The sequence below is a fragment of the Pecten maximus genome, chromosome 12 (genome assembly GCF_902652985.1).
Source record: "Pecten maximus chromosome 12, xPecMax1.1, whole genome shotgun sequence".
Lineage (NCBI taxonomy): Eukaryota > Metazoa > Mollusca > Bivalvia > Pectinida > Pectinidae > Pecten > Pecten maximus.
This window is the reverse complement of record NC_047026.1, coordinates 3,962,116-4,013,443: the sequence shown is the minus strand read 5'-3', so window position 1 is coordinate 4,013,443 and position 51,328 is coordinate 3,962,116. Positions and strand designations below refer to the sequence as shown.

Below are 51,328 nucleotides of genomic sequence, written 5' to 3'. Positions count from 1 at the left end.
GCTTCTTGGATGAGAACAAACGAGAAAGTCTGCCTTGAATCACAGGTGCCTGACTCGTTTTATAAAATAATAACATATAAGAGTACATATAATTTAAAATTTATATGTACTCTTCTTATATGTTATTTTATAGAACGAGTCGGGCACCTGTGCTTGAATTGTGCATTTTTTATGCAATCTGTAGTTATAGAAAGCAAGCAATATACAAAATATCTCCATATACACTAGCTACGATGTTTGGTTCCTCTTAAACCCACTTTCTTGTCGTAAGCACGGGATTGTAACACTTGGTGAGTGAAGATGAAGTTTCTGATGTACTATAGTAGTTCCTGTTACGTAATCGCTCTTTGTATAAGAATTACGTGCCTTCATTTTCTTTGGATATCGCATTTGAAACTGTTGAGTACTTTTTTGTAACACTTCCGCGTTTTTTTTTCTGATATCAGTAACTCTTTTTTTTTTTCATAGCGACTGCTAAATTCTATTAGATGGCTGTGTTCCCCTAATATGACGCCTACGTCACCAAAAATTTGTTTTATTTGTCTCACTAAAGAGATCACTTGCACTTTTGGCTATACTGACATAACGGGAAAGTTTACCGTCAGTTGACCTCACCAAATAGGTCTTCTGATGAGATAACGATACATTTCTCGACATAACGGGAATAATTACTGTCAGCTGACCTTACCAAATAGGTCTTTTGGTTAGATAACGAGATTTGTGTCGACATAACGGGAAAGTTTACCGTCAGCTGACCTCACCAAATAGGTCTTCTGATGAGATAACGATACATTTGTCGACATAACGGGAAATATATCCTGTCAGCTGTTCTATACAAAATAGGTCTTCTGATGAGAAAACGAGATTTGTGTTGAAATAACGGGAAATATTTACCGTCAGCCGACCTCACCAAATAGGTCTTCTGATAGATAGCGAGATTGGTGTCGAAATAACGGGTTAATATTTCCTGTCAGCTAACCTATACCAAATAGATTTCTGATGAGAAAACGAGATTTGTGTTGAAATAACGGGAAATATTTACCGTCAGCTGACCTATACCAAATAGATTTCTGGTGAGATTACGAGATATATGTCGACATACCGCTTATCTATTCCAAGTAGGATTGAGATAAAATTTAATGAGTCAATAAAACTACCTTTATGTTCAGAGCGAGTTTAAATATATATTTAATCGAAAATAGCAGTTTATACTCATTTAAATCAACAAAGGAGGGGTGGCCGTCTCCATTTTCCGGAGTCACATTTCTTCCGTCCCATAAATCTTTCTCTGTTCGCCCTTTTATTGTGTGTTTGATAAATATGAGTCTCCTGATATTGTAACATTTTCCGTGAAATTCACACATGAACGTGACGTTCCCTTTTAACACAACATCACCAATCACCTGTTTAAATGATGAATTAATATCACATCACGAAGTCATTGTTACGTATCTGTTTTCTTACATCGCCATCCATCATGCGTACATATATAGAGTCAAGATCCAATTTTATTTATAATTGTTTTCCTGGAATTTTACACAATGTAATGATGTGAACGTAGAAAATGTAAATTAGTGTTTATTCAATGATAATCCGTTTTAAAGCTCGAGTAATTCTTCGTTGATTAAATTCCGTAAACAAACAGGAGAGATGTGAACGTCTACATATTTGACGGTTTCAGTCAGCAAGTTGTGGCTAAATATTTTGGACATTTATAACAACATACATTAGCATGACATGTTCATGAATATATTATATTAATGACAGTATGCACATACTTCTCACGCTTAGGTGCACATTCTAAGATCGAGGTGAAACTTAAATGGATGTTCTAGGGTTGGCGTGAGAATCCTAGATCGTGGTTAATTATAGTAGACTGACAAATTGTTAATAATTGTTGAACCACTATACCATATAATTAAAACAAGACTGTAGAATTTTAATATAGATATACAACAGATGTAGTTTAAACTTGGCAAATTAACCATTCAAATTGGTCCAGGATAAGGATGCCCAATAGGTCTGTCATTATTTAAACTCTGCAAATTAACCATTCAAATTGGTCCACGACAAGGATGCCCAATAGGTCTGTCATTATTTAAACTCTGCAAATTAACCATTCAAATTGGGCCACGACAAGGATGCCCAATAGGTCTGTCATTATTTAAACTCTGCAAATTAACCATTCAAATTGGGCCACGACAAGGATGCCCAATAGGTCTGTCATTATTTAAACTCGGCAAATTAACCATTCAATTTGGGCCACGACAAGGATGCCCAATAGATCTGTCATTATTTAAACTCTGCAAATTAACCATTCAAATTGGGCCATGACAGGGATACCCAATAGATCTGTCATTATTTAAACTCTGTAAATTACCCATTCAAATTGGGCCATGACAGGGATACCCAATAGGTCTGTAATTGTTTAAACTCGGCAAATTAATAATTTACATTGGACTATTACAGGGATGTCCAATAGATCTGTCATTGTTTTTACTCAGTAAAGATAATTTATGTAATTTTTTGTACGTTCACAGATTCACCTCTGGTGTATAAGTAAGTTATGTTTTGTCTTTTTAGTAACTTTGTTGTCTATTTGATCCATTTAGGTTATAATTATATATCGCCTAATTGTTACGAAACACGACTTATCAATTAGGGCTATTTCATACGGCGTTACGGCGAATCTCGCACTACAGCTACTCAATAAACAATTAATAACAGAAGAAGATATATAGTTTTGTTGTACGGGAGTTTTTGTATCTGAGGTCACTGCCTTACACATCTGTTGTGGTTGTAAACGTCCACACCCCCACTAAATCAATACGTTTTAAGGAGACACGGTACGTTCTTACAATATACAATGACAAACCAGTAGAAATCAGTGACATGTATCGTACATATCTGTAGGGTTCGTGTGGTTGTACCTAATTCATTGACGCTTCTTTTTGTGTTTTCTGTTGTTTTTGATTTTTGATTTTATTTTTGTTTTTGTTTGTTTGTTCTTTGTTTGTTTTTTTGTGTGTGGTTTTATTTTATCTTTGTAGGTTATTTTTTATTTTATCTTTATGTTTTAGAGGGGTGTTTCTTCTCTCCTTTTTTATCAAATTTCGAAACTAAAGATTAACACAAGTCTTATAATGATATTATCCTTGACACCTCCGCCTCTAGTCAGGAACAGGGGAGTGAAACACACAATTAGTGATAAACATATGGTTGATGGCATTAGTATGTCAATGACCTCGATTGAAATTCGGTAAAAGATCCTGGTTTCTAGATGAAGTCTGTTGATGATTTCCGTATTTAATCCTGATTTATAGGTGAAGTCTGGTGATGATTTCAATATTTAATCGTGGTTTGTAGGTGAAGTCTGTTGATGATTTCCATATTTAATCCTGGTTATTAGGTGAAATCTGTTGATGATTTCTATTTTCAATCCTGGTTTGTAGGTGAATACGTTGATGATTTATATTTTCAATCCTGGTTTGTAGGTGAATACGTTGATGATTTCTATTTTCAATCCTGGTTTGTAGGTGAATATGTTGATGATTTCCATATTTAATCCTGGTTTGTAGGTGAAATATGTTGACGATTTCCATATTTAATCCTGGTTTGTTGGTAAAAATCTGTTGATGATTTCCACATTCATGGGATATTAAACAGAACAAAAAAACAAACCAAAACCGAAAAACTTGACCAACCAAGCACAAAATATGAGTGGGTTATACTAGGATAATTCTAGCTTTATTCCACAAAATATATAAATCTGAAACAGATACCGGAAAAGATAAAGTACACATTGTTGTGGGCAATGTTACATTAAAGTTTGGTAATAAATGTCTCGCTGATTAACGTCAATACACACGAGAATTCACGTTCTACTTGATTGGTAAAACACATGGGGCGGCCGGGGGATACACTTCTTCGCTAACCAAGATGAGCGTATAGTAAACTGGTTAGCGAAGATTGGGGATACATGATGTGTCCATATGTAGGCGTCATGTATTCATCGGGTATGTTTTCATCGCAATGGGCGACATCGGGTACCCTTGTCGTCGGAGAGTCCATCAGCGTCTACAGGAACGACAACAGGGATTATCGATGGGTGCATTAACTTCTACAAGCAAAAATTAAAAAGAAAAAATTAAAAAAAAAAGGAAGTTGGGGGGGGGGGGGGGGGGGGTACGCATTTGGTGGGTCCATATAGGCATGGAGATTAAACTGATTTTGTCAATTTTCAAATGTAACATTTCGGGGCATACATTTTGACGAATCTACGGACTTACTGATGTTAATATGTCAACACAGACCTTGAAAATCATAAGATTACTGGGTAAGTCCTCGCTGCACAAACCTGGCAACAATTCTGATCCATTTGGTCATAAAGCTAGATATATCAATTATTTACATGAATTATCAAAGAGACACTAAGAAAAAAAAGAGGAAACAAATGATACCGACACCACAAGTGTTTACTGTTAAAAATGATAAACAAAAATTAGTTATTAAATCTTAAATCTGACCCAGATTCAGTTTCGGGGAAAAGCAGAATTTTATAACGTATTTCCCTAGGAAGCCCCGATTCTTTATCAATGACCTGGCGCTATGGAGGGCACGCGGGCGGCAGAGCGTCATGATGTATTGACACAAACCGACCGTGTAATAGCGGTGGTGTTTTTGTCACCATAAACAGACATCGCCATATTCCCCCTTGTTCAGTCTGTTGGTGTGGGTGTCCCCCACCATCCTACCTGACGTCACCCCTCGCGTCCTCTGTGCACGCGCGGTCACCGAACAACAATGTAGGTCACGTGACTACGCATACAGCAGCCGAACCAGTGCAAGGCGGGCACTCGTATAAAAAAACGGTCGTGCCGTGAAAAAACACCACAAGATATTTGTCAGAAGTGAATTACTTCTATCTTCAAACGACAATGGATGAAGAAAATATTTAGATGAATATGTAAATGGAATTATGCGCCTTCCGTGGTTGTAACAAATAATACAAGGAAATAACATGAGATTCTCGACTTGGATTACACTCGGATGTTTATGTAGGATTTTTTAAAACAAGCGTGTTTCTCCTGATGTCAATACAATATCTGCCAGACGTTTACAACAATAGTTATTTCGAACATGGAAAAAAGAAATCTTCAAAACAACCGCTATTGGCCTTTCACTAGGAGGTAAGTTTCTCCGCTATTGTCTCTTTGTATCGAGCAGTCAATAACTAATTTTATAGTTAATAGATGTAATTTGTACACAATACCTTTGTAGACATGTTGATTTAATACTGCTTTATAGATTCGTAGCGTTTAGTACAACGCTATTTCAAATTTATGATTTCTCGTGCAATGCCTTAAATATCGTGATAGTGTATATCTAGTAATATCGTTACTTTAGAAAGTTTTACTGATAATTTTTCTTCAAAACCTTTTTTCTTACTGTATATCCTGCATATTATTTATGCATTTGAATTTCCTGTGATCTGTTTAAAACCCTCAAGTTCAGGAATCCATGTAGTCTATAATCCCTTTATGGCTTGTCTTTCAAATACTTTTTCATTTTTTTTCTCGTTTTTATATTTGTAGAAACATGAAATGAGGCAATAGTTTTACATTGTATTAATCAAATGTTTTGACGAATACAAGTGTCCTGAATGTCAGGGTTGTGACGCGCCATTCTCCGTGCGTACTGTACGTGCAGACATGTTTGATGATTAATACAATGTTTCCTTACCTTGAGGATGTAACAGAGAATTCTCAAACCCGATAGATGATATTTTTGGTCGTCTAACCTGAATAAAAATGTCACCCTGAAGGTTGGAGATTTCTGTCACGTCCTTAAGGTGGGATGATTATTTTTCTAATATCACAATATGTTATTTACGCAGAGCCCGGTTTTTTAAATAATTATTTAATCTTACTAATAATAAGAAATAAACCCACAACGTAAACGATAAAATCGCTGTATACAACGCCGCTTTTGGATTGGTTGATACAGCGGCGAAAGGATTTCTAAAAAATAGTCCATCAGTAAAAACGGATTGAGTAGAGTAGATTTAATCATAAGGATTAACTTGAATATATATTTTCTTTATTGTGAAGCCATAACACATGAAACCGGGGTGTGCTCTCATCGCAATTTATAAAAAAAGAAAGTATTACATATGTTAACGTGACGTGTTTGAATTGTCGACGTGACGTCATTGTATTGTTCCCAATACGTGTTATACCTGTTACACTCAATGAGTGATAGAGCCTAGGGGTTGACGGGATAAATCACACCCTAGGGGTTGACGGGTTAAATCACACCCTAGGGGTTGACGGGTTAAATCACACCCTAGGGGTTGACGGGTTAAATCACACCCTAGGGGTTGACGGGAGAAATCACACCCTAGGGGTTGACGGGAGAAATCACACCCTAGGGGTTACGGGTTAAATCACACCCTAGGGGTTGACGGGAGAAATCACACCCTAGGGGTTGACGGGAGAAATCACACCCTAGGGGTTGACGGGAGAAATCACACCCTGGGGGTTGACGGGAGAAATTACACCCTATGGGTTGACGGTAGAAATTACACCCTAGGAGTTGACGGGAGAAATCACAATCAATGGGTTGACGGTAGAAATTACACCCTATGGGTTGACGGGAGAAATTACATCCTAGGAGTTGACGGGAGAAATCACATCCTAGGGTTTGACGGGAGAAATCACACCCTTGGGGTTGACGGGAGAAATCACACCCTAGTGGTTGACGGGAGAAATCACACCCTTGGGGTTGACGGGAGAAATCACACCCTGGGGGTTGACGGGAGAAATCACACCCTAGGGGTTGACGGGGGAAATCACATCCTAGGGGTTGACGGGAGAAATCACACTCTAGGGGTTGACGGGAGAAATCACGCCCTAGGGGTTGACGGGAGAAATCACAATCAATGGGTTGACGGTAGAAATTACACCCTAGGGGTTGACGGGAGAAATCACAATCAATGGGTTGACGGTAGAAATCACATCCTAGGAGTTGACGGGAGAAATCACATCCTAGGAGTTGACGGGAGAAATCACATCCTAGGGTTTGACGGGAGAAATCACACCCTTGGGGTTGACGGGAGAAATCACACCTTAGGGGTTGACGGTAGAAATCACACCCTAGTGGTTGACGGGAGAAATCACACCCTTGGGGTTGACGGGAGAAATCACACCCTAGGGGTTGACGGGGGAAATCACATCCTAGGGGTTGACGGGAGAAATCACACTCTAGGGGTTGACGGGAGAAATCACGCCCTAGGGGTTGACGGGAGAAATCACAATCAATGGGTTGACGGTAGAAATTACACCCTAGGGGTTGACGGGAGAAATCACACCCTAGGGGTTGACGGGAGAAATCACACCCTTGGGTTTGACGGGAGAAATCACACCCTAGGGGTTGACAGGAGAATTCACACGCTAGGGGTTGACGGGAGAAATCACACCCTAGGGGTTGACGGGAGAAATCACACCCTAGGGGTTGACGGGAGAAATCACACCCTAGGGGTTGACGGGAGAAATCACACTCTAGGGGTTGACGGGAGAAATCACACCCTAGGGGTTGACGGGAGAAATCACACCCTAGGGGTTGACAGGAGAAATCACACTCGAGGGGTTGACGGGAGAAATCACACCCTAGGGGTTGACGGTAGAAATTACATCCTAGGGGTTAACGGGAGAAATCACACCCCGGGGTCGACGGGAGAAATCACACCCTAGGGATTGACGGGTAAAATCACACCCTAGGGGTTGACGGGAGAAATCACACTCTAGGGGTTGACGGAAGAAATCACACCCTAGGGGTTGACGGGAGAAATCACAACCTAGGGGTTAATGGGAGAAATCACACCATAGGGGTTGACGGGAGAAATCACACCCTAGGGGTTGACGGGAGAAATCATATCCTAGGGGTTGACAGGAGAAATCACACCCTAGGGGTTGACAGGAGAAATCACACCCTAGGGGTTGACGGGAGAAATCACACCCTAGGGGTTGACGGGAGAAATTACATCTTTGGGGTTGACGGGAGAAATCACACCCTAGGGGTTGACAGGAGAAATCACACTCTAGAGGTTGACGGGAGAAATCACACCCTAGGGTTTGACGGGAGAAATCACACCCTAGGGGTTGACGGGAGAAATTACATCTTTGGGGTTGACGGGAGAAATCACACGCTAGGGGTTGACGAGAAAAATCTAAAACAGCTATGTGAAACGGAAGACAAATTTGTGAATGAAGGGAAAAAATCCTCTCATAAATCAAGCTCAGGTTCTTTTTATTTCCGTATGAATTATTTTTTATACAGATACCATATCAGAGACAACTACAGACAACACATAAGATATTCTCATTCCTTGTAAACATTTCGAATTAAATCAATGTCATTGCAAACCATACACAAAAGGACTGGACGCAAGTTATCACAACTTATCAATGTCTTCTCCGTAATACAATTATACATATGGAAAACTTAGCAACGGCATAATGATAAACAGCATATGATAACAGAATAGGAAAAGGGAAGGGTAGGGGAAGATGGAGAGAGAAAGAAGGATATACTTGTAGGTGAAATGAGAAATTGTAAAAGGTACCTTGTAAAGATGCAGTGATAAACCAAGTTATAGATCACGTTTCCGGTTTTATTTCTAGATAATGGTATCATATCTTGAAAATTCTGGGATGTTTTAAGAGACATTTAGTTATAAAGGAAACTCGTCTTCAACTTTGTTACTCATAGTACAGATCTTTATTTTCTTTTTATCTACAAACATTTACAAGTTTATTAAATATTTCAATAACGAGATAAAACGTGCATTGCTTCCGTCCGGAACATGAGTGATTCATTTGTGTATTCTGTTTAATAACTGTTGTAAAGTAGAATGTTTATTAATCTATTTATGTGAATCACTGAGGCGTGGCCACGCCACATGTATTTAGGGCGGGGTAGTCGACACCTACATCTATATATATGTTTATTGTGTTGTAATTTTCTCGCTCCTTTGATGTGTTCCAGCCAATTGCAGATCGCGATATTATTACGTCATAGGAACACAACCAGCGTTGTAGACTTCATGTGAATTGTACCAAAATGTGATATTTGAATGATTTTTTAAACTTTTAATATAAAAGAATAAAAACATTCACCGAATTGTCTAAATAACTACCCGTGTCAAATTTTATTAAAAAAATTCATTTAAATTGATTTTTTTTATTCAGACTGGGGTAACTTAGAGGTGTGATCGGATTACGTTTGAATTTTAAGCTGACAATGCTATGTGAAGACCTCTTTCATGACCTGTATAAATATGTATGTAAATGTGTGTTATATTGTTACATTTTAATCAGCAGGCGTTATGACAGTGGAATGTACATGTGCAGGTGACGGACAGACGATCTTTGGAATCCGAAAGGTACAGTACCATTTTCTCTTAGCCGGTACCTTTAATTGGGGGTCAGCATCGCTCGCTCATTTACAGAACTGGTACCAAGAAATCGAACCAGATTCAGTTAATTACGTAAGTACTGTATTGTGAACAGTAATATCAGGCACGAGTAGACCGGCGTAATTAGCATATGACGGTATATAATATTCTAAGCATGTAGATGCAATTGTCATCTCGCCCCTATGAACAATGAGTGGAAGTTCTACGGGGTTACTAGGCGACACTGTCAGTTTCTCTTGAGTTTCTAATAAGATAATGTAACAATTGGATTAAAACCTATAGTGTGCACGTGTATTACTATGCAATTCCATAAAGTACTTCCGGGACACACCCTTGATCCATGTTGTCCTCCATCGCGTAATTTCATCTAACATGCGTAAGATATATAGATATACAGCTTATGCAGGGTTTATAATGCTGTGCACAGTGATACAATGTATACCTGAAATACTACGGTACACGGTACAAAATGATACATTGTATACCGGAAATACTACTGTTCATGGTACAAAATGATACATTGTATACCGGAAATACTACTGTTCATGGTACAAAGTGATACATTGTATACCGGAAATACTACTGTACATGGTACAAAGTAATACATTGTATACCAGAACTACATCTGTCACGGTACAAAGTGATACATTGTATACCGGAAATACTACTGTTCATGGTACAAAGTAATACATTGTATACCGGAACTACATCTGTCACGGTACAAAATGATACATTGTATACCGGAAATACTACTGTACACTTTACAAAGTGATACATTGTATACCGGAAATACTACTGTACATGTTACGAATTGATACATTGTATACCGGAACTACCTCTGTCACGGTACAAAATGATACATTGTATACTGGAAATACTGCTGTTCATGGTACAAAGTAATACATTGTATACCGGAACTACATCTGTCACGGTACAAAATGATACATTGTATACCGGAAATACTGCTGTTCATGGTGCAAAGTGATTCATTGTATACCGGAAATACAACTGTACACGGTACAAATTGATACATTGTATACCGGAAATACTTATGTACATGATACAAAATAATATATTGTATACCGGAAATATTACTGTACATGGTATAAAATGATGCATTGTATATCGGAAATACTCCTGTACACAGGGATACATTGTATACCGGAAATACTACAGTACACGGTACAAAGTGATGCATTGTATACCGGAAATACTACTGTTCATAGTACAAAGTGGTACATTATATACCGGAAATACTACAGTTTATGGTACACAGTGATGCATTGTATACCGGAAATACTACTGTTCAAAGTACAAAGTGGTACATTATATACCGGAAATACTACTGTTTATGGTACAAAGTGATGCATTGTATACCGGAAATACTACTGTTCATAGTACAAAGTGATAAATTGTATACCGGAAATACTACTGTTCATAATACAAAGTGATACATTGTATACCAGAAATACTACTGTTTATGGTACAAAGTGATGCATTGTATACCGGAAATACTACTGTTCATAGTACAACGTGATAAATTGTATACCGGAAATACTTCTGTTCATAATACAAAGTAATACATTGTATACCGGAAATACTACTGTACACGGTACAAAATAATACATTGTATACCGGAAATAGTACAGTTCATGTTACAAAATGATACATTGTATACCGGAAATACTACTGTACACGGTACAAAATGATACATTATATACCGGTTGTTAATAGCATAGTGGTATAATTTGTACACACAATTGGTATTGAATATTTGTTTTTGAAAAACTTCTCGCAACAGATGAACAATTTGTCCATTCAACAGTCTACACAAATACATACATTTACGACTACAAATTTTTCAGAATATATCTATATATCAATAACACAATAGAATTAGTCTCTGTACACGATTATTGTTGTAAAATAAAGCGCGTTCGATATATGTTGTAGACCAGAACTCGTAAAATGGATGAGGGAGGGGTCATGTCTTCCATATAACAAGTCATAACTTTATAAACCACCATCGTATTCTTATGAAGATTTTTTTGTGGACTTGTCGTACATCAGAAAATCACTTATCGATGAAGACCACAGACAAGTTGTAAGAGCACGCGTTCGATTTGGTTGACTGATGACATGTCGATAGGGCGCATGCACAATGTGATCAGCCATGTGGAACCTTGGTGCGGCGATCTCCCTAGTAATACATCACCCAACCAATCCAAATCTCTGTAATATATATTTTTTTTGACACTGCAGTTACAATATACTTCGTTATAAAAGCTGTCTTTGTCATATCAGAATAAAAAAATATTTCTTTGGTAAATGGTGACATTTAAGAAAATAAACCTAAAATGCTTTGGAGAAAAAGTACACGTGTGTCAGGGGATATCAGTTTTTAAATGTCACATGAGAAATTTAGGATAAATACAGGGAATACATATCGTCCAAGTTTTTCTTAAAAATAAACCGGAAGTGGTATAAAGCGATTTATCAACATACATGCAGTTGTATATCTAAATGTAATGTATTTCACAACCAATTATTTTGTTTCAGATATTTATTTATTTGTTTTTAAGCTTATTATACATCTTTTGTGAGTTTTTTTCAATATTGATTTATCCATGGTGGCTGTAATTGTACATGGACCGCAATACAGCATAACTATATGACTTTTAGCCTCTTTTTTACCCCAATTTCCAACTGAACGTTACAGAACTTATTACAGCTGATCGCAATGTCCCCAGAGTTCTAATCAATGTACATTGAATCTAATTGGATCCGGAAGTCCGAAATTCAATAAGATAATTTTTTTGTGTAAGCCATTCTATAAATACGTTTTACTTTTACTCGTGTTTTCTTCCTTTCTCCTGTCCTTCCCGTACCACTAATATATACACACACACATATATATATATATATAGATATATATATAAATGTGTGGTTATCTTAAAGATCCTGTACCAATTGATAACCGGAAGTTGGTCAGCAGGGACATCTTCTCCATTTTCCTGGCTCCTCAGAGGAAAAATACACTGACATTATCTTAATTTTATGTACTGAAGAGTCATACATATTATTACAAACGATTCTTTTTTCATATTTAGCGATTTGCTGAGAATAATCACTTTCACGAACACGCTTTTCTTGTCATAATTCCTCAAATAACAGTACACATTGTCAAGCTTGTCGGTGACCTTATCACGCGTGGATTAGCATGCTGATGGTGCCGTAGCCAGGCTAGGTCATGCGTATAATTTGGTGTACATATTTTTCACACCTTCGCCAACCCGACTCCTTTTTTGACGTTCCTAGCATTGCTTAATCTGCAGGGGGTTGATTGATAGTGTCACCTCCCGCGTTGGTTAAGCGCATGCGCACACAACACGGTTTTATTACTATGCTTCGAATTCCAATTTTATTTATTTGTCATATCTTTCTTTTTTTCCAGAGCAGCACGTCTGCGAGGAAGCGATCACTGAAGAATTATCGGAACAAACGAAGGAGTATGTCTGCGTCACCAAAACGTTTCGAATCACCGCCTGATCAACTGCATTCTTCAAATATGGAAACTATTTTTAAAACATTTGGGAAATACTGTGAAGTCGTAGTCAATCCGAAAAGACTTAAGAAGCACACCCTGCAAATATGCTGATACAGAAACTTAACGTCTTTAAAATGAACAGAAACATTCGAGTTTATTTATATTTTTCTATATGGATATTTATGGCCTTCGGGGCGATAGTGTTAAACATCATCAACGTGGACTGGAACCAGACAGAGTACGTGAACGGTGTAATCATTGTCGTGGTCTTAGGGGTACTCCAAGGATCGGTGTTCGAATTCCCTGTGCAGACGATAGCGACACTGATCGTCGGGGGCGAGACCCGCCATAACAAAAAAGCCCGTTGCAATCATTTCACCATCGTTCTGAATTACAACCTACTTGCCCTGGGCCGGGACGACATTGATGAGTGTTTAGACACTATGTACGAAGCTTATATCGGCAATCTGAGACCCAATGTGTCGGCTGTACTCGTCAGCGCGACCGGCGCCGAGGAACTAAAGGAGTACGAAATTGAGGTTGTGAATAAGTTCCGGAGTATCATTTATGATCAGCTTTATAACGAGGGCATAGCGTTCGCTAAGAGTGATCGGGACTCGATTGATCCGCTACACTACGACAATGTTTGGCAGATGTACGAAGATATTGATAAGGCGTTGTTTATCAGGGAATATCTCCACCAGGTCTGTGATAGATATGCCAAGGAGTTCATGGTCATTCACAGGGTCAGCCGCGTGCTCCGGAAGTGCGGCCAATATCAGGACCTCATGCTATTGTCGGAAGGTGATGACGTAGCGTACACGTACTGTGACGTGGAATATTATCAAAAAAGCGCGCGTCGCTATGGTGAACCACTATTTCACCAATCAGAGGATGTAAGCAATATTTTCGGGAGAAAATTTGATTATACGTTAGTGTTGGACGGTGATACAGGTGTTCCGCGAGGAATGGTTTTCGACCTCCTCGAGATCGCTGCAGCCAATCCCGAGCGCGGAATTATCCAGCCATCTATTAAACTTCACTGTTCCCGAACAGACACCATCTTTATGCATCTGGAGTCAATGCGGCAAGCTATTTATAGTCCAATGACGAATGCGGTCATGGCACTTCTTGGACAATCAGCGTATTTCGGAAAGGCGATGATAAAAAATCGTATTTACATTGATAAGGTTATTGGCACGCGCACGAACTTGATCGAGCTCGTGCCTGTTGATGTGCTTAGCCACGACACGTTTGAGGCGGCCATCTTACACCCATTGTACGCTGGCTCTACTCACTTACTAGAGGCACCCTCGTATAACTTCGTCACTTGGAATATAAGAGAAAGACGATGGAATCGAGGAGAGGTTTTGTTGGCCATGTATTTCTGGAAAAATGGCATCGGCAAACCAATGCGTTGGATACAACAAAAGTTTCAAAAGGAAAAATTCAACAAGACGAAACTTCGAACAGAATCCAAGTTAGATTTCGTAAGTTCTTATGTGGCCTACTCTGCTCTCCGTCAGATGTTGATGAAACCTCTGTTGTTGTTTTATGTGATAATCCACATCAGTGTCCACCTCCGTTACAGGTACGCCTCCATTATAATCATCATGTTCCTCGTTCTCGTTTTCCCCAAGTTCGCCACGTGCACAAAACACAACTATAAATACGTCATCCTGGAGACCATCGCCTCCATAATCCAGTTTACACCGGAAGCTATCATTGGATGCGTGCGCATAGTAAAAGCCGTCCAGGCAAATTTGTTTGCTAATGTTAAATGGATTCCCCAAAGAGCGGTTGAAGAGGAATTCCGAGAATCTAATCCATTTTGGTTCAGTTTCAAACATCTGTGGGGATATTCAGCATTCGCTCTTATTTGTGGCGTGTTAGTGATATTATTTCTACAGAGGGCAATGTTGATTCTTGTTATGCTAGTTACACTCTTTACGTTGCCATTGTATACAGGAGTGACGTCACTTCCGGTTGCGGCTTCTAACGAAAAGAGCGTGGTTTACAAGCCGGATAAAAGCGCACATGTTGCGTACAGTGTGGCTGCGACACAGGGAGTGTATACGTCACTAGGCACACTGCGTTCTTCCGGTACATACACCGGAAGTACTAATGGTACCTTCAATGGAAATCCCGACATGCCTCCGGTGTGACACTGCAGTTACCGTAGTCCCCAAACTCATCATACTTGAACCTTGGGTACTCAATCCTCTCTCTCATTTAGTGTCTCTAACAAAGGAATTGTGCTCGGTGCTATTGGTGGAAAGTTCGAGGTGAAGTAATATATATATATATATGCAATATATATCATCCATACCCAACGGTCTGACGCTAGAACTTTCGGAACTCCTCTCTATTTAGTTAGCGTCATAAAATGTCTACCTCAATGTCGTACTTGTATTATACAAATATATATTTATAGATCTCGTACATTTTTATCATAAAATAATATTGCAGAACATGTCTGATTTGTTTTCTTGTATTTCATATCAGATCCAAGTTATGTGCAAATGTCACTCTCGTGAATCAAGTTTTCTTACGACATGTGAAATGTTTAAAACAATAACAGCGTTGACATGCGCTCCAACAGCTGTTTTAAACTTCAAACACTGCGCATTCGTCGTTAAATTATTTATAGCTGATCGTCGACAACTTTCATTGTTTTCCAAGGTGACACTTGCTGGCGGCAATGACAACAAAAGTTTCTTAAATAAAACGGTATATACTGCTTTAAAAGCACAGGGGCCTGGCACAAATTTTAATTATATAATATATATTTACTCTTCGGACCACAGGGTTGTGAACTTGTACCAAATCCCTGTTCATTTGCTGTAATTGTAGAAGCTGTCATCCGGCTTTGTCATCATTTGTCTTCCTAAATACACACAATTTTAGACATTTTTTTAAAAGCGTTGTCTTAAACCGACAGGCGTATCTCAGACTTGATAATTAATATTCTTACTAGACTACATAATACAATTTATACATTGTATGTACAATTTCCTTTCTTATTTATTTAGATATGTAAATGCGACATTTTGTTTAGTAAATCTTTGATTTAGATCAAAAGAATCTTCAAACAAAAGATAAATACATTTTTAGCTTACATGCTTTCACCACCAAGCACTAACATGTTATTTTGCTTTGAATTTGTTTATAGGTTTAAAACATGTGTATCTATTAAAACAGTGAAAAGTGACCAAGTGTCATTGTTTTCAAGTTATGAAATGAACAATAAATTATTTGAAGTTTTCTAATAACAAAAAGATCTGGGCATTGTTCTATGATGCAAGGGGTTTCCTAGTGCGACATAGTTAATACAATACAAATTCACAATGGAGCACGTGGTGTCAGCTAGCTGACCTTCGAATTCAAAAAAAATAAAGTTGCAGTAAATCGTCAATGATATTACTTATTTTAATTTTCAACTTTGTTCTGTGTCAAATTTGGGCGTTATAAGTTTGTTGAATATGTCAAAATAATATGCAAATGAACTTTGAATCGAATTTAAACTAAAGACACATGCATGTAGTTAAAATTTACAGGCAAGCGTGACTCGGATATCAGATAAGACCATCCGGATCTACTCTGGTTTTTTCATTTGTAATACCCCAGGCGTTCCAGACGCAAGCAATGCAGGTTTACTTAGTGGTTAACCTCTGTCATTCAATATAAACCTTCAACTCTGTACTCGAAAATGAGTTGTAAATCAATTTATATCAAGTCGGCATTATTCCAAAGCCTGCTGTATACATTTGTCATCTGACTAGCGCATTATGATAATGTCTTTAAGTACAGCTTTTATAATTGTAAATGGGCAATTTACTGAAAATATCCATTTAACAGCAGTGAATAGAACTACTTCCGGTCCAGCAAGATCACCTGCAAATAATGCTATTTTCAAGTGTTACATATCAAAATCCTGAAAAGGTATATACATGAAGCCTGTAAAATTATATATCTGACTCTAAATATGTTTTTTAATATTATCAGCAAAAACACCGTTTTATTTCAAATTTTAGCAAAACCACAAGAATTAAGACTCGCGGAAAAGTGAAAAATATCGCTATCCAGATGTACGCGAAATAGTAGAGTAACTCATATGTAGGGAGTAGAAAATGTGATGAATAGGTAAATTATTCAAATGAAGTAGCGCGCTAATTAACAAATGTATTTAATCAGATGCGTGATCAGTAAATCATTCTTAAGCACCTATGTTATAGTATAGTCCATGCAGTCAAAATCTAGAGCGAAAGATTACTGCACACAATACCGCTATGATTTATGTTTATATAGATATATCAAAATATAGAGCGAAAGATTACTCCACACAATACCGCTATGATCTATGTATATATAGACATATCAAAATCTAATATTTGGATACATTTTCTAGAGTCACATGACGATGGTTCCCACACAAAGACTAAGGTTATATGACGACGATGACCACACAACGTGAATATCATGTCATGTGTGTCCACACAACATCTAAGGTCACATGACGACGGTGTCCACACAAACATCTAAGGTCATGTAACGTCTGAAAACAAAACCCACTAATGAATGAAGTTCGTTCACTCATTCAAAACCGGAAGTCAAATTCTTTACATACCGGAAGTAGAACTTTCGTTATACCGCAAGGATATTAACCCGTATTATCACGAAACACATTATTGATGGCGATCGAGCTATTAAAAAGGCCGACAACTGCGAATAAGATGATATATCGACCTAATCGAGATCCGATCGGGACCAATGAGGTGTGACGAAGATTCAGTCAAGCATCACTCGGTCATCATGATAGGTCATTCTCTTTTGTCCGGGAGTGTTGACCCTCCCTCGCCTATCACACGTTGGCGTTGTCAATGCATTCACGCATCAGTTTCGCTCATGGCAAAACGAACCTAAGTGATCAAATGGTTGTCGCCATTTTCGTACTTTTAATCATGTCTTAGTGGTGTTCCTCAGTGTAATCACGGGACTGATTTGATCATGTTATAGTTATATGATAACGAACCATGAAGGCAGGAGATAACAGGACAATATTTTAAGACATTTGACTGATTGACTCTTAAAATGAAGAGGATACCGCCATTTAAATGAGCCCCGTTATTGTAACTTAAATTCGATAAACTGGGGGCAAAATAATATATATATATAGAGAGAGAGAGAGAGAGATTTACACAGAGAACCTTAGAGAATACTATTGGACCTGATATTCCGGAAGGCTAAGCGTCTTCTGCTCTATAGACGACATTGACATGTGATGTCACGTTCTCCAAATAAGAACCGGATTTGTGACAAAGGAAACACAAAGCGTAGTTTCACGGCAGATAAGGAAATGTAAGACTCCAATGGCGAGCATAAAACTTCCCCGTTGACTTCATCAATCTGCCATCAGACCAAGATAACGTCAAATGTACCCGTCGTACGCTATTGGCCAAGTAACGTCATATCAATCTCATCATATTCGATGATGACGTCATGTTTACACCAGTATATTACACGATGACGTCATAGAAAAATTCGTCTTATATATGATGTGATGGCGTCATATCAACCCTCATCATATTGTATGACGTCATATTCAACTCGTCACATTATGTCATAAAACCCCGACAGTCTTTGATTACGTCACATTAACCTCATCACCATGTGTGATGATGACATAACCTCTCCATTTATACAGACGATATGGCAGTCATTGCTTCCAACACGTGATTGAGAACCATGGCTTATCTATAGTTTGTGCTTGCTTAGTCACGATTTACAAAATGGCGACTCTCTCAGGTAAACAATTTCCTTAACATTGTTTATGGAATCTATATTTTGCAAAATTTTGAAATTGAAGCTGATTTATCTCTGAATATTAGACAGGGCAGGTAAATGGTTTTGGATAACATCAGGTATATGGCTGACCAAGACATATCATGGTCGCTATTAGGGATATTCCTATGGGGGTGGTCAGTGGAGAATGTAACACGAAATTGTATGACATGGAATACGCCAACATAGGGTTGTCGGTTGGCACAGGGGTAACACACTTGCCTTTCACCCATGCGGCCGGGGTTCGATTCCCCGATCGGACGTGGGGTTACCTGCCCGACCATGTGGGTTTCCCCCCGGTACTCCTGTTTCGTCCACAGTAAGACCCCTCACGCGCTTCAGTCCTGGCCAACAAGCGTGATTAATATAAATTGATTTAACAATTGTTTCGGGATTGTTGTAAAATAAACAAAGTTTACATTTACATAAACAAACGCATTGAGAGGCAACGTAGTTCAGATCTTGAGAAATCTTAAATACATGTATATTCAATGTTGTTTTCTTCTCTGATGGTTTGGCCTTCCACATATTTCTTCTTTTCTTTTTTTTTTTTTTTTTTTTTTATAAATGAGCCATTATATGGAACAAAACATAATTAATCATTAATAGTTTGTTGTTTTTACATGCCAGGTGTTATATTTATCCTGTTGGTGACCACAGGTATGTAGTCTGTATGACGTCATATAGTTAAAGACTGATTACGGGAAATACATTTTTGTATGTTAAATCTATCGGTAAAGAAATGCTGAAATAAATAAAATAAATAAATAAATAAATAAATAAATCCGGACACCAATTTTTACATCTGTAGTAAATTGTCATTTAGGAAACGGATTTATATAAGTTACTACAACTTGTTTCCGGATAATTCTGAACCTAACTTTAAATTGAACTATGAATGAAAAAAGTTATATAAACATTTCATCCTGGCTATGTCTGATGTTATTCACAGGACTTTTGTTTTTGTTTTTGTTTTTTTGTTTCAATATTTTTTTTTTTCAAATTTTGTATGTCGTCCTGTAGGGGCTGCACTGGAGTGTTTGTTCTGCATGAACGCCAACCAACAGCTTGACCACTGCCATCCCATTACATGTGCTCAACACGAGGTACGGCGTCTTGTCGGGTAACACATTATTCGCTGAAGGTGGTCAATATAGAAAAAAAAGTATGTGGGGTAAGTCTCCATTAATTAAGCACCTGCTGAGCAATTAATTCACATCGAGAACAGTCGATAGTTTCCGTAAGCAATAAAGTACTTTTACGGAAAGTAACGACAGTTGTCGATTGATTCAACTTGTCAAAACATTAAAATAGATTTGCTGACGACGTGGCATACGTAATTGGAGGTAAGGCACTGTTTCATTTATCAAATAATTTTCAGTTTAATATTATAAATCTGGCTGAATTTGTTTATAAAACAGTTTTGTTAATAAGAGGAATTACACTATAGCACAGGCGTCTGTCTCTGGTAAGTATAAAAAAAAGTATTAGCCCTTACTCCGGGAATAGGGGCTAATATATTTTTTTATAAATACTAACCAGAAGCAGACGCCTGTGACCATAGCAACCACATTTTAAACATGACTTCCGTACTCGTGTAAATTTTGCCCATTATAAAGTCGATACATTTTAATTTAGATACATGTAGGTGATTCTGTTTCTATGTGAAGCTGTTTATCCATGCTGTCCCCGTAAATTCGTTTCAGGAGTGTTTTTTTGAGAGGACCGTGGACCTGGATACATATGACATCTTACACAACGCCGGATGTCGGGATAGAGCGGTGACTATTATATTAAACATGTTCTTCCCCGAGAAATGAGGCGAGAACGTGCAGAAGATGTATTCAGCTGAAACAGCTGTATTTATATTACAAAATTGAAAAAAAGTTAATTTAAACATTTAACAGAATATTTACACGTATTTAAAAGGATTTATTTCTAAAAAAAAAAACAGAAAAACAACAAAAAAACAGAAAAAAAAATTAAAAAAAAAACAAAAAAAACAAGTCAAACCAACAAACAAACTACAAACTATCTGAAAGAATTAGGCGTGTTTTATGTAATATAAAAAAAAACCGTTATACAATTAACCGAAGTATCATATACATGTATATCTAAACAGAGGAACCCCATCCGGAACTCCTTGGGGAATCTACATTACAGCGACAATACCCGATGAGTTCAGGATGAGAGAAACCCCTGTGTATATATTGTTATAATGTAATATTATGGGGCCGCGGTGGCCGAGTGGTTTAAGTCAAATAAGGTGTCCCGACACTTTATCATTAGTCCTCCACCTGGTACTCCGGATTTCCTCCACCTCCAAAACCTGGCACGTCCTTAAATGACACCGGCTGTTAATAAGACGTTCAACAAAATAAAACAAAACCTCTATTATATAAGACAACTTGTAAATTGGTACAAATATCATTACATTCAATGGACACTGTAAAATCGTTTATTCCAAGATCTCGTATATTGAAAGCCCCGATGAAACCCGCTAAGATCTTCCTAACTTCTATAAATATACATTATTTCTTATAACCCTAGTATAGTACCATAATTATGATATAAAAAAAGATTTCGCAGATTAACAGTACCTACGAAATCAGCGAAAATAAAATCCCGCGATAATTAATGATACTACAGTATTCACTCCTTCATCTATGTTTTTGTTTTACTCGTTTAACGCCTACACGACTCCGCCTATTGTCTACATAGGTTTCGTCTCACCGATTTCATTTATCAGTAAAACTAACAGCCGAGCATTCTGATTCACTACGGATGAAGATACATTTTATGCGTATGTCTCCATTTTTGGCACCTGTCGCCATCTTAGATAAAAAAAAAAAAAATTTGTATTTATTTTATTTTTCAAGTTTTTTTCAGCATAGTAAAAACATAAATATAACACATACACTTACACTCGCACATAAGATCATAATCACATCACATATATGATATCATCATTATCATCGATATCATCATCATAGTTCATTATATCATCCTTTTCATGCTACACATTCAATTCCTTTACACACATTAATTCTGAAATATTTAAGATACAATGTAGTGACCACACCTATACCTACAGTGTACATCATCACGATCATCATCATGATAATCATCATCATCATCATCATCATCATCATCATCATCATCCACTCAATATATCACAATCAACATATATATATACTATACAATAAGTTACAAGTTACAATAATTATCTCACATAGTGATCATCATCGATCATCATCATCATCATCATCATCATCATCATCATCATCATCATCCACTCAATATATCACAATCGACATATATATACTATACAATAAGTTACAATACAAGTTACAATAATTATCTCACATAGTGATCATCATCATCATCATCATTGATCATCATCATCATCATCATCATCATCATCCACTCAATATATCACAATCAACATATATATACTATACAATAAATTACATGCAATAATTATCTCACATAGTGATAATCATCATCATCATCATCATCATCACTCGATATATCACCATTTTCATTTCATGCTATACAATATTCAGTTACATACACTAACTATCTCAGAAATAGTGACCAAAAACACTATCATCATCACACATACATCATCATCATCATCATCATCATCATCATGCAACATAATCATATATATTTGTTATGATATCATCAACATCATCAACATCATCCTATATCCTTATTATCATTTTCCTCATATATATTCATTATGATATCGTCATCATTACATATATATATAATTAGTAAAATAACAAAATCATCATCATCCACACGTTTACATTATGACAGTATATCATCAACATACACACATTCTCCATACCCTCACAAAAATCATCACATCCATTCCACAACAAAAAAAAACAACGAGAGAGAGAGAGAAGAGAGAGAGAGAGAGAGAGAGAGAGAGAGAGAGAGAGAGAGAGAGAGAGAGAGAGAGAGAGAGAGAGAGAGCAAGAGAGAGAGAAGATAGACCGGGCTAGAAATGAGACTTACCAAACAAATATGTCAAATAAAACCGTAAAAAATAATTGTCATAGATATTTATCTTACATAGCTATATCAATTGAATCTAGGGTCTCCAGGGAAAGTAAGTAGAGAAACATAAAAAAAAAAAAAAAAATAGGATATAATACACTGGACACCATATATCAATTCAGAAAAAACTGTCCGCCAATTCTAATAATTTTCCCCACTTTCTCCATTCTTTGTCAAAGTTCTGCTGTACCTGGTCACCTTGGCTATTAGCAATATATTTTTGAATGATATAGAAATCTTTAATAGAATTAATCAGAGCATGTGGACTTAATGTTTTATGTAGACACCTTGTCTTGTATATATAAAACTTAATCATAATCAAAATTTCATTATCCAGTCTATTTGTTGTAATATTCATATTTTTTACAAAAACACCAAAAAGGAAACTTTTTTTGTTAAATTGGAAAGGAATAAAGAGAGCATCAAGTAGTGTTTCTACACTTTGCAAAAATCTTTGTGTTTCTCGACATTCCCATAAAATATGAATAATCGTTTCTCGCTCTAAATTACATAGATTACATATTGGACTATTCACCAGGCCTATTTTAAACATGAGAGCATTTGTTGTTAGTATATGTTGAACTATTCTGTATTGAAACCATTGTAGTTTTGTGTTTTTTGTAACCCTAAAAGGAGTTCCATAAATGTCTGACCAATTCAATTCACCATCTTCAAAAACTTCCTCCCATTTTCTCCTACCTCTAGAAATAATACTATTTTTAACCATCAGATTATATAGATCCTTAGTCCCTTTAACACTTTTCAGGAGTAGTAATATATTATTAGGAATGATTGGGTAGACTATTAACTGTTTTTTTTCAAAGTTCATCTTTGCTAAGTATGTTCTGACAGCAGCAATCACACCCTGATATTGGAGAAAGTTAGTGTTTATTTGGTAGATCTCAGTAAATTCTTGAAATGAGTAGAAAGTGCTCGTACTGTGATTTTTTACCAGATCATTAAATATTGTTACTCCTCTATTGTACCAAACTTTGTAAAAAATCGTTTTTTTCCCAATAACTAAATTTCTATTATACCATAATGGCATGGTCAGTATGAGGCTTTCCTGTTTTTCCCTTACCATATCCGAATTATTGAACCGTATCCATGCTTTAAACACATCCTTCCAAAACTTGTTTTTACATTTATTCTGACATTCCTGAATATAACCACTGCCACAATTAGATAGCTTATGTAAGTCTGAGTGTGTCTTAAAAATAACTTGCCACTTGCATGTTTTCTTATATAACCTTCTCACCCAACCTAATTTCAATGAGTCTATAAACAATCTTACATTTACCATTTTAAGACCCCCTTCATAATAATTCTGGGTTGCGACATCTCTCTTTATTTTGTCAGCCCTACTGTTCCATAAAAATGCGAAAAGAATTGAGTTAAGCTCCTGCAGAATTAATTCATCAGGGTTTGGCAAGGAAATAAACAGATGATTAAACTGTGATAATAAAAGAGATTTTATCAAAGTTATTCTCCCAAGAGGTGTAAGTGATCTTCTAGTCCATGTCTTAATAAGCATTTTCAGTTTAATTAACTTTTTATCAAAATTTAACTTGGGAATCTCATGAAGGTTCACACTAAAATCAATTCCTAGCAGTGTAAATCTATGCCTTCCCCATTGTAAGTTTAATTCTGGCAAAAAAATATCATGACTATAAATTTTACTCCCTATCCAGACAACCTGCGTTTTATCAACATTAAGTTTCAAACCAGAGATACAGTTGTATTTGCAAATGTATTCAACTCAATAATAGATTCTTTTAAAGACCTTTCGGATCCATCCAGTATAAGAGTGGTGTCATCAGCATACTGAGAAATGAGAATGGGACAACTATCTAACTCAATACCCTTTATCTTATTATTATTTCTAAACCTAATACCAAGTATTTCAACACACAGAATGAAAATAAAGATAAAATGATTGCCTCGTACCAGCCGGTGGAAGATAAATCTTCAATTTCTCCCTATCGAGCGTCACACCCCACTTGTATAAAACTGTGACGCCCCGTTTGTTTTGTGTAAACTTATCAGTTATCAAGTAAGGATGCTAAATATGTCAAAAAACAAAAAACAACAAAAACAAAAAACAAAAAACAAAACATACTTGTAAGATGACTTAAATTCAAAAATAGTCAAACTTATCGACCGTACATATTTGTGATAGTTTAATTCTAGTCCAACCAGAATGCATAATCACAAATTCAGCGAGCGCGAAAGGAAAACAAACAGCTTTCAAAGTTAGCTTGGACATTAGACAAACATCAAATATCGTTCCTTCAATTGTAACTTCACAGGGTCTTGACACGTCCCTATGACCCAGAATGAATAAGTAGCCCTGTGGTCAATTGTTCATTCTGGGTTATAGAAGCGTGTCAAGCCCCTGTGACTTGAAGTCGTTCAATAAAATGATGCTAATATCACCACAGGGACCTAACATTGTTTTACAGTCTACACGTATTTGTATTTCGGTGTTCGACCGGGGGTGTCATTTTTACTGAATTTTAATCTTGATCCCAACAAAACGTCTGAAAATGTGCTATACACACTAGGGAAGGTTCAAATGCATGTAGACTGTAACAAATTATCGGGTCCCTGTGAATAGCAACACCGCTTCAACTCACAGGGTCTTGAGAATTAGTTACAGTCTACATGTATTTGGACCTCCCCTCAAGCACACTATAGGGGAGGTCCAAATACATGTAGACTGTAACTAATTCTCAAGTCCCTGTGCTTCAACTGTGGGACTATCCATCGCTGATTAACATGTTGTCCTATAATGTAAGACTTCGAGGTTCGACAAATAATAAAAATGTAAATATCCGATATTAAACATAAAAAAATCACGATATGAACCTTCGAAGTCTCTTACATTATAGGACTAATTAACGTGTACTTGTGTCTCCCTACAGCTGTGTCAGTACATCACAATGGTTGGGCAAGGGAAGAAGCGAAGGAGGAGTGTCGTAGTGAAGAGGGGCGACATTCAAACATCCGCCCCTGTTGAATACCGGTCCTGCTATGACTGCTGTGGCACTCCAGGGACATCGGGACAACCTTGCAATGCTCTCCTGTGTCACCAAAGTGAGTCACGTCTGTCATTGCCTAACACGAACAGAGTTTGGTTTGGTTTGGTTTTATTTGTTTAACGTCCTATTAACAGCCAAGGTCAACAAAAACAGTGTCTGCTCAGTAACAGTATTTTATCAACATTATATATATACTATTTAAAGGGTTTTCACTGGGGAATGCTACTTTGATCCGTAAACAACAAGATCGTTGGGGAAGCAGGGTTGTTACTATCAATAAATGGAAAATTTATAACTGAAAAATTGAAATCATCATGCTAATCATTCATCTTTAAACGTTTTGATTACATTGTAAGTCAAGATTCGTGGTATATGTATTTGTAATAATAATAGAGTAATAAACTTTATTTTCTGAGGATAAAATACATGTTTATAGTAATGTTCCACATGGTCCTTGAGTTTGTGTGGGCAGGTTACTTTAAAAGAAATGGTCACATATTGTGGTACTGTAATGTTATGTTACAGGGAAGTCGTTGGGTTGGAGGGATGGAATGTATATTCATATTCTTCTTGTGACACTATCATGCTTATCATGTCTTATTCTCATTTTCAGATTCTACGCACACCACGGCAAGCCATTGAAAAAGGCCACATTTCAAGAAATAAATTGGTTTCTTTGATAAAACTCGTCGATCTTTTGTGTTTTATAAATTCACGGATCCCAATCGACAACAGGATATTAGCACGAGTTCTCAACACATGGTCAATATGTATCATAGTATATTACTGTAGCTATGATGCATACAAATGTGGATCGTGGGTTGGGAATTCGTACCAAGTCCCTGTGAAATTGACCTATATGTATCTTTCTTGTTTCAACAGACGCCGGGAAAACTTCACTAACATTTAGCCATAGTTTTTATTCTGACATCCTAGGCGTGTTGTTAGGAGTATTTTTATATCCATGTTCTAGCAATATTTTGCATATGTTTAATTTTCGTTGTTTCAGTTCTGTCGCTACGACAAAACGATGTTCAGTGGAACTAATCAACGAAACGATCGACTAGCCCGAGTAATATAACTCCGGCTGTAAGATAACATCTGCTACCATCTCTGTATTGTCAACATTTCCAGCACAGGGGTTTGTAATAAATGTTAATGATAAAAATCAAAAGTAGAGCCGTGATCAGCATATATATATATATATATACAAACCCTTGTGTTTCAAGTAAGAAAAATGAGTGAACGTGCCAGGCGAAATTCAAGACTTCAAAACCTACGCCCTGGTACTAGCGCAATATTGGTTAATCTCTGCATAACTGAAAGGACAATGGAATTGAAATGAACAATAAAATATTGGCGTATTAATTCAAAAACAAACAAAAATGCACAATTTTAAAGCGAGGACAAAAATATTAAGTATGGTATAGCAAAATTTACACAGTTAAGCCCTTGACAATGATAAGGTTAATAGGAGTGAGACCAGGCGCCCCGGAAGGATAAGCCCGGGCGGCAGTTGTCACGACCCCAAAATGATGTGAGGTGACATATTTTATGGATCAACCAAAAAAAGATAATCGAAATTTCACGAAAGAAAGAATACTCCTAATCAAATAAAAAAACAAAACAAAAAACAACAACAACAACAACAAACAAACAAACAAACAAAAACAACAAAACAAAAACAATAAAAAAAAATCGTAGTCTTCATCAGCCTGTATCTCTCTGGACGCTGTCTCAATCTAATTAGAATTTGACTGGGAGATTACAAATCTATTTTCCATTAGATTGGAGGCAGACTTAAATCTCCCCGTCAGTAGAGATGGACTTTTATAGACTCTGCTGTAATTCATAATTCATGTGGAATCAAGGTGCAATTGTTATATTTTAATTTTGAAGCAAAGGTAAGGGGAATATTCATAATTCCAAATTAACCATTGGATTTAGAAATTGAACGAACTCATAAAAATAGTGAGTGTTTGAAACGGGGAAAATGCACACATAATATTCCGGATTTGAAGATTCCGCTTGTCAGCTTCAGTTTTAGTATTCTATTTCCTGTCAAACGTGGACGATACCCGGATGAGAAAGGAGGAAAACTTTTTCAAAACATAATGCTTTGTTTCGTAATTATCGATGAAATTGACCCCATTTGATTAAACACACACACACAGAACCACCCATGAAGAAGAGGATGTTTTCCAAGTTCACAAATTACCTCCATCAAGCTGTGGAAGCGGTGAGTTATGTGCAATTAAGGTCTTGTTGACAGCTCGTCAATCTGCGAATGTCATGTTAGCTGCATGTCGTAAAATGATCATCTGACCAAATGTCTGGGCAAAATGTCAGCATAGCATTACAATGATGTATATTTATATGAATATACTGAATTCTAATTAGGTGTCTGTTCTTCACCGCATCCCTCATGTGCCTCTTCATGTTGAAACCATACTTCGTTCTGTAGATAATTAGATCTAGCAAGATTGCTATGAGTGATAAATTATATTTCACAGAATTGCAGATTTTGACAGCCATACTTCCGTCGTGCTACATATAGTACAATGTGCATGCTAACTTTTTGTGTAATTTACAACCTGTTGTACACCTGCTGTAATTAAGACAGTCATTCTTGGTGGTATGACTGGTTTTGCATAATTAGACCAGGCCACCTCTACTCCAAATAAGCTCACACACATGCATCGTAACTAGAGTAAGATAATTTGAGGGTAAAACTATTAATGCTCCTGATCAACATCACAATGAATGCGATAGATCATTTCAGGTGTATTTTAAATAATTGAAAACATCTTTCGAAAGCACTTAGTCTCTCTTAGACAAGTATATATACATATGTCATTGAAGTAAAATCAAAGCGGAACTGGACTTGGCTGAGCACCGATGGCCAGGTGTATATAGCTCCAATGGTTAGAGTGTCCCTCTATAGTTTGGAGGTCCTGGTCTGGTCGTTGCATTTTTCCTCTACTCTAGTTCTCCTGTTAAAAATATATCTTATATTTTACTCTACCTAGCTATACATGTACATATTAAGGACATATGCATGATATCAATAAATATATATATATATTATAAAATTTCAGAAAAAAATAATTAATTTACTTGGAATTTCCTATTGCAGCTTGCCCCACAGATTCCCTTGCAGGAGGAATTTGTGTATCATTGGAAATCGGTAACTGGTTATTTCATGGACAACAGAGGTACAACAATTTTGTTATTTACACTTAACATTTAAAGACATGAAGTAATCCATAAAACAGAATTTTCTACTGTTCTTGTCAACAGCCAGTCAGAATGAAGAGAATGCAATTTTATTTTCGCTCAAAAATAAAAGATATTTTTGATTTTTTGGATTGTTATTTTTAGTGGTGTTCCAATTATTGAAAATAATCGAAAATCAGTCGATTATAGAAAAAAACAAGTGTTTGATTGTGATTTTCAAAGCTCGATCATAGAACATGGATCATGTATCATCAACTTAGAAGTTCACAATAATGCATGCTTTTACACAGTTTGACATTTTATTTGCACTGAATTTTGTTCGCCAAACACATTAGAAGTTGGAATATTAATGAAATAGCAAAATAGAAATAACAAAACTACATTCTTGAAAAAGTACTCTTTATTTCATCATCTAAATTTAGAATTAATTATTTTTCGATTAATCGATTAATTGTTCATACACATTCAACCAATAATTGATTGTGAATTTGCCTTCCGATTCCCAACATTAGTTATTTCTTTTGTGTAAATAACAAAACTTTCTTCCTTCACAATGTATTTTCAGAATTATATTGCAATATATAAAGCATGGCAAAACTATGAAGTACATATGTGTTTACCTGTGAAAACATGCTTTTAATTAAAATGTTGCTTTAGAGTCCAGATTATAATTATAATAAAGATGAATTAATTGTTTGTAGGTGACAAGTTGCCAGTGGACCAGACCAGTATCCCAGTCCACCTGGACCAGATGGTGGTTTTACTACAGCAGGAAGAAAGTGAGGCTGATAGAAACACAACAGGACCCTGTATGGAATACCTCCTACAACACAAACTACTGGAGACCCTGTACTCCCTTGGCAGGACTGATGTATGTGAAGGGGAGATAACTACAATATAACATTAGTGGATCATTTGTGTTGGTCTTACGTTTGGGAGGGTATACGTAGATAAACAAGTCGAAGGATACCTTAAAACAGTTTATTCTCAAATTACAACACTTATCTATTGATACTGATAAGTACATTTTAAACAATCAAAATTCTCCTATATACTTCATAAATTATTCATAAAGGAAAAAGAAATAGATTATTATGCATTATTAATCAATGCAGGGCTTTTTCTCACTGATTTGGGAAGGGGTCTTGTTTGTCTCATTTTGGGTAGAACATTTGATGAATTGGGAAATATTTTTTTCAGGAGTAAACTGCAAATTTTATGAATTTGGCTTAAATATGAAATAATTTCAATTGGGAATGGGGCCTATGAACGGCCCGAAAAAAGCCCTGCACATGATTTAAGTTTATATACTAATGATTTAACAATGATATTAGTTTACATCAGTATTTGTTATTGGTAAGATATTGCTCTATACTCTTGTCAAAATAAAATCCTCTGTCTTAAAAAGTATCCCTTTCATAACATAAAAAGTTAAGATTTATACTTGAATGTATCTATATATACTGCTAGTGTAGTAAATGATCATGATAGAAATGTAGGTTACGTTATGTGCTAAGTGACCGCGTTATTAACATTAATTTCTTGTTTATTTTTTGTTTATTTTGTACTTCATCATTTTAGTTTTATCAAATACATCATATATTTATTCATTTTTGATTGTAGCATCCTCCGGGTATGAAACAAGCAGTATTGACATTTTTCACAAAGTTATTGTCTCGACTCCAGCAGCCATTACTGCCCCATGTTAATGTTCATAGGGCTGTTCATGTAAGTATATTTTTTTTTACAATTTTTCCCTTTTTTTTCAAATTTAAAGATCTACACATAAAATAATGTATATTGATATGTTCATGAATCATCATCTTCATTGGCTTAATGCACCTTACTGTAAAATAATCCTCATCATCCTTACCATCGTGAAAATAAGTTCACAAATCATCATCATCATCATCATCATCATCAACATCATCATCATCATCATCATCATCATCAATGCAATGTACATCTAAGGATATCTTAGATCCGAAAGTAATTACTTAAAAAAATCCAGAATGATATATATGTGAACAAGATTTCCTTTCTGTCCTTCTTGAATGTTTGTACGTACATAGCGCCAAAGATTGTCAGTGCTCTAGCAGCTTCAATCCTTGACGAATTTTAATAAAAACTCACTCAATGATGAAGGACCATAATATCTCGGGACAAGTTCGAATTCAAGTTTCAGGAGTTTTGGGTCAAGGTCATTGTTACTATTTTTAGCAGGGGCTGGTGGGGGACATGTATTACTTCAGCAATACCCAGTCTGTTTGTTTGTCTTTAAATCAGTTTACTGCATAGCTGGTAATATTTCTGTGGTACTTAATTTTGCTTTATTCACGATCATTAAATATTGTGTGAAATTAAACACGAAGTAAATATTTATAGATATTATACACTCAAATGCTTAAATTTGAAGCATATACTTCAGAATGTTAACAGGTTATGGTTGTGTGAAATTTAACACTCTTGAGCTATGCCTGACTGGGGCAGCTGCAAAATATAAGCCCTGTGCAATTCAACAACTATACAAAATATTAATTCATTTATCAAAATAAATTTTAAAAAAAAACATGTATAATTTCTGTAGAAATCTAAATAAATACACCTGTTGCAAATTTTAGAGAATTGCTATAAAATATGCAAATGTATTTGTGTTATTTTGTATTTAGAATTAAAATTTAATTTTCGTTTTTGACCTTAAATGGTCACTAGACATTATTAAAAACAAAATATCATTAAACAGAAAAACCTATTATGAGCAGGAAATTTTGTCATTATATCATTTTGCCTCAAGGGCTGGTAACGTGATAAAAACTAGTTTACAATACTGCTGATATTAACTTGAATTTGGAAATGAAGATGAGTCATAAATTAAATAACGCATTTATCATAGTTTGTCGCATTTATATATTAATATGGTTTCTTGACACTGTCTGACCTTGACAACAGAACACTACACTTGTCCTTGAGTGTTTCTTAGTTTGTGTAAAACTGTTAATGTTGGACCATATCTTTATTTCAGCGTCTTGTGAAGACTTGTGGGGAAGTGAAAGCTGCCCCTTCGGAATCGGAGGAGATCCAGTTCCTATGTACTGTATGTGCCAAAATCAAAGAAGACCCATATCTAGTCAACTTTTTTATCGATGTGAGTATTGTTAGTTTCATATTGAACTAATCTCTGTATGACAATGTAAATGTATAATGTTTTTTAAGCGACACTTTTTCAACGGATCAAGGTTGTTAAGCAATTTATTTTCAAGATGTTGACCAACTTATTTTCAAAATGATTAACAATTCATTTTATTGATGCTGAACAATTTATTTTCATAATAATTTGAGATAACTTAATATGTTTCTTATATTAAATTCACACCTATAAATGAATTTTGTAGTTTTGATTAATAGATTAGGAATGCACAGATCATTTGATTATATAATTCACCAAAAAATAAATAGATGTAATGGATGTTTACTGAAGAATTATTTAAAACTAATCTCCTAACTATGTATCTATTCCTTTGGAAAGTTAAACCCTACTAAGAAAACCTGATCCATTTAAAGGGAAAACTAAAGAACAATTAAAAGTGAAAACTTGGCTTTGTAAACTAGAACATGTCACAAGATGAAATATCTGAAATTTTTGTATTTCTTATGTATCACCATTCTTTATAATAATATTGTCAGTGAACTATTATTGGAATGCTCCTGTCTCGTACTTTTCCACTTTCCACTTTTCACATGGTAGTCAATCAGGTTCCTACCAAAGTTGCTGCGATAGCTCAGTCGTATAAAGTAAGGTGAAGATCTGAGGTGGATGGTTTAACACTCCCTATATGTGTCAGTTTTTGTTTCTTTGGAAGCTGAAAATTGGGCCAATCTGTGCTATTCTTGTTCAAGACACTTTACCCTATTTGCTCTAAATGGCATGCGGCTAGGCCTCTTGTATGCTGTTCCGTGAGGTAGTCACCAACTACTACAAGGGGACCCTATCTCAAAATGACCTTGGCTATTCACAGGGGCAATAAACCAAAAAAACAAACAGACAAACAAGTTCTTACCTATTCCTGTATATATGGTTAAGCAATATCTATCACGGTCAAAAACAATCGTCACTTAGTTGATACTGATTGATGATAAAATATTGATAAATTTTCACACTATACTTATATATATCATTTATTTCAGATACCAAAGAAAAAGACACTGCCCGGTGCAGCCAAACCTGTTACAACACAGCCATCTGATGTATCACAGCAGCCGTCGCAGCCAACCCCTCAGCCAGAGGAGCAGGCTTCATCTACTGCCAACACATCAAGGGAGTTCAGCCTCGTCTCTTCTCTCATCATTCTAAGTCATAGTGCGGTAAGTCTTCTACAATTAATTAAAATATACACTTCAAAGGAATTCATCTTTGTCTCTTCTCTCGCTATCTCAGTCATAGTGCGGTAAGTCTTGTACAATAAATTAATTAATTGTCCAGTGTTTGTACACAAAATGTGGCTTTCTGATTGGTTGAGATTTTTTGTCATACCTCTATGAAAAAAAAAACGAAAATGGCACATAATATGTGATGTCACAATACCGCCATTGACATTGCGTTTTGATTTGTGAAAAAGAATCTCTTAAAAGATCAGTTCAATTGTACATAAAACATGTTTTAATTTTGAAAATTAATTTCAAAAATTAATTAAATATTTGTTCGCAAACTTTTGTAAGAATTGTGGATTCATACAGTTTGCAAACAATTTTTTTTTCATATCCCTATGAAACTAAAATAAAATGACATCAATGCTTAATTAAAATATAAAGGAATTCAGCCTTGTCTCTACTCTTACCGTCCTCAGTCATGGTGTGGTAAGTTTTATATAACTATTACTTGTACTGCTGATCTCTAAATTCAGTTGTTACTGAAATACTGGGGTCAGCAGTCTCTAATGTTGTATGCATACAGAGTTATTGCCCTTTGATTACCATGCGTCACTCAGTCTGATGTATATCTTATATTATGAGTATTTCTTGGGGGGCCTCATGCCCCTCTATATAATATATAAGAGTTATGTCCCTTGATTGAGTTTTACTGAAAATGTAATTTTTGTTGCTTTAAAATGATAAATGAATTCAATTGTTTCAAGAAATAACTTGTAACAATTGAATTCATTTATCATTTTAAAGCAACAAAAAATTACATGTTCAGTAAAACTCAAGATAACTTGAAACAATTGAATTCATTTATCATTTTAAAGCAACAAAAACATACATTTTCAGTAAAACTCAAGATAACTTGAAACAATTGAATTCATTTATCATTTTAAAGCAACAAAAAATTACATTTTCAGTAAAACTCAAGACAGTAGTAGTAGTTTAAGATAAATGTTATGTAAATTGCTTTAGATAATTTTTCTGATACAGCTATAGAGTTTGTAGCGTGATTATTTTTCACATGTCCAAGGACTTACATTACAGGATAGTCGTGTGGCTGTGAAGGCATGCGAGGGTCTCATGCTGTGTGCCAGTCTTCCAGAACCAGCAGCAGCCCAGTGTATTGTAGAAGACACTTCCTTTTGCGCAGAGCTGTCACAACGACTCGTGGAGTCCTACCTCAAGCTTCCATCGCATGTCAATCCAGTTGATCTGGAGCATGTGGAGGCCAAGTGGGGGTGAGTTGGGGAGACGATAAGGAAGGTTATCATATGGAATCTGAGAAGTAACAGGTCTTTTTCTGAGGTGCTTTTTGGGGCCGTTAATGGGCCCCATTCCAAATTGATATTATTTCATTTTTAAATTCCCAAAACTTGCAGTTTAATCCTGAAAAAATCTTTTTCCAAATTCACAAATTTTCTTCCCAAAATGAGACAAAAGGGCAATTTCCCAAACCAGTGAGAAAAAGCCCTGAGTAAAATTATCTTGCTAGGGTTATTGTTGACAGTCATATCTGCATGTTTTGATGTACCATGGCAAAAGTAAGTGCTTGCTTTTCCAGGACACCAGGCTTATATTTTATTCTCTCTTTTTCAAGACTACTAATGCAAAATATAGATTTTTTGTTCATAATATTTTATCTTTTTATCAATTTCAAGTTAGAATTATGATTTTGTTAATATGTCAGTATTCTAATTTTTGTCTCTTTCACTAGTAATGAAACCAAACCAAAATCTTAAAATATAAATATATAAAATATAAAGATAGAATTTTCAGATATAAACTAAACTGGGGGCTTTTATTTCATAAGTGTATGATACAGCTAGTCAGCATTGATAATAATGTGTTATGTAAATATTTCAATATCATTTATAGGCTAGATGTGATAACTGAGAGTGAGGACCATCAAACGTTTTTGGGGAAGCGCCACCTGGTGTCCTTCCTGTCCTGGTTGGATTACTGTGATCAGCTGATTGGATTGGCCAATCCAAGTGTAGGAGAGGCTTTAGCCAAATCAATCCGAAACTTATTCCTGGACGTAATAATGGAGCCATCGGTCCTACAAACGTAAGTTGTTTTACCACATAACACCTCGTTATAATGATAATGATTTCTAATGAGAGATTTATCTCTTTTAATGGAGAGTTCTATGATGTTAGAACATTTTTCGTGGATTGTGATTTTTATGGTTCATTGACAGCACGCATGAAAGGTAAATAGAATTACAGAATGTAATTATGTAGTTACCCTGCAAGTCCCAGTGTTCGAAAGTAAAGGTGGTCTGAAAGCCTGATGCTATAGAAAACCCAGTCCTTGGTCTATGTAAAATTTCTAAGTGTTGGCCTGATTGGTTATGAAAAGTTTGAGTCCTGACATACATTACAATTCATGTAAACAACATTCCTATATTTTCTGACAAACCATCATATGAAATCAGAGTTTACAATCGAGGTGTTTTTACTGAGAAAGTGCGTTATTGACTTCAAACATTTCAGCGAATATGAACTGGAAGATGCAAGCATTTTCGTGACATAGTTATGCTACTTTCAACAATATGTGTTTACAAAATGGGTCTATGGAAAAATGACTTGGGCTATGCGATTTCAATTTTCTGTAGACCAATTGTCTAAGGAATTTTCATATATACTTTAATCCACTGAAGTCCAGAAGGCCAATCAGATAAACTGTTTCAATGTGAGGGGATTATTTATTGTAGAACAATGGTTCTCTGACGCCCACTTAATCATGTACCTGGACGTCTCACTCCCACAAAATCGCCCTGAATGCTGCTATAGTGAAATTTCATTTTTATTTTTTTTTTTTTCATTTTAGTGAGGTCTTTAGTCATTCACACTCTACGTGGATTATAAATCATGTTTTTTATTTGACAGGTCGGAGTCTGGAGCTGTGCTGGCCACAGCCTACCTGACTAGATGTCTGCGAACCGTCTGCTCTCCACAATTGTTACTAGGTAAGGCAGAAGTCATACAACAGTGACCAGGGTTGTTACTGCTGTATCATTGCTTTGTAGGTGGCTGTATATCTGTTAATGTAATATATTACTGTAATTTTACATGACTTTATAATTTCATGTTGAAAGACAATGGTAACTTATCAATTTTAGATTGGCTTTTAGCTTTCTTAAGATATCAAAATCCAGCTGAGTAGCATTGTTTTCCAGTCGCTTAAACTAAAGTATATATATAGATCAGTAGATGTACAGTAGTGTATGTATAATAGATAGGAATTCTTCATGTGTTACATTTCAGAGTTTTCAAAATTTATCCTGGGAAAAAATCGAGAGCCGGAGGTGCCAGATGTAGCAGAGAGTCCTGTCCGCGATAGATTAATACAGCGCTGTAACCATCTATCTGATGAGGTGAGGAATTCAAGAATAGCATAATATTATTTATTTTTATCAACATACAAATAAATTGATGTGTGAATAATTGATCAAACTTTTATTTCCTTCTCATGTCCATCAAATCATTGCTATCTTCATTACCCTATTCCAAGTTCATGTTCATTATTGATATCTTTATAAATCGACAATATTGGTCTACAGGAAGGTGTGAAGACACAGGTGAGGATATATGCATGTTTAAATATATGGAGAACAATACAATTATATAATTTAATTTCATCCTCAAATAAAATGACTTTGATCTCACTATCTTAGAAGTGGTGACAATTTTGTAAAAATGAAGAAGGGGACTAATATGTGACCGGGGGCTTATTTGCAGATTTGCATGCTATTATCAAATAGTGTTGGCATTGCTCTTACTAAACCACTTTAGTTAGTAATATAATCTGTTATAGATTAAATCTACACCTCCAGTAACTCACCCTTGCTTTTATCCCAGTAATTATCTAAATCATAAACCTTACGTTAATGAACATCAGGGCTAATTAGCTATGATAGGTAAATGGTTATATTCTTACTGGACTGATGCATATTAGTAATTGTTGTTATTTTGTTTAATTGCTCTGATATGACATGAAAAAATTATGAATAAATTCTTCTCAAATTTATTGACCCACGGGTTGATATCTTTTTATAGACAGGACATTATTTCACTTTAGAGTGACACTTTTGATGTATAAATCTGGAATTTTCTTTACTGATGTTGCTATAGACACCATTCCTTACTAAGGAAAAGACCATTCATTGGCTCAGGTGATATACGTGATGCTTTGGACACCGTTGAATGTAATTAACCAAACAATAAATAACTAGTTAAGACACAGGGATGTGTCAAGCTTAAGTGGGCTGGCGGTCAGACTCCAGGTTAAATATTTCATTTGAAAATATTTTATTGTTATAAACAAATGGATCGGGCACAAGTTATTACTATTTTATTCTGGATTACAGGAACGTGTCAAGTCCCTGTGTATAAGACTAATTTGTATGCATTACCATAATTGTGCTTTGGTTTTTGTGGCTCTGTAGGTCATATTCTGTGGCCATATTAATGCTTAATGCTACGGAACACTACATTTCTAAACAACCTAACAATTATCATCGCTGGATACCCGCAGAGTGCAGTCAAGCGTGGATATCCGACAATGAACAATTATATATATATAAAAAAAAAAATCTCGTTTCTGTAATTACGGTGTCAATAGATAAATTATGAATCATTGAGATTCAAACTTATTATTATTTTATATATACACGTACATGTATAACATTTTTGGTATATTACAGGAAAAATGTATTCCTTTGTGTAAACTGACAAATACAAGTGTGTCATAAGAGAAATATATTATATATTAGAAATTTCATCATAAACTTGTATATATATATTAACTTTGTCTGTAGTTCTGGGTTTCTGATGTTGATAAGGTATATAAAGGACATACTTACAGACATTTATTTAATGAAAAATGCATTTCTATCAAAAGTGGGACGAGGGGAATGAATTGTTGAATAAACCTTCTCCAGTTTAATATGCTCTTTCAGTTGTTAATTAACTTCGCCAAAAATCCAGTTACATGTTATATAGAGGGAATTAATCATTGGCTCAGGAAGTGAGATAAGAAAAGGAATAAAGAACCACCTGATTATATTGGAGATACAAATATTTCAACCCATAGTTAGAAAGTTTACAATACTTGTATTAAGTTAGGGTTCATATGTCAAAGGTCAAGTCACTGTGAAGGTCAGTGGCTATTCCAGACTGAGCCAGTTCAGTCACAAACTACCTGGCGTAGTAACTATGGTCTTGGACTCACTTTGGTTACATGTTATGTGCATGTGTAGAGAAACAAAAGGTTATCATGTGCATGTCATGTTGTCAACCATTCGTGAATGCTTCACAGCGATAGTTAACTCTTTGGCAAATTCAAAGGAGGTTAATTCTGAAATAAATTTCCTTGTTTTTCAATATTCATATATGTCAGTGAATAGTTTTCAGATTGCCGGAAGGATGTCCAAGGGCTTCGTCAGAAACCCACGGTTGATTGCACTATGCTATGCTACAATTATCACCGTGATAAGTGTAGCGTAGCGTAGTGCAATCAACCATGGGTCTCTGACGATGGTCCAGGGGAGCTATTGCTATACCTTCGACATTGGCATCAGTTGACAGCTTTTATAAAACAGTGTTCCGTCAACACTAAATAAGGGAATATCTTAGGTATTTGACATGTGTGTTCCTTGTGACAAGACCTTTCCATTGGTGCTGTATCTGCAGACTTGCTGACCTTGACCTTGACCTTTGACCTACTTTTAAAAACCTTTAACATTGGCCACTGTATATCAGCTGTATGAGATAGAGCTTTCATATTTGCATGCATGATCCTTAGGACAAGACTTTTCCATCAGTATTTCATTTGTTGACCTGCTCACTTTGACCGTGACCTTTGACCTATTTAAAAAAAACAACTTTGAACTTGGCCACAGCATACTACACTGTAACCATATGAGATAGGGCTTTCATATTTGATGTTGATTATGATTTTCACCCCTATCCGGGAGCTATGTTTTCTTCTGACAACTCTCTTTTCAATTGATCATGACAATGTGTATTATCTTGTTTTCCAGCTGTGTCTGGCCACCTTGAAGCTGTTTGACACACTGCTGCAGAAAGAGGAGGAACATATCATACACAATCTGGTTCTACGCAATGTGATTGGTCGAAAATACTACAAAAAGGAGGAGCCTGAAGTGAAGGAGGAGGAGCCTTCTGGTGCTACAGAGGATGTGACATCCGTCAATCAACCAACTGATCCTGCTGCTAAATCTGAAACTGTTTCCACAACAGAGGGCTCTGTGTCAGATACAGAAGTCAAACCTCTGGTTAATGGTTTAGAGAGAAGTCAATCAATAGATTCCACAGGTAACTGTTCAATATTATATTCAGCAGTGATGCAGCCACAAATTTTTACTCTGATGTGCTTTTTGGACAGTCAAACTTAAACTTATTCTGTTGAAATGAATCAGACCATGGCAAATAATAGATCTTGAGATAAAATCAAAATAGATAACTGTTTAGTAATGGGACTCATCTTTGACTGTGAGTTAAATTGGGTGTTCTTGATTTCCCACAGTGTAATTTCGAGGTAATTCCTTGGAAAAGATTTATGGAAAGTTCAATATGACCCATGTCAATGCATAGTCCCTGGAAAAGTTATATTTATTTCCGTATACAGTATCTCCGTACTGAATAGCCTTCATGTATTTTACCAGCATGTAAATTTCCACATATTGTCAGTTACTGATTATCTAATAGAATAAATGTACCCTTTCAGAAGCATTATATTCCCCCCTGGTGCCACATTGTGTTAAGTCTGTGTACAACACTGTTTTGTAGGTACGTCAGGAGGATCCAGTCTGTCGTTCGGCTCAACTCCAACTACTTCACCCAGCAGGGGCAAATCAGAGGTGCACAAAATTGTAAACAGGTAAACAACTATTAAATATATGAAAATATTAAATATTTTCACATTATTTATTATAGGGGAAAGTTAAAAGCTTGATCATGTATTAAATTACAGAAACCCGGAGTGACATGAGAAAATAGAATCTTAATGATTTTTGAATAATTTTTTTGTAACCATCCATCAAAATGCTTTATTGCATTTTTGCCAGTGAAATAAAGAGATTTATCAAACTTATAAAACTTCCATTTTCACTGCAGCAATGAGCAGTAAAAATAAAAGTTTTGCAGTGAAAATATGAATTTTTCGTTTTTGACCAATCAGAGCGAACGTTTGTATTCACCTCATTGAAAAGAGAAGATAGATAAATTGGTTATTTTGCTGTATTTCTGAAATATTCAGACTAGTTTTTGCCAAAATACTAACTTGACTTGAGCTATTGATGCAAAGATTCTCCGATAACAGCAGAAAACACTTAAATTGTGTTGGTCAGTCCTTTCAAAATGGTGCTGTCAAGTTGACGTGGAGTAACGTCACAAAAAGATGATGTCATGAATTATGTTACTGATAAATTAATTCACGCACTTTTTGACACTATTAATTTTCAATGTTTTAAATTTTTATTTAAGTATATAAAATGCAATAAAAAGAAAATTGAATGGTTTCCCATATAATATAACATATATTTCCCTTGTATGACAAAATATTCAATATTTTTCACTCATTCCTCACACTCGTGAAAATATTGATATTCTGTTATACTCGTGAAATATATGTTATATTAAACAGGAAACCATTCAATATCCTCTATGTCTTTTCATTTTGCTAGTGATATGGCCTCTATAGGTAAAGTGACATTATTATTTCAGTTTCCTGTCCCTGCTGCCTGAGGATTTAAAATCTAGTTACCAGACAGCTGATAGCGGCTATGATATGTACCTACGGGACGCCCATAAACAGGTCAGAACAGTGAGAACTATAAGTTTGTAAGTCACTGATCAACAAGGAAATTAATGTTAACCGATGATTGTGTTAAAGTACATGTAATATAGATTATTATGATATGAGGGGTAGTAGGCATGATTGGACTTCACCACTTCAGATGTTGTATTCATTCACCCCTACAACTGATTATGGAATAGCCCAAACATAAAACATTAAACCTGATCTGTTCAGCAGGGATTCAGTGTTTTGTTGTTACTTTATTGATATATTACAATGCTGACTTTTTTTGCCGTCAGTTTAAAGATGTGAGTGGGATGTGTTCTGGATGGGAATGGCCGAGTGAAGCTGTAGCTGTAGGGGACGACTCCGTATCAACATTCTATGAAGGTGGCTTCCTCACGATGCTGTTAGACAAGCTATCACACATGCTTAATCAGGTGAGTCAGCAAAGGAAGAAAAAAAAATGGAAAATTGGGGGAAAAAGACGGGGCTTGACTGATACTTGGGAGGGAGGCTAGATACATTTTACATGTAAATCAGATGATTTAAATCTATCATATAATCGGCCTGTTATCCAGTGACTTTGAGTTTATATAATCGGCCTGTTATCCAGTGACTTTGAGTTTATATAATCGGCCTGTTATCCAGTGAATTTGAGGTTATATAATCGGTCTGTTATCCAGTGACTTTGAGTTTATATAATCGGTCTGTTATCCAGTGAATTTGAGGTTATATAATCGGTCTGTTATCCAGTGACTTTGAGTTTATATAATCAGCCTGTTATCCAGTGACTTTGAGTTTATATAATCGGTCTGTTATCCAGTGAATTTAAGTTTATACAATTGGTCTGTTATCCAGTGACTTTGAGTTTATATAATCGGTCTGTTATCCAGTGAATTTGAGTTTATATAATCGGTCTGTTATCCAGTGACTTTGAGTTTATATAATCGGTCTGTTATCCAGTGACTTTGAGTTTATATAATCGGTCTGTTATCCAGTGACTTTGAGTTTATATAATCGGTCTGTTATCCAGTGAATTTGAGGTTACATAATCGGTCTGTTATCCAGTGACTTTGAGTTTATATAATCGGTCTGTTATCCAGTGAATTTGAGGTTATATAATCGGTCTGTTATCCAGTGAATTTGAGTTTATATAATCGGTCTGTTATCCAGTGACTTTGAGTTTATATAATCGGTCTGTTATCCAGTGAATTTGAGGTTATATAATCGGTCTGTTATCCAGTGAATTTGAGGTTATATAATCGGTCTGTTATCCAGTGAATTTGAGTTTATATAATCGGTCTGTTATCCAGTGACTTTGAGTTTATATAATCGGTCTGTTATCCAGTGAATTTGAGTTTATATAATCGGTCTGTTATCCAGTGAATTTGAGGTTATATAATCGGTCTGTTATCCAGTGAATTTGAGTTTATATAATCGGTCTGTTATCCAGTGACTTTGAGTTTATATAATCGGTCTGTTATCCAGTGACTTTGAGTTTATATAATCGGTCTGTTATCCAGTGACTTTGAGGTTATCATAGAATCCAGTGATATATTGATTCGGGTTCTTTAACTTTGTTTGTTGTTTATACAAATGTATAATATAGGTGTGTTTGAAGTATATATACATTTGTGTATAAAAGTAATATGAACAGTATAATCCAGATAACACTGGATCCTCACATAAATGTATGGAGGATACGAATTACTTGTAATGATTATATGGGGCAAAGAAGTAATTCAAACAGTGTAAACAATAAGGTTTGTTAAATTTTCGAGGCAATCCGCCCCTTTATCAAAACACAAAAAATCACAAATACAATCACATAATATATATAAGAAGTACTGGAAATACAATAAAATACAATAAGAATAATGTTTTAGTAACTGGAGAAACCACAATGAACCTTTCGGCAAACATGGGCCGAAGGCGGATACTAGCGTGACTGCATCGTGTTCAAGTATATATATACATTTGTGTATATATATATATATAAGGCACAATTGTGAAAAATACATTTTGTGTTCCAGTCGTACTCCATGAACCTTCAGGTGACCTTGCTGGTGTCTAAGCTGGCTATGTTGCCCCATCCACACCTCAGTGAATACCTGCTGGAGCCCAGTCTACCGGTAAAGGATGGCACCAGGACACTCTTCTCTATCCTTACCAAGGTACAGTAACCCTCACCCCAATATCATAGATACTGTACAGTAACCCTCACCCCTACATCATAGACGCTGTACAGTAACCACCATCCCTACATCATAGATACCGTAATTATCCGCAATTATAAACCTCTGCCTTCAAATATGGGCTTATTAGCCCCCAACTGGCGAGACAGGAGGGGGGAGGGGCTTACGGGTTTCGTCTGTCCACTCAGTTTTTTCCGCACTTTCTTTTTTTCAGCCATGCTTCTTGGTATGTTGTCGAAAGTTGGTATGTAACTTCAGTGTAAGTAGCTACAGATCAAGTTCGAGTTTCAGGGTTTTTGGGTCAAGGTCACTATTTTTAGTTGGAACCAGTAGGAGACATGTTTTTGCTTAAGCAATACCCAGAATGCTTGTTTGAGGATAAATATGTTAGCATGTATGTTTCCATCACAATTGGTGAAATGATGTAGTATGTCGCCTTCATCAAACAAATGACCAAAGGAACCATTTGTACACTGAGTTAGAATATATTAGATAACAATTAGCTTAACTTGATAATAAATATAGAATGTTCATCAAATTTCAAAAGAAAAACATATATTTTTTACACCTTTATGCACGCATACACATAGATGGCACAATCATGTTAGGACTATATATGGAATAGACAAATTATTTCGGCTTGTTTTTTACCTGGTCATAGATGTGTGATTATATGGGCCCCCTCATCTTGATTCAGGACTGGCTGTCTATATGCACAAATATATCGATGGACCCTCACAAATCTGTGACTATGCCCTCTACCAACTATAACTTTTAAACAAAATGCATTGTTCAGCAGATCTGTGATTGTATCAACCATTTTAAATAAACGCTCCGATATTGTTCTGTTTACTTTATCTTCTTCAATTTTGATAAGATGTTAATTGGATAAATTTGTTTGCAAAAAAATCATTTTGTTACAACTCAATTGTTTTTATGACAGATTGCCAGCGAAGTTAGCGTGAAGCTTGGCAACGACCCAGGGTTGAGCCAGAAGCTGGTTGTTGCTAGGAAACAACTGATGGGCATATCACAGAACATCCACAGGTATGTCTTGTCAGAGAAATCTGGATTACATGTGTCTGACAGCATCTGTAATGTATTTCTCAGCAATGATTTAAGTTATATACATGTAGCTTCTGTCTGTTGTACCAGTACATTGTAAAACGGATTCTGATCCATTTCTTGTTATCTTGTGCTATACAGTGTAAGTTCTCAGTCAGAACCTCCCCACCAAAAGTCCCACACTTGTTATGAGTATATTATGGCAATGCCTGAATTGCTGTGAATGCCCATGTAACAGGTACTGATAATGTAAGCATGGTGTCAACCTGTGCTTTGAATGCCCATTGCAGAAGCATGTTGATGAAAGAATGCTAATTTTCGGCATGCCATCATTTCAAATATGCATAATTAACACCTTTAATTCTAGTATATATGTACTCCAAGAATGTTAGAGGTTCAACACGGCGAGAAACTTTTGACAGGCGCCGTGTAACCAGATTCGCCAATGTAATCAGGCGGACTAAGACCTCTTATACGCATATGTGTAGTATATATGTTGATAGTGGTTTTTTTTTTTTTTTTAAATTAATAAATTATTTTCTTTTCTTCATTTTTACTAATAAGTAAATATTTTCTACTGACACTAACTTTGGTTTATCAACTGGAGAGTGAGCTGTACTATACTCTGGTTATTTAAGTTTCCCTCACCTGTCAATCATCAAACTAATGTCATCGAATGTGACCTTGACAGATTTTCTGTTTGTATTTACAAAATATTATTTTCCTTAATGCAGTATTTACTTCGGAATGTGATTGTGACCTATGATTTGCTTTTGTACTGTTATGGCAATAACCTTGACCTTTGAGTGTGACCTTGACCTTTGATTTGTGTTATTAGCCTGAGGATGTTAAACACTACTAACATTGGGTAAGTGGCATTGTTATATATTAGCATTGTTTTCTTGCTTTATCAAGGTCTGCATCTTATTCTTTCTGGTTTGAAATAATCAGTGCTCGGGAGAAAAAGTATGCAGTTACAACACCAGATTTTTCATAGAAGATTGATAAAATATATCTGGTTATAAAGTTTTGTAAGATCTATGAAAATCTTTTGTGGAAGTAAAATTTATTCGTCATTTATTGGTGAAAATTCATTAAAATTGTAAGCACAGTATTTAAAGCATAGTTATAAAAAACTGTTCTGTGTGGAGTTTGTTTCAGTTTTCATGGAGTCAAAATAAATCATTCCCAAATGCAAATCATAAATTGTTTATATTTTACAAGAAAATAAGTACATTGTAATGGAAAAAAAAAAGAAGGAAAAAAAAAGGGAAATTCCTCAATATCGGTTTATTGTGTTTCTTCTGTGATAGATATTCGGTATCAAGTCTTTCCTTGAAGGCACTTGGTCAACACATGTATAGGGACCCAAATGGACCTTTTACAGCTTAGATCACAGTTAAGGATCATAGTATCAGACCTTGATAAAGTGATGAGGAGCAGCATCACTTCGCTTAAACACTATACAACTCCACAAAGTTCTCACGTTCATCGTTGTAAGGAAACTACAGAAATAACTTCAGGTTTTTCTGTAAACTGCTTTCTAAACAGGAGAAATAAAAAAAACACACGCAAAATATCTCTTCTGTCTCATTTTAAAACGGTTTTAAGGTTACGGCTCAGACAAAAAGATTTTTGTTATTTTTGTAGTTAAAAAACAGATTTTGTTACTGACATCAGACATTATAACAAGTAAGAAATTAAACTTTATGATAATAACAAAAATATAGTTTTACGTTTTGAATTGCTATATCCTCGAAATGTATCTATTTCACAAATGAAAATTTATTTCACCAGTCAGAGTATCAGATTTTATCTAAATAACTGAATGTAGAATGATCTTATTCAGGAATTTTGCTGAATTTACTGTCATACGAAAACCTGGCTTATGCTTTGCCTTATAGAAATAAGAAAAGTTTCGACATTTATACAGATTTGCTCTGTTTTTGATCAGTGTTTCTTTGGTTATTGGTGAAGGGGGATATTTTGGACAGGGTTTAATTTATTGGTGATTTTGGAGACATTCCTATACATGCATGTCCTACGTTGCTATCATTGTCATCTCTCGCACACAGAATTCCAAGCAGCTGCACAGTAGGATATCTATACCAGTGATTGAGGTTCTGTTTAGAAAGTAACACTCTCAGTAATAATAAATTTCTGGGGGATTCTGTTTTGAAAGTAACACTCTCAGTAATTATATATTTCTGGGGGATTCTGTTTTGAAAGTAACACTATCAGTAATTATAAATTTCTGCAGGATTCTGTTTGGACAGTAACGCTATCAGTAATAATAAATTTCTGGGGGATTCTGTTTGGACAGTAACACTATCAGTAATAATAAATTTCCGGGGGATTCTGTTTGGACAGTAACGCTATCAGTAATAATAAATTTCTGGGGTACATTTGCGGCTGAATATAGGCCCCTTCCCCGAGTGAGATTTTGTTTTATTTTCCCAATTTCGTTATCATATTTTTCAAATCAGAAATTGTTAAAGTGGCCCTGTACGTCAATTTGTATGAAGAAATAATGATCAGTTTGTATTTCAAGCAGATGTACTTCTGGTACTAGTTTCTATTTATCAAAGATAAAATCAAAATTAAACATCAAAAAGGTCTGTTTATGATATTTCCCGAATCGGCAAAAAATACCTCTGTATTTTCCCAATGGAAAAGATACAGGCCTTTGTAAAACAAGGGTAAGAAAATCACCTACAATATCAATTTCATGTCAAATGTGTTGACAAATTTGAAATTGACATCTGTATTTATGAGATTTTTTTTATTCATTTATTACAAATGTTTACTGCACACTTAACAAAAATCACTTGTTTTGTTTGTTGTTTTTGTTACAGTGTTGCTTTTGTTGATTTGCCCCGACATGATTTGTATGTTTGGTAGTTTGTGTGAGTTACAGGTGGATTCTGGGTACCTTCAGTGTCTTCAGGCAATTGTTTTTAAAGCACTCTGCAGTGGTATTACCGGGCATCTCATAAATTACCTAATTAACATTTTCTATGTCAAGTGGAATTTAATATTTCCAACAGGTAAGTTGGGTAAAATACAAACAAAATATATTTGAATGACCTTCAAATAATTGTCTGTTAACAGGTTGGAAGGTCAAGGTCAGCTTGAAGCCATTATCGTCCTTGAAGAATTCTGCAAGGAGTTGTCAGCCATTGCTTTTGTGAAGCACCATGCTGCTGTGACAAGGACGTGATAGAAGAGATGAAAGGAGTAAACCCTTTGTGTTCAGAAGGATATCCTGCACAATCCAAATTGTGCTACAGCTCTAAAGTTGAAATGTGATGACTGATCGTGAGAAGCGAGCTTTGACCTGCTCTAATCATGAGCTAAATACACAAGCCTTTCAATATTTACAACCTAGCACATTGAATGTACATGCATGGTGCCAAAATACTTCAGTTTTTTGTATTTTTTTTTTTTTTCATGTTAAGGCTATATACTACCTTTTTCATTTACCTGTAACTTGTGTAAGAATTACCTCCCTTGAAATGTTTTAGTTTAGCTTTGATTTGATGAATAATTCAGAACTAGAGAAATATTGCAAACTTAAAAAGATTCATCAGGTTTTTTCTTCGAAATCTTTTGGAAGGAAAATCCATGCTGTAGTAAGGTAGCATGTATCCTTAAGACATTTAGTAGAATTATCAATAATGTCAAGTTGCTATATATTTCCCTTTTGATGAAGTTACAAAACCAAGCAACAAAATTAAAAAAAACATTCTGTCAATATTTAAAATACAAAATGTTTTTAAAAATTCCGTTACTTTATCATGTAATGATATGATACATATGAATGTACATATAGTCCAAGAGAAAAATACTTATTGAACAGTGCTGACAATATGGTAGAAAATTTTGTACCTTGAGCGATTTACATTTTCTTAAATGAGGTACACATGGTAAATTATTAACGTTTGAATAAGTGCATATATTATTTTTGAGTATTTATGAGTGGTTATAACAACAGAATTTGTTGCCATTTTTACAGTATTATTTGTTGATGTTTTCTGTGACTGAAAATTGTCTCAAAATTCATTGAGAAAGGAGAATGAGAAGAGAATTTGTTGATGTTTTCTGTGACTGAAAATTGTCTCAAAATTCATTGAGAGAGGAGAATGAGAAGAGAATTTGGTATAAACAGTGGTAAAATACAATCTGTGTATAAATGATTCTAGTCTTGGGGATCCGGACCTGCTTTGTTTCTGTTGGTTTCAGACACTGCCCTTCCAACTTCTCTGTATTTATTGTTTGTTTAATCTGTTCTGTCTTCCAGTCGGTCACTGATTTTAATGATCATCATTTATAAGTCTATACGAGTGTAATGCTATGCAAGTGTAATGCTGTGCGAGTGTAATGCTATTTTTGTGAGTGTAATGTTGTATAAGTGTAAGACTTAAAGTGTAATTTCGTTATCATATGTCTGTAAGGCAAAAAATTTTCAAATGCAGTAGAACTCATTTAAAAACGGATCAGAAAATACCTGATTACTTGTTTCTATTAAGATACATTAGTATTGGTGGAAAGGAAATAGCTGGTTACCCCTGTAAAATAAATTAGTATTGGTGGAAAGGAAATAGCTGGTTACCCCTGTAAAATAAAAACATTGTTATTGGTTAAAAGAACAAGATCTTTAAGAGGGTATAGCACATTCAGCCAAGGCCTGAAACTGTTTTTGAGTTTTACACGTATCAGGCTTATGGCAAGCCAAGTTGTCCTTCATATATAAGATATCCTATATAATTTAGTACTGGATAAACATTACTCTATGAATAAATGACATCATGGCTTGCCATACAGGCAGATGGAATTTCACTAATCCAGTCAGGTTAGTTAAAGCTCAAAAAGTGAATTGTTGTTAGTTCAGCTATATTGGTTCAAAGTTAAAAAGACAGGATACGCCAGGTGAGCCACAGAATTAGACTTTGTAATAAAACGAAACTCAATATTCCAGCCACCAGGTCTAGATGTCTGGATCACCTGGTTGAGGAGGATATAGCATCAAGCCACTAGTTGGTACATTAAATCTGGACCTGGTTATATACTGCAGAAGATGTACTTAATTTGACGCACTCAAATTTTAGTGTAAAATCAAGATTAGCGGAATGGTGAATTAGCGCACTAACAATTGCCATAGAAACCAATGTAGATAAACTACAATTATCCGCAATGATATTTTAGTGAATGCTTCTAGTGCTAAAAATTCTAAATTAAAGATTACTGCTAATATATATATTTACAGTATACTGGTGTGACTCAAGTTTCCAGTATTTTAGTGATTGCTTCTAGCGCTAAAGACGTTAAATTAAAGATTACTGCTAAAATATATATTTACAGTATACAGGTGTGACTCGAGTTTCCAGTATTTTAGTGAATGCTTCTAGCGCTAAAGACGTTAAATTAAAGATTACTGCTAAAATATATATTTACAGTATACTGTTATGGCTCAAGATTCCAGTTTTGGACCTAGACCTGGTATAAAAATGAAAAATATTGTCAAACCACCAGGTGGTACTTGAGTCTAGACCTGGCTATAAATATGACTCGATATTCCAGTTTTGGCCTCCGGGTGATTCCTAATAAAATGATTTTTCTAGACCTGGTGACTAAAATGGATGAGATATTTTGATTGATTTTGTATACGATCATTGTGTGCTGTCTGGTGTGTTATGGGTAAATCCTGCTTGTTCTGTATATGCTGCCTTGTATATGGGCACATTGGTTCTATTTTTCACATATGCTGCCATAATACAGTTTGCTGTGCAATTGTATTTATTAATTTTAAATTTTAAGAAGGGCAATATCCCCCCCCCCTATTTTTTATTTTTTCTTAAATTTGTTTTTTAATAGCAATTGTTACTTATTTTGTTTTTCAGTTTTTGAAAACAGATTCAACAATTTTATTTTTCTGCAATATTGTTTATGTTATTGATTTGATTTTTACCCATTGGGCAATCAACTTCGCAAATATGAAAAACTTAATTACTGTATTCACAAAATATATTGATTGGCATTTGAGCCAAGATGATTTTTAAAGAATCTTTTTTCGTAATAACAACAAAATATCCTTTTGACAGTGTTTCAGTTCTAAATGTAAAGGAGAATATTTTTATCATAATAACAGAATTTTCAAATGATAAGAACATTAATATTTTATAAGTTTGCACATTATTATTATTTTGTATTCTGAAAGTGGTTTTGTGCTGTATGGGCACTGCTTAAGCCTAATTATGATTTTAAACTTTATTTGTTTTACAATAATTGTGAAACTAGTTGTAGCAATTTAAATTAAATCACTTTTGATGGACCGGATTGAAGCACGGGAGGAGTCTTACTGTGGTAGGAAACTGGAGTATCCGAGAAAAAAAACATATGGCCCTATAACTTTTCACTTCCGGTCGCGGAATCGGACCCCGACCACGTAGGTGAAAGACAAGTGAATTAGCACCGTGCCACCCGACCACCATATAATGATTGTGTAATGATGCTACAAGTCGAAACTGTTGTTATGTGTCCGTCATATCAGTCAACTTGTTAGATCTTTTGTTTTAAAAGATATATACCAGGGTATATAGAGGAATTTCTC

The 51,328-nt window shown here is 35.5% G+C and overlaps 3 protein-coding genes across 7 annotated transcripts; all 3 read left to right on the top strand.

Moving 5' to 3' along the window:
* Nucleotides 1-9,365: 9,365 nt before the first annotated feature.
* LOC117340056 lies at nt 9,366-15,497 on the top strand. The gene is made up of 2 exons (XM_033901820.1): nt 9,366-9,442; nt 12,930-15,497. The coding sequence occupies exon 2, from the start codon at nt 13,127-13,129 to the stop codon at nt 15,185-15,187; it is 2,061 nt and encodes a 686-aa protein (XP_033757711.1). The 5' UTR covers nt 9,366-9,442; nt 12,930-13,126; the 3' UTR covers nt 15,188-15,497.
* A 3,188-nt stretch (nt 15,498-18,685) lies between these two features.
* LOC117340055 lies at nt 18,686-26,660 on the top strand. Of its 3 annotated transcripts, none has more exons than XM_033901819.1 (6): nt 18,686-18,827; nt 19,494-19,523; nt 19,887-20,037; nt 20,570-20,644; nt 25,859-26,030; nt 26,589-26,660. In XM_033901819.1, the coding sequence occupies exons 3-6, from the start codon at nt 19,954-19,956 to the stop codon at nt 26,615-26,617; spliced, it is 360 nt and encodes a 119-aa protein (XP_033757710.1). In that variant the 5' UTR covers nt 18,686-18,827; nt 19,494-19,523; nt 19,887-19,953; the 3' UTR covers nt 26,618-26,660. The 3 variants fall into 3 exon arrangements, 2 of the variants coding, with proteins under 2 accessions (XP_033757710.1, XP_033757709.1); XM_033901818.1 differs by having other exon boundaries at nt 18,687-18,827; nt 19,887-19,969; XR_004535356.1 differs by lacking the exons at nt 18,686-18,827; nt 19,494-19,523; nt 19,887-20,037 and adding an exon at nt 20,107-20,209.
* A 1,371-nt stretch (nt 26,661-28,031) lies between these two features.
* LOC117340054 (protein FAM160B1-like) lies at nt 28,032-49,363 on the top strand. Of its 3 annotated transcripts, XM_033901815.1 has the most exons (19): nt 28,032-28,214; nt 29,112-29,190; nt 29,914-30,083; nt 30,836-30,940; nt 32,235-32,357; nt 33,398-33,574; nt 34,676-34,869; nt 35,507-35,698; nt 36,523-36,602; nt 36,901-37,010; nt 37,197-37,214; nt 39,678-39,972; nt 40,447-40,537; nt 41,383-41,473; nt 41,755-41,895; nt 43,492-43,632; nt 44,597-44,700; nt 45,557-45,586; nt 47,830-49,363. In XM_033901815.1, exons 1-19 carry the CDS (start codon nt 28,158-28,160, stop codon nt 47,936-47,938), a joined length of 2,307 nt encoding a protein of 768 aa, XP_033757706.1. In that variant the 5' UTR covers nt 28,032-28,157; the 3' UTR covers nt 47,939-49,363. The 3 variants fall into 3 exon arrangements, with proteins under 3 accessions (XP_033757706.1, XP_033757707.1, XP_033757708.1); XM_033901816.1 differs by lacking the exon at nt 37,197-37,214; XM_033901817.1 differs by lacking the exon at nt 45,557-45,586.
* The last annotated feature ends 1,965 nt before the right edge of the window (nt 49,364-51,328 follow it).

Bases quoted from the DNA above. Each gene is read 5' to 3' on its own strand.
- LOC117340056 (XM_033901820.1), top strand. From the start codon at position 13,127: ATGCTGATACAGAAACTTAACGTCTTTAAAATGAACAGAAACATTCGA.
- LOC117340055 (XM_033901818.1), top strand. The intron at 19,524-19,886 runs GTATGTAGTCTG...GTCGTCCTGTAG, and splicing joins TATCCTGTTGGTGACCACAG to GGGCTGCACTGGAGTGTTTG. The intron at 19,970-20,569 runs GTACGGCGTCTT...AATTCGTTTCAG, and splicing joins TTACATGTGCTCAACACGAG to GAGTGTTTTTTTGAGAGGAC.
- LOC117340054 (XM_033901815.1), top strand. From the start codon at position 28,158: ATGAAGAAGAGGATGTTTTCCAAGTTCACAAATTACCTCCATCAAGCT. The intron at 28,215-29,111 runs GTGAGTTATGTG...TTCCTATTGCAG, and splicing joins TCCATCAAGCTGTGGAAGCG to CTTGCCCCACAGATTCCCTT. The intron at 35,699-36,522 runs GTAAGTTGTTTT...TTTATTTGACAG, and splicing joins GAGCCATCGGTCCTACAAAC to GTCGGAGTCTGGAGCTGTGC.